Source organism: Phoenix dactylifera, unplaced genomic scaffold (assembly GCF_009389715.1).
Source record: "Phoenix dactylifera cultivar Barhee BC4 unplaced genomic scaffold, palm_55x_up_171113_PBpolish2nd_filt_p 000245F, whole genome shotgun sequence".
In the NCBI taxonomy this organism is placed as follows: domain Eukaryota; kingdom Viridiplantae; phylum Streptophyta; class Magnoliopsida; order Arecales; family Arecaceae; genus Phoenix; species Phoenix dactylifera.
In genome coordinates this window covers 151,344-223,432 of record NW_024067741.1, presented here as the reverse complement: position 1 = coordinate 223,432, position 72,089 = coordinate 151,344, and the positions used below count along the sequence as shown (strand labels likewise).

Here is a 72,089-nt window from a genome sequence, read left to right as displayed (position 1 = left end):
GGATTTCATAACCTATGTATAAGACTGTGTAACTCTCACAGATGGGGAAAATACGATTGATTTGTTTATGATCAGGAATGACATAAATGTTTATTATTCCATCATTGGGAAGCATACTTTGTGAACTGATTGGAAGGATAAAGAAGCACACACTGTGGTTCAGTTTTCATACTTGTTTACTTCTGGATGTGATTATTCCGAGGTCATTCTGTTGAAGGAATCTTATGTCTGCCATACTTAAGAATCTAAGTTAGTATTTATTGGCAAGTTTCAGGGATTTACTTTAACTGTTTGCAGGCTTTGTTGGTGGAAAATAAGGTCAAAAAAAAAAAAACTTGTTCTCTTTGTGAGCTAGTGAAACTTTCCTTTTCAAATTAACTTGGTGCATTGGATTACAATTTGGACATCATGGACTTGGTGTTTATTGGGAACCATATTAAGGAATTTATATGTTGGACCAATAGTTGTGGAAAATCATACAATAATATTCTTAATCTGAAAATGCTATTTTCTGGTGGCATTACTATCTGCAGGTGAATGCTGCCCTTATTGAAACACTGAAGAAAGGCACAAGCTTTGGTGCTCCCTGTGTGTTAGAGAATGAGCTGGCAAAGATGGTGATCTCAGCTGTACCAAGCATTGAGATGGTCCGCTTTGTTAACTCTGGCACTGAAGCTTGCATGGGTGCACTCCGCCTTGCCCGTGCCTTCACCGGCCGGCCAAAAATCATCAAATTTGAAGGCTGCTACCATGGCCATGCTGACTCTTTCCTTGTAAAGTCAGGCAGTGGGGTTGCCACTCTTGGCCTTCCTGACTCCCCCGGTGTCCCGAAAAGTGCCACCTCTGAGACTCTAACCTCCCCATATAATGACACTGAAACCGTAAAGAACCTCTTCAGCACCCACAAAGGTGAGATTGCTGCTGTCATCCTCGAACCAGTTGTTGGAAATGCTGGCTTTATTACACCAAAACCTGAATTCCTAAATGCCCTCCATGAGGTCACAAAACAAGAAGGTGCTCTTCTTATCTTTGATGAGGTGATGACTGGGTTCCGTCTGGCTTATGGTGGGGCTCAGGAGTATTTTGGCATAGCTCCTGATTTGACTACACTGGGGAAAATAATTGGTGGCGGCCTTCCTGTTGGTGCTTATGGTGGGAGGAGGGATATCATGGAGATGGTGGCTCCGGCTGGGCCAATGTACCAGGCAGGGACCCTCAGCGGAAACCCTTTGGCGATGACTGCAGGAATTTACACTCTCAGGCAGTTGATGGAACCTGGATGTTATGAGTACTTGGACAAGATAACCGGTGACCTTGTTCGTGGGATTTTGGATGCTGGCAAGAGGGCTGGACATGAGATGTCAGGTGGATATATCCGTGGAATGTTTGGGTTCTTCTTCACAGCAGGACCAGTCCAAAATTTTGAGGATGCAAAAAAAAGCGACATTGCAAAATTTGCAAGGTTTTATAGGGGAATGTTGGAGGAAGGTGTATATTTTGCACCCTCACAGTTTGAGGCAGGGTTTACAAGTCTAGCACATGGTTCTAAAGACATTGAGCAAACAGTTGAGGCAGCTGAGAAGGTACTCCAATGGATTTAAATAATTGAAACTAGCTGCCAAGTTTTTATTTTTGTTTCCTTGTATTGCTTCTCTTTTCTTTTCATCTTTTTGAATCTGCAGCTGAAATTGTATGTACAAGTGTTCCATTACACAAGGTACTTCTTGTTTGGAGAGAACCATCGTCTGTTAACTTATAGTTTTGAGCACTATCGTACGTGCTGCAAAGCTTGTTTTGTCTTCTCGAAATTTGATGATACGAAATATAAACTCCTAGCTTGGGCTTCACAAATTAAGCAGGAAGTTCTTAAAGAAGCTCAAATTCCGTTACTTCTGCATTCAAAAGGGTTAGAAGATAAACTTTTCAGCTTAAGGCATTAGAAACTTGATTCTATACGCCCAACCGATGCTTCAAAACAAACGTAAATTGCTGCAACACATCCATCCATCTGGCATGGCGCGCATTAAGCTTCTTTTGCGAGTTGATGTACTTCAGCGAATTGTGATCAGTATAAAGAACAAACTCTCGAGGAAGAAGGTAATGCTTTCCATGCTTGAGGGTTTAAACAACAGCATGGAACTTAATGTCATAAGTAAAATACCTCTTCTTTGTATTGTTGAGTTTCTCGCTGAAGAAAGCTACTGGATATCCTTCTTGATGCAGACTTCCCCAATGCCGACATGGGAAGCATCACACGTGACCTCGAAGAGCTGATTAAAGTTGGAAGTCGAAGAATAGGGGCTTGAGTCAATCTCTCCTTGATCTGTTCAAACGCCTTGGTAGTTGCGGGTATCTATTGCAACAATCCGGCCTTCATGTAGTTTGTAATTGGTGCCATGATGGTGCTATAATTTTAGATGAACCTGCGATAGAAGGTAGCTAGGCCATGAAAGCTCCATACTTTATGGATGTTGCTCGGAGTTGGCCAATCCCGCATGGCCCGAATCTTCTCCTGATCTGCTGCAATCCTTTGATCTAAAATTATGAATTCTAGAAAAGAAACTCGAGATTCAGCAAAGGAACATTTTTTCAAATTTACCTAAAGCTTCTCCGATCGTAGAACTCGAAGCATTTGTGGAAGATATTGTTTGCGCTACTCTTAGCTACGACTAAAAATCAGAATATCATTAAAGCAAACAACCACAAATCTTCCAATGAACGGTTTCAGCACTTGGGTCAGAACCCACATGAAACTACTCGGCATATTGGATAGACCGAAGGGCATGACCAACCACTCGTAGAAGCCATCCTTGATCTTGAACATGGTCTTCCATTCATCCTCAAGTCTGATCCGGATTTGATGGTCGCCGGTTCACAAGTCCAACTTGGAGAAGATAATAAAACCATGTAGTAAATCAAGCATATCAACTAATCATGGAATGGGGAAGCGATACTTCACTGTTATTTTGTTGATGGTCCAGCTGTCCATGCACATACGCCATGTACCATCCTTCTTCAGGGTGAATAATGCTAAAACAACGCAAGGGCTGAGGCTCTCTTTGATGAATCCTTTGTCCAAAAGCTCTTGAACTTGTCGACGTAGCTCCTCATGCTCCTTGGGGTTCAGCCAGTATGCAGGAAAGTTCGGTAGACTTGATCTCAGGATGAAATCTATAGCATGCTGAATGTTCTGTATGGGTGGAAGCTCCTTGGGAAAATCCTCATGTGTTACATCAGAAAAATCATCTAAACTAGTCTGAAAATCAGACGGTACCACATCTAAAATTTCAAACCCAACTTCCCTCAAAACCAATGCATACATGACTCCAAACTCATGGCTGATTTTTCGAATCACCTCATAGATAAAACCCCTTGGATTACTAGATTTTCAAGTGTGAAATCAGCAATCCGAAGTGGTTTTAAAACAACTTTCTTATTGACATACATCAAGAAATAACAATTAGAATAACCGTCGTACTTCACTCATCAATCATACAACCAAGGTCTTCCTAGAAGGATGTGCCACGCCTTCATGGGTAGAACGTTGCACAACATATCATCATGGAAGTCCTTGTCTATTGGAAAGCTAGCTAGGAATCTTTGCTTAATGGGAATAGAGGTGTCATCGATCCAACTTACTCGGTAAGGTTTGGGATGCGGTTTCGATTGTAGCTTCATCTATTTCAGTAAATTGTTGGAGACGATGTTCATGCCGCTTCCGTTGTCGATGATGAGATTCATGGCTTTGTTGTTATGCTTGATATGGGTATGGAAGATGTTGGTGTGCCTTCAATCTTCTTCCACATTCTTCTCTTGTTTGCTACCCATAAAAATCCTACGAACAACGCAAATGGGCAGATGTGAGCCTTCTAGCTCCAGGTGCCTCTTCTTCGTTGTCTTTCTCTTTCTCAACCTCAATGGATTTAGGAGGAATTTTAGAGGGCTCTACGATCTCATCCTCTTTACACACCAATGCAAATTACTGGTTCCTAGTAGGGCAAACGACGGCAAAGTGCCTTGTCCACCGCACTTGTAGCACTGGGATTGACTCCCTCTTTGCGCCATAGGTTCTTTTTTTCTTTCATTGGACCTTGTTGCTCCTCGCTCCATATTTGGACCCCTATTTGTTGATCTATCAGATCTAATAAAAGGAGGGTCACCTCGAGGGAAAGGAGTGCCTTTGGTGCTGCGTTTTAGAGGCCATTGCCTAATTGATGGATTGGCAGGGTACCCTATTAGATTCGTCTCCATAACATTACTACGAATCGTCAGTTCATTGAATCAGACGATGTAGTCCTCAACGGATGAACTTTCTTGGCGATGCTTTAGAAGATCTTCAAAGAGGGTCTCTTCATAGTCAAGGGGAAGAAACTTTTCCTTTAATCGAAGTTTCATCTCTTCCCAATTGGTGATCGAAGGTTGATGAAGTCGATGAAGCTTTTTCTCCACGCTGTGCCACCAAACACATGCTTGTCCCTTCAGCTTCATTTTCACGAATCGAACCTTTCGTTCACTAGTCATGTTGTATCACTCGAAGTAATCTTGAGAGACATTGGCCAATCTTGGAAGCTGTTCGGATCCTTGCTTCTGCTTTAATCAAAAACATCGACATGTACCTATTTCGATGCATCGTCGAAGTCATTGTGTTCTTGCTATTGTTGCTGCCCATATAGGTTTCCAAAATTAATTCCCATGCAAAGATTGATTGGAGGTGGTACTCGGGGCCCCCTTGGGTGGCATTGGGGCGGAATACCCCTAGAAGAATGGATCTCGACATCGTGATCTCCTCCTTGTGGCACTTCTAAATTTTCTAGGTGTTCATCGACACCATGGACATCCTCAAAGTTGTTTGGATCGGGGAAGACACCCTCCCAAGCTGCTTCCAACTTTTGATTAATGCCAGCCATCTATTGGAAAAGTTTAGTCATCTCCTCAGCACGTTGGCTCTCGTTGTTGTACGGGTGGCCGCTGCAGGTACTTATGGTGATCAAGGATCATCGCTCTAATACCAATTGATGCAGTCAGGGTGGGAAGGTTGCTGAATCTTAGAATGATGGTGGCTGATCTCTCTCTTTTTTTTCGCTATCAATGGCAGCTAGGGTTCTTGGGGAAGAAAGGAGGAAGAAGATAATGGAAGAAGATGGCTAAATGGTTCACTTAGGTTCAATGGTTGGCGGCTGAAATTTAGGGGCTTGGGCTGATTTGACTAGGGGCGGATGGAGTTAGCTTAGACCCAAAGAGGACGTGGGTCTGGATGTGAGATGCTTAGGGGTGTGAAGGAGGTTTAGGTGTTATAATGAAAGAAGGATTCTAGGTGGGCATGAGCAAAGTATGGCGTGAAGCAAGGGAGGATAAGTATGGAAATAATGAAAGAGTCTCACCCTCTCTCAATCCAATGGTTGGAAGAAGGGAAGATGGTGTCTCACCAAGCTTCCTTCAACCCTCTTGGCATCGCACCAAGTAAGAAAGATTCTCTCCATCACGTGAAAGGGCTCTTACGATTTCAAGAAAAGCAATTAATCAAATTCTGAATTTTATTCTTCAACCTTTTCTTTATATAAAGTAAGAGGTTGGACTAAATTGGACTCTTACAATTTGAAATTTAAAGGACTCCTTCTTAAAGGACTTCTACTTGGACTAGGACTCCTACTTGATATGGACTCTCTTAAATCAAATTTTTGACTAAACCAAATAACATGATTGGACTCCCACTCAAATTTGGACTTCCCATAGTGCATGGAATAGAGTACAAGTCGCCTTGGACTCCCACATGCCACATAAAGCATATGAAATAAACTGCAAACATACAATGATTCTTCCAACACCATGGACTCAATGTGCTGCGTTGGACACTAGATATTAATTTTTATATCTATTTAATATATATATCCATTGAAAAGTATGGATACACCAATATCTAACTCTTTTTCAACTCTAATCTGGGGCCTACCCTAGAACCCGACTCCAAGTCAGCCAGCCAGATGGGCCTTGAGCCAAGCCAGGTCTACTTCAAACCCTTAAATTGTATAAATGTGGAAAGGAGTAAGTATTAGCAATCTATCTACAACTTGGGGAAGAATTATATAACTAATTCTTTCATGTTGCAATTTAAGACCTATTTAAAATTGCAAGGACAACAAGCCCTAGGCTTCAGATGGCATCTTTTAAATTAAATTATTCTATTATATATTTCCAAAGTAAATACTAGAAATATAGATCACAATAAGTTGCTTATCCACCATTTGTATAACTAAAATACTCTAACAGCTAATAAGGCACATCACAAATTACAACTTAGATCTTCTATAAATTGCTTATTACTCTAAAGCTAAGGTCCACATTTACTATGATGTGGCCTAAATTCAATCTGTCCATCATGGTCGACACGAGGCGAGCATTTTGAAGAGATTTAAATTTAAAAAAATGTGAATTCTTAGGGGAGTCCAAACAAGGAAGAAGATTACAACATATTTGAATATAGAAAAGAAAGAAAGTTATGGCAATCCCCTGATTGTCCCCTCTAAATCATAATGGATCCATTCTCCCTCCTCTTTATAAACAAGGCCAAGGGACTCCAAATAGGCGGAGGCGTAGCCAAAGGCTCCTAAGATTTTATGGCGACAAGCTCTAACGGTGAAAGGCTCCCAAGATGCAAGTCCCTAGAGGGCACCCTTTCATGCTAGCCAAGATCCGAGTTACATGCGTATAGGACCTACATCGTTCGAGGTCAGGATGCGAGTCCTAGATGTCACCTTTCTGTGCCAACCGAGATTCGAGCACCAAGTGTATAGGATCCACATCCTTAGAGACCAGGATGCAAGTTTTGGATGGCCACCCTTCTGTGCTAGCTGAAACACAAGCACCATGTGTATAGGACCCGCATCCATGGAGACAAATGCGAGTCCTTGGAGGCCACCATTCTATGCCAGCTGAGATTTGAGTCTGCATCCTAGGAGACCAAGATACGAGTCCATGGAGGCCACCCTTCCATGCCCACTATGATCTGAGCACTATGTGTATACGATCTACATGTTTGGAGACCAGGATGCGAGTTCCTGGAGGCCTCCCTTCCATTCCAGCCGAGACCCGAGCATTTTGCATACAAGACCCGTATCCTTGGAAAGCAAGATGTGAATCCCTGAAGGCAGCCCTTCCGTCCTCGACGAGATATGGGCATCGTGTGTATAGGATCCGCATCCTTGGATACTAGGGTGCGAGTACTTGGAGGCCCTCCGTCTGTGCCAACCGAGGTCCAAGCATCATTCATATAGGATCCACACCCTTGGTGACTAGGATACGAGTCTCTAGAGACCGCCTTTTCATGCTAGTCGAGATCCGAGCTCTATAAATATAGGACCCGCATCCTTGGAGACCAAAATGTGAGTTCTTGGAGGGTGCCCTTCTATATTAAGATCCGAGCATCATGCATACAGGATTCACATCTAGGAGACTAGGATATAAGTCCCTAAAGATCGGAATGCATGACCACCAACCAAAGCCATTTCGTGCTCCCAATCCATGCTCCCAGTTTGTGCATCCTCGGAGACTAGGCTGCAAGTCCCTAGAGACCGGGATGTGTATCTATCGACAGAGCCGTACCGAGATTCCAGTCCGTGCATCCATGACATGAGTCCCTGAAGACCGGATTATGCGACCGCCGACCTAAGCCATATCGAGCTCTAAGTCTGCACTCCCAATCCGCGATTCCAACTTGTACATTCTTGGATACCAAGATGTGAGTTCCTGAAGATCAAGATGCACATCTTTCGACCAGAGCCATGCCAAGTTCCAAGTTTGTGGTTCTAGTCTACACATCCTTGGAAACTAGAACATGAATCCCTAGACACCAGGGCATGCGACCGCCGACTAGAGCCATGTCAAGCTCCTAGTCCATGCATCCTCAAAGACTAGGATGCAAGTCCCTAGAGACTAGGACGCATGACCGCCAAGTAGAGCCATATGGAGCTCCAAGTCCGTGCATCCTCGGAGACCAGGAGCGACTCCCTCGCAATCGGGATGCATGTCTACCGACCGAACCATGTCGAGCTCCCAATTTGCGCTCCAAATATGCGCATCCTTGTAGACTAAGATGCAAGTCCCTAGATACTAGGATGCACGACCTCTAACCATAACCATGCCGAGCTCTTAGGCCGAGCTCCTAATATGTGCATCCTAGGAGACCAAGGCATAAGTCCTTGAAGACCAGGATACATATTTACTGACTAGAGCCATGCAGAGCTCTCAAGCTCCACTCCCATGCCGAGCACTCTAGGCTTGGCTCCTATGCCGGGCACTCCAAGTTGAGTACTTCAGGCCAGGCACATGTGGCCTAACGATCTTGTTGCCCAAACGTGAACCCAAGAGGGGGAGGGGGTGAATTGGGTTTTTCAAATTTTAACTCTTAATGGTGCAGCGGAATGAAATTAATTCTAAATACTTGCAGAAATATAAGACTCAGAAATAAAGATAATAGTCACACACACAAAGACGCAGAGTTTTATAGTAGTTCGGTGCACTCCAAAGCACCTACGTCCACTCCCCAAGACTTTTCCTGGAAATTCACTATAATCTGCCTAATTACAACAGGGTTGTTTTCTTAGGTTCACAATCCAAACCTTACAATTGATTTTACGAGATCACCAATTAAACCTACTGTTGGTTTTGCAGGCTCATCAACAAACCTAATCGTTGGTTTTACGGGCTCACCAAAGAACCTTTCTTCCCAAGTTTCAATCCTTGAAACTTGTTACAACCAAATGTAAAGGAATTGAAAATGTATACAAAATAACTATTGCTCAATTTGAAATAAAAGCAAACTCAGTAGGTTGAGCAATGATTGATGGCGCTTTAGATTTTTGCCGATGAGAGGATGGTGCCTTGTAAAGCTGAAGCTTGATTGTTGATGGATCTCCCTTTCAATGCTTTTCTAATTTGGTTAGCTCCTTGCCCTAGTTCAGTTGCTCACAAAAATAAACTTTCTATTTGACTCAAGCTCTTGATTGTTCTCTTTGATTTCTCTTTTTCTCACTTCTTTTTTTTTTTTCAATACACTAATCCCAGTTGAATCCTTTGTTTTTATAGTCTCGAAGTAGGAGGGAATGCATTACTAGCTGTTAGACACAAAAATATAGCTGTTACTAACATTTTTCCTCCGTATTGTTTTTCTGTAAATATAGCCATTAGAATTGCCAGTCGATTTGGAGTTGACTCATGTAAACTTGGAGTCGGCTCGGCTGGACCTAGAGTCGACTCAAACTTCTGAGGATGTCGACTCGAGTTCGAGTCCTTCAAAATTGATCTTCTGTCATTCATCAGTGGAGTCGGTTTGGGATTTGCTAGAGTCGACTCGGCTAACTGTTCATCTGAGCTTGCTTTTTGCTCTTCCCTTTGAGTGAGTCGGCTCGAAGATTCCTAGAGTTGACTCGGCCACTGTTCATATGAAAAAATAGGTTTTTGTCTTTTACTTAGGGAGTCGACTCGGCCATTGTTCACCCGAGATTCGGGTTTCTATCTTTTTCTCAAGAAGTCGACTTGATATCTCGTAGAGATAACTCAGCCACTGTTTATCCGAAATTCAGATTTCTATCTTTTTCTAAGAGTGTCTTAGAGAGTCGACTCGACCACTGTTTCAGACTTTTGCTCTTTAGCCCATTTTGAAAGGAGTCGTCTCTTGATCCTTTGGAGTTGACTCGCACTTTGATGGAGTCGACTCGAGCTCTACATGAGTCGGCTCCTAAGCATGCCAGAAGTGTGTCACTTGTCCAGTTTGTGCCAAAGTCGACTCAAACCCTACTTGAGTCGACTCAAGGACTGTTCCTTGGCCATTAACTGATCCAAAGTGTTTTCATTTTAATCCTTACTAATTTATCTTGAATTATTTCGATATTTTTCTGAAGCACTAAATATAAAATCATTAGTACAATAATATGTTCTCCATGGCTTTGTAAACATCAAAATCTCACAAGGATCAGCAATCTCTCCTTTTTTGATGATTACAAAACATTGAGTGTAAGCAGAATATTATGCAAGTAAAGTGTTATGTATAAGATGAGTCTAGATAGTCTATAGCAAAATGATATTGAATGCTCCCCCTATCTTGTTCAATAAAATGCCAAAATTATCAGATTTTTGCATCAACATTTACATGCTCCCCCTATTTAAATGCTCCCCCTTACTTTTGTATCAAATCATTTGTGTCAAAGTAAGAGTTTGAATAAAATTTTCTCCCCCTTTTTCTTTCTTTTTATATATCTCCTCTCCTCCATGTTTTCCGTATTTCTTCTCCCCCTTTTTGTTATCATCAAAAGGAGTGATTTATTGCTTGTAGTATAGTTGTTTGAAACTTTTTATTTGAAGTCTTTGATACTTGTTAGGTTAAATACTTATAACCATACAATGAGCATTTCACACAAAAACAATGGCTAAAAGAGAGAATATCGAAAGTGAATCTTGTATTCATTGCAGACATTCAATACATATTACAAAAAGATTTTTCAGTACACTTAGTCTACTCTTTATCAGATGGAATTCTACATGAGTGGAAGAAGATCCTTTTTCAGTAGGTCGAGTAGGCTGAGCAGGCTGAACTGCTTCTCTCGCAATTTGTAGATCTAGTCGTCCTATAATGTTGTTCAAGAAGTATAATATGTTTCTGAATGTGTCTCCTTGTGAAAGTGTGAAATCCCCTATGTCTGTTGCAATTCTTTGTAGGCCTTGTTCAATTTTTTCTCTCAAAACAGCTGCTTCCTTAGCAAAATCAGATATTTCAGTCTGGTCATTAGTTGTTATCTTCTCAGAGATATGTTAAACCTCATCAGAAATACTTTGTATGTTCTGCTCAATCAGGGCTACTCTCTCAGTCAACTGAGCAGTCTCAGCTCGGCTTCTAACAGTTACTTCATCCACAATGAAGCTAGCCAATGCCCGTAGCTGATCTTCATCTAATCTATGAGAGGATGTAGCTTGCTAGTCTGTAGAGGTAGGGGGTGGAATGGGTGCAACTGGAGTGGGTGAGGAGGATCTGCGTGAACTTTCCAGCTGAGCTCCACTGAGTTCTCCTTCAGTCAGTGGGTGCTACCCAAAGTCTCTCTTCTCCCACTTTCCTTCTATTTTTCTAAACCCCATTCTATGTAGTGACTTTGCATTGTAGACATCAGTGTTGTACAAAAGTCTTTCGGGTTCCCCATCAGTGATTTGGACTCCAAACTCCTTAAAAACCAATGTAAGTGCCATACCATAGGGTAAACTAGCCTCAACCTTACTGGCTGCTTCACTCATGTATAGCATCATCATCTTGGGCAAGTTCAAGGGAATACCCTCAATTACACAATGCATCACAATGATATCTCTCTCAGTGATAAAGTCAAATCTACCAGTTTTAGGAAATAGGATCCTACCAATAATGTGATGTAGCAACCTCATTTCCATTGACAGTTGATTTGCAGAGATAACTTTTAATGGACTCACGTCATCTCGCCCTAGGATTACTTTCGGAGTAGATTCGTTCTCTCCATGCACTGTCGGGGCTGGACCATCAGTAGGCATCTTCAAAACTTGGGAGATTAGTTGTTCATCCACCAATATTTCTTTTCCTTTCACTGTACATACAAAACCTCCTGAGCCTCTTCTCAGGGAACTATAGAAGTCTCTGACTAGGTCCGGGTAGGCTGGCAAGTCCAAAGAACAAAGGTATCCCCAACCAAGATCCTTAAGCTTCTGCCCTATTTGGAGTCCCTCTTGCTCTAAAAAATCAAAATCAATCCTTCTACCGGTTGTCACTACCTCTCCTACACAAGATCTTGGTGACGGAGCGGGAGAAGGGACTGGAGATGAAGGTGTAGCGGCGACTTTAGGTTCTTCACGGATTGGAGCATCATTTCTATGTTTTGTTCTTCTTTCCTCAGTCGGTGCCCTAACAGATCTCTTCTTCCTCATGGCGAGTTGTTTTCTTGGACCCATTTCCGTGAAATCTAAGAAAAATCGAGAGGAAAACTAGGATTGATCCTAAGAAATCTTGCAATGGAGGGTTAAGAAGGGTTTTAGGGCTTGAAGGGAAAGAGTTGAAATGAAAAATATTTGAGTCGTTCCACCTTTTTGAATAGGTCATCTCGACCTCGAGTCGACTCATGCATTTACTGCAAGTCGGCTCGACAACGAGTCGACTCGAATAAGTTCTTGAGTCAGCTGGAGCATAGTCTAAACAAGATTTTTTTGAAATAAAACCTTCTCCAAGTTAGATTTGATCTATGGGATCAACAATGCTCATGAGGAAAGTTCAATTTTGATCATTTGAGCATCGTTTTGAATTACATGAAGGACTTTTAGAGATGAGAGGAGTGCTTTATGAAATATTGAACTTATTCTTAAGCAAAGGGGTCACATATTCCTAATTCTCTTCTAAGCATACAAAATCTATCTTCACCTAGAGATTTGTGAATATATCTGCTTGTTGTCTCTCGGTGCTTATAAACTCAAGACTTATATTTTCTTTTTGTACATAGTCTCTAATGAAATAGTGTCTTATTTCGATGTGTTTAGTTCTTGAGTGTTGTACTGAATTTTTAGATAAGTTAGCTGCACTTGTATTATCACATTCTATGAGAATTTTATTAAGTTTGATTCCATAGTCTTTTAATTGCTGCTTGATCCACAGTACTTATGCACAGCAACTTCCAGCATCAATATATTCGGCTTCAGCCGTTAACAATGCCACTGAATTTTGCTTTTTACTGTACCATGAGATTAAGTTAGCCTCTAAATTGGCATGTGCCACTAGTGCTCTTCCTATCTAACTTACATCCCACAAAATCAGCATCTAAGTAAGCAATTAATTCAAGACATGATTCCTTAGAATACCATAGGCCTATTTTGTATGTTCCTTTTAAATATCTTAGAATTCTTTTAACAGCATTAAGATGTGATTCCTTAGGTTCTGTTTGATATCTAGCACACATACACATGCTAAATAGTATATCAGGCCTACTTGCAGTAAGATAGAGCAATGATCCAATTATACTTTTAGTGTCAATGCTCTTACCTTTTTCATCACAATCAAGCTTACTAGAGGTTGCCATTGAAGTCCCCAATGCTTTGCTTTCCTTCATCCCATATTTCTTAAGTATTTTCCTTGCGTACTTAGTGATAAGTGCTGAATAATTTATAATTTAGTTATTTTTTCATAGCACTTATCAAGGTTCTTAAACTGATAAATATATACTTTACCATGAAATTGAATAATCATTGAAATAAATTTAAATTATGATAAGAAGTAAATAATTCTTTTTTCAAAACAGACTCCAAACTTGTTCCTCTTCTGGTTGTAATCTTTCATGAAAACATAAAAGGAGGAGGGTGGCCATCGGTGAAGGGGGCGCGGTTGAGGGAAAAATGGGGGAGCCCTGTTTCGTAGTGAAGAGGAAGGCCACGGTTTGAAGAACAGAGGAGGAGCCCCTGTTCGGAAGAGAAAGAAATAAAAAAAAAAAGGAGGGGGGGGGGGGGAAAGAGAATAGTTTGTGATATTTTTGGAAGAATGGGAGGTGAAGGCTTTCATTTGAAGATGGAAGGACATCCGGCCACCATGCGCGGCTGAACACCTAGTCTAGGGCTGGATGAAGCCCTAGCAATGTATCAGGGCATTGTAGTTCTTACTCTTTTAATTTTTTTGAGCTTGTTTAAATTCTTATTATCAATGAAAAATCCTTTTACTATGTTTAAACTTTGAGCATGCTATTTATTATTCATGTTTGCTAAAGTAGTCTAAGATGATCCATGCCTAGGAAGATGAGGTGTACTGCACCCTAGATTAGCATACTTAGGTAGACACTTCATGCTACACCGAAGATGGATCTTCCTAACACTCTTTATGTTTTTATTTTAAAAGGCTTGTAGCCCAAAATTGCATGCCTCTCCAAAAGACAAAAATTAAGAACACAATCCTTGATGCAATGCTATGTGGTGGATTCCAAACCCTAGATCTATTTACTCTGATAAATTCCAATCCGTACTCATAGTTTAATTTAGTTAAATCGAGTTAGCAAATCCTTCTTCTTGATTTATTTTTAAAAGAAAAATAACTTATTCTTCAATCCCTGTGGACCGACGCCCGTAATCACTATCCTACAGGATACGTACTATTGCGTGGTTTATTTTTGAAATTGAAAAGAACCGATGCCGTTGCCGGAGATTACTAGCATAGTTATTTTTCCTATCATTAAAAAAAAATAATTAATTAAAAAAAAATTCAAAAAAATATATATAAATAAAAAAAATTATTTTCTATTGTTGTTACTTTTCTTATCTTTTTTTTTCTCTTCTACTAATTTTTTTAAAAAAATTTCTTTTGATCTTATTTGATCAGAAATCAAAGGAAAAATTTGGGATGATCAAAAAGAGAACTGCTGGAAAAGGAATGCTGTAGAGGTTTGCCTAAAAAAAAAAAAAAATAAATTGCTGAAAAAATTCTCTTTGGTAACCTCTAAACCTTTCTTATTTAAATTAAGTATTAGCTTGAAATTTTGTGGTGATTGTTTGATTTTAATTTCAGCAAAAGTGTGAATGCATGCCTGATACACATACACCAATTCATTTGCACTTAGTAAGGGCAATCACCCCAACAAGATAAGAGCCGGATTTCATCACCGGACTCTTGCCCAATTTAGGTGAACTCAATCTCATATAGTGTCACTTTAATTAAAATCAATTAGACATTGGCCCCTAGGGACATTCGAGCTCAATAAGACGAAGATCACCGAAAGTTGCACTAATTTCGCTCTGTGGCTTAGTTGATGTCTAGGCAAGCTTTGTCCCTATAAGGAAGACAGTTCATCTGTTTGAGGCAAGTGGGTTTTAAGTGGGACCTTTGCGAACGCATCGTGACCCCTCCACTTACCTGGGAGCTTACCTGGTCAACTCGGTTCATTAGACCGGATTGGAGGCTTAGGTGCCCTCTTCAAACCAGTTAGGAGCTGTCTAGTGATTTTAGGACAAAGACTAGGATTGATATGCTTTTCTCTTTTATTGCATGCTTGATTGATCGAGTACTAGTGTATGCACGGTAGTCGTTCTAGAGTACGAAACCTATTACCTTTTGACCCTGAAATAGAACGAACCCTTAGGAACATTCGAGCTAAGATCAAAACATTAGGATCATCCCCACCTCTTAAGATGGCTGAAGAACAACCCAAACTCCTGAGGGAGTACTTTACTCCCACTATTTACACTTCCCCATCTTGCATTCGATTACCTGAGGTAGCAGCTGTACAATATGAAATAAAGTCTAGTGTGATCCAAATGCTCCCATCTTTTTATGGGCTCACCAACGAAGACCAATACAAACATTTAGATGAATTTCTTGAGATTTGCACCACTGTCAAGATTCAGAACTTCACTGATGATGCCCTGAAACTTAGGTTATTCCCCTTCTCCCTTAAAGATAGAGCCAAACAATGGCTGAATTCTTTAGAAGCTAACTCAATTCGTTCTTGGGATCAAATGCAACAAGAATTCCTTAAAAAATACTTTCCTATAGGAAGAACGAACCAGTTTAGACGTGCCATTACAAGCTTCTCCCAAACCGAGGGAGAAGAATTTCATGAAACTTGGGAGAGATTTCGGGACCTAATCCGTAAATGCCCTCATCATCAAATACCTAAGTGGCAGCTAGTGCAATGTTTTTATGACGGTTTGACTGAACGAAATCGTCAGATGATCGATGCTGCATGCGGGGGGACTTTCATGCTTCGAAATGAGCATGAAGCATGGCAACTATTCGAAAATCTTAATGAAAACTCCCTCCACCATGCTTCATGTTCTCGTCAAGCACCCCCGAATTTTCAAAGAAAAGGGGCCATTTGTGAAATAAGTCATTCTATGGACCTGTCTAGCAAGGTAGATGCATTGTCCCATAAGATTGACCAATTAATGATAGGAGAACATATCGTTAGCTCTTCTCAAGCACAAGTGTGTGCTATCTGTTTTAGCCCATCGCATCCTATTCATGAGTACCCCTCAGCACCCCAATATCTCGAACTCGTGCAAGAACACATCAATGCTGCCCAAACACAGCCCAGACCGGGTAATGATCCATTTTCCAATACATATAATCCGGGATGGCGGAATCATCCAAATTTTTCTTGGAGGCAGCAAGCTTCTAATACCTCCCAACCCTTCTCCCAAAATTTTCAAAACCCTCAGAATTTTCATCTCTACCGTCCCTCAACTCAATTTCAGCATCCTCCTCCTCCAACCTAAAGAAATACAGCCTTTGAGGAGAAGGTGTTGACTGCCCTTCAAGGTTTGGAGGCAAACACACAACTATTGCACTCTCACACGCAATCAATTGCTAAGCTAGAATCCTAAATGGGTCAACTAGCTAATGCATTAAACAAGCGAGAGGAAGGTAAGCTTCCAAGTCAACCAATGAGTAATCCTAGGAGACAATACATGGCTCAAGAAACTCGACTAAATCATGAGCAAGCTAATGCTTTGACTATCCTAAGGAGTGGACGTATAATAGATAATAAGGTTGGGGAGGGTAACAATAAGGAAGGGGAAGAAGAAGAGAAGAATGTGTCACATGAAAACCCAAAACCTTCTTCAGCTAATCCACCATCTGCCACAACCCACATTCCAAAGGCTCCATTTCCTGAAGCACTTAATGCACCCTCTCCCTTTGACAAGAAGGGAACTTCATTAGAAGAGATGATGGAGGTCTTCAAACAAGTTAAAATCAACCTCCCACTCCTTGATGCCATCAAACAAATTCCTCCTATGCCAAATTTCTCAAAGATCTTTGCACCCAAAAGCGGAAATCTAGGACACATGTGCCTAAAAAGGTCCTCCTAACTGAGCAGGTAAGTTCCATTCTCCAACACAACACCCCTCCAAAATTCAAAGACCCTGGTGCTCCCACTATTTCTTGTGTCATAGGAAATAACTCCATCGACCGAGCACTTTTAGATCTAGGGGCAAGTGTGAATCTTCTACCCTATTCAGTCTATGAAAAATTTGGGTTGGGTGAATTAAAACCTACCTCGGTGTCCTTACAATTGGCTGATTGATCTGTGAAGATACCACGGGGGATGATTGAAGATGTTCTTATCAAGATAGACAAATTCTATTTTCCAGTAGATTTTATCGTCCTTGATATGGAACATGTGCCCAACCTAAAAAAACAAATCCCTGTGATCCTTGGTCGTCCCTTTTTAGCAACAGCTAATGCATGTATCAACTGTAGAACTGGGGCCATGGATATATCATTTGGGAACATGAAAATTAAGTTGAATGTGTTTCATGCCGCCGACCAACATGTGAGGAAAGATGAGTGTTGCCTAATTGATGAAATGGATGATCTTGTAGAGGAAGCCCTTCCCTATATCTTAGCAGATGACCCCCTAGAGGCATGCTTGGCCCATTTTGACATTGACAACTTTGACATAGACAAGGCCATAGAAGAAGTCAACATCTTACTCGACAATCAATCTCCCATGAATTCCCTTCCTTGGAAGATCCGACCTGAACCTCTTCCCCCTATTGCTAGCGCACCACTTTGTCCTTCCATTGATTCTCCACCTAAACTTGAGTTAAAGCTACTTCCGACAACTCTTAAGTATGCCTTTCTAGGACCAGAAGATACCCTCTCTGTAATCATCGCGGCCAACTTATCTACTGAACAGGAGGATAAACTTTTAAGGGTGCTAGAAGAGAATAAACATGCCATAGGATGGTCTGTAGCCGATTTGAAAGGGGTTGACCCCTCTGTTTGTATGCATCGAATTCATCTCGAAGATGATGCAAAGCCCACCCGAGAAATGCAAAGAAGACTCAATCCTAACATGAAGGAGGTAGTCAAGAAAGAAGTGGTGAAGTTATTAGATGCCGGAATCATTTATCCAATTTTTGATAGTAAGTGGGTGAGTCCGACACAAGTAGTACCCAAGAAATCAGGTATCACTGTGGTTGAAAATACGGAAGGAAAATTGATACAAACACGCATAACCACGGGTTGGCGCGTATGCATTGACTACAGAAAACTTAATTCAATGACTAGGAAAGACCATTTTTCTCTACCTTTCATAGATCAAATTTTGGAACGGTTAGCTGGTCAAGGTTTCTACTGCTTCTTAGATGGTTATTCTGGATATAATCAAGTACCTGTTTACCCGGACGATCAAGAGAAAACCACCTTTACTTGCCCATTTGGGACATTTGCATATAGGAGGACGCCTTTTGGATTATGCAATGCACCCGCAACTTTCAACGATGCATGATGGCCATTTTTTCAGATATGGTGGAAAACTTTTTAGAAGTGTTCATTGATGATTTCTTAGTTTTTGGCCTATCTTTTGACGATTGTCTGGACAATTTGACCTTAGTTTTGAAAAGATGTACGGAGACCAACCTAGTATTAAGTTGGAAAAAGAGCCATTTCATGGTTCAAGAAGGCATAGTTTTAGGACACGTCGTGTCCAAGAGGGGCATTGAAGTTGATAAAGCCAAAGTCGATCTTATTTCCAATCTCCCTCCACCCAAAACTGTGAAACAAATCCGATCATTCCTTGGCCATGCTGGTTTCTACCGTCGCTTCATTCAGGATTTCAGTAAGATTTCCAAACCCTTATGCAATCTTCTTGCCAAGGACACTCCGTTTGTCTTTGATAAAGCATGCGAGGAGGCATTTGAAAATCTTCGCTCAAAATTGACCACTGCACCTATCATACGACCCCCTAATTGGACCCTTCCATTTGAATTAATGTGCGGGCAGTTCTAGGGCAACGGCTAGATAAGGTACCTCATGTCATCTATTACGCTAGTAAAGCACTCTCAGATGCACAATTGAACTACACCACCACTGAGAAAGAATTGCTAGCTGTAGTATTCGCACTAGACAAGTTTCGATCTTACCTATTAGGATCCAAGGTTACCGTATTCACTGATCATGCTGCCCTTCGACACCTTCTTGCAAAGAAGGACACCAAACCCCGTCTGATTCAATGGATTCTTTTACTACAAGAATTTGATCTAGAAATTCGTGACAAGAAAGGAACTGCAAATGTCGTAGCAGACCACTTATCTAGGATTCTTCTTGAACCCTCTAAGAATACCTCACCCTTACATGATGCTTTCCCGGATGAACAATTATTTGGGGTACAAGGAATGAAAATGCCATGGTTTGCAAACATAGTAAATTACCTTGCCATAGGACGAATTCCTGATGATTGGTCAACTCAAGACAAGAACCGATTCTTTTCACAAGTAAAGTTCTATTATTGGGATGATCCCGATCTATTCAAGTATTGTCCCGATCAAGTAATCCGTCGATGTGTCCTCGAATGCGAATTTCAAAGTATTCTTTCATTCTACCATTCACAAGCTTGTGGAGGACATTTTGGGGGTAGAAAAACTGTAGCAAAAGTTTTACAGAGTGGATTTTATTGGCCCACTCTTTTCAAAGATGCCCATAACTTTTGCCAAACTTGTGAACGGTGCCAACGGATGGGTACCATCTCCCGTAGAGATATGATGCCTCTCAATCCTATTTTAATTGTAGAAATATTTGATGTCTGGGGTATTGACTTTATGGGCCCTTTTCCACCATCCTTTGGTTTCGAATATATTCTTGTAGGGGTTGATTATGTTTCAAAATGGGTAGAAGCTGTCGCCACTAAAACTAATGACCGCAAGGTTGTGATTAAATTTTTACATGAAAACATCTTTTGTCGTTTTGGCACACCCCGAGCCATCGTCAGTGATGGGGGATCTCATTTTTGCAACCGGTCTTTCGAGGCTTTGGCTCGCAAATATAACATCACCCACAAAGTTGCTACCCCATATCATCCCCAAACGAGTGGACAAGTCGAGGTGTCCAATAGGGAGTTAAAACACATCTTAGAGAAAACGGTACGTCCCGATAGGAAAGATCGGTCTCAAAGGATAAATGATGCACTCTGGGCCTATCGTACTGCCTACAAAACTCCTATTGGCATGTCTCCCTACCGATTAGTTTTTGGAAAAGCTTGTCACTTACCGGTAGAACTTGAACATAGAGCTTTCTGGGCTATCAAAAAGTTTAACTTAGACATGGCAGCAGCTGGTCCTAACTGAAAACTCCAACTAAGTGAACTTGAAGAGTTGCGCAATGAGGCCTATGAAAATGCTAAAATTTATAAAGCGAGGACTAAGACTTTTCATGATAAAAACATTAACCGTAAGTCCTTCGAACCTGGTCAAAAAGTTTGGCTATTCAATTCCAAGTTGCGACTCTTTCCGGGTAAACTTCGCTCTAGGTGGGATGGACCATTCATAGTGAAAAAGGTTTTTCCTTATGGTGCAGTAGAGATCCAACACCTCAATGGTGGACATATTTTAAAAGTCAATGGTCAAAGGTTAAAACCTTATGTGGACTGTGTTACCGATGGACAATTGATCGAATCCCTTAATTTGACGAACCCTACTTATCAAAATAATTAAGGATGCACCATGTCTGGCTGAAGACAATAAACTTAGCGCTTGTTGGAAGGCAACCCAATTCTCTTAGATTTCTTTAAACATTGAGGACAATGTTAGATTTAGGTTTGGGGGTATTTTTAAGTATTTTTTTTCTTTTTTTGTTTTGTTTGCATCTCTTGCATTCGTTTTCACTTCATAATGTCAGGTTTATCAAAAGAAATAAAAAAATAAAAAAATAAAAATATCTTTTAAAAAAATGTGTTCATTTTTATTTTTTATAAAATAATAATAAAAAAAAAAATTAAAAAAAAGTTTTTTTTAAAAAAAAAACCTCATTTCTATACACTAATGCGCAAATGCTAAACACACAAGGTATATAAAATCTAAAAAGCCCAATAACTAGTCGGAAGTAATACAAATTTAAGTTCTTTTCATTAAGTCTCTCTTAGGAAGTTGTAAGCTAATTAATACTTCGGAATTTCACTACACACTGGCCGACACTTCTAAGGTCTAGGCTCGACATTATATTGATAGTATAGTAGCAACCTTGGACCCTGATGAATCATACTTATCTAATCCGAAAAAAAAAACAATAAAAAGGATTTAGTCAGGAACATCGAAAAGTGCTACCTATTGTCAAAGGTCAGGTGGGCTTGTGATGAGGACTCTGAGCATAAGTCCGTAGGGGAGTCTTAATGCCCGACACCTTATGCCAACTGGTGTGAGAGTTGTCGACTGATTGCTCGTTACACGGAGAAATCACCACAAGAGTAAAAGTGCACAATATAAAAAGAAAAAAAAAACTCTGTATTGACCTTGAAAAAGACAATAGTGTGAAAGCCGTCGTTGTAAAAATTCGAGTAAACTGGAATATTACAGATAAAGCCCGTGAGGTACTAAAGTAAATATCCACAACTCTCGAAATCCTGCAGATAAAATGATTTTGAATCAGTGAACATGTCTTTTCAACCAATCCTTGGAAACTACTAGTCTTTGCAATATTTTGTTGATCCGAACCCTTAGCTTGTGTACGGTCCAGATTTCACCAAGCACTCCAGTATAAATAAGTCTGACAACTCCCTAACGGAAACTTAATGACTTCAACTTGAATTGCATCTTGACCTAGGATTTGGGCTGACTTAGTAAATAAAACCATGTGTGCTTTGAAATTCTTATCATTTATGTATCTTAAATTTGATTTAAAAAAAAAAGAAGAAGAAGAAGAAGAGAGTTTTCGAAATTCTTAGCTAGTATGCATTAGGAATTTGATTTTTACCTCATAGATCAATTGATTTTAAAAAAAAAGAAATTAATAATAACAATAATGATAAATGATTTATTGAAGTTTGTGGGTATCTTCACTGAAAATCCTCACGAGACTACAACTCGTCCACTAGGGTAACCTAGGGGTTTAAAGCCTTGTTACATATGGTAAATGTAACCGTGATGCCTGCGAAAGTGAGTTAAAATTCTTCTTTTCTAGTTTTATTTTGCTCGAGGACTAGCAAAACATAGATTTGGGGGTGTGATAAGTGCTGAATAATTTATAATTTAGTTATCTTTTCATAGCACTTATCAAGGTTCTTAAACTGATAAATATATACTTTACCATGAAATTGAATAATCATTGAAATAAATTTAAATTATGATAAGAAGTAAATAATTCTTTTCTCAAAATAGACTCTAAACTTGTTCCTCTTCTGGTTGTAATCTTTCATGAAAACATAAAAGGAGGAGGGTGGCCATCGGTGAAGGGGGCGCGGTTGAGGGAAAAACGGGGGAGCCCTGTTTCGTAGTGAAGAGGAAGGCCACGGTTTGAAGAACAGAGGAGGAGCCTCTGTTCGGAAGAGAAAGAAATAAAAAAAGAAAGGAGGGGGGGGGGAAGAGAATAGTTTGTGATATTTTTGGAAGAATGGGAGCTGAAGGCTTTCATTTGAAGATGGAAGGACATCCGGCCACCATGCGCGGCTGAACACCTAGTCTAGGGCTGGATGAAGCCCTAGCAATGTATCAGGGCATTGTAGTTCTTACTCTTTTAATTTTTTTGAGCTTGTTTAAATTCTTATTATTAATGAAAAATCCTTTTACTATGTTTAAACTTTGAGCATGCTATTTATTATTCATGTTTGCTAAAGTAGTCTAAGATGATCCATGCCTAGGAAGATGAGGTGTACTGCACCCTAGATTAGCATACTTAGGTAAACACTTCATGCTACACCGAAGATGGATCTTCCTAACACTCTTTATGTTTTTATTTTAAAAGGCTTGTAGCCCAAAATTGCATGCCTCTCCAAAAGACAAAAATTAAGAACACAATCCTTGATGCAATGCTATGTGGTGGATTCCAAACCCTAGATCTATTTACTCTGATAAATTCTAATCCGTACTCATAATTTAATTTAGTTAAATCAAGTTAGCAAATCCTTCTTCTTGATTTATTTTTAAAAGAAAAATAACTTATTCTTCAATCCCTGTGGACCGACACCCGTAATCACTATCCTACAGGATACGTGCTATTGCGTGGTTTATTTTTGAAATTGAAAAGAACCGATCACTTAGCTTGGTTGATGAAGATCCCCTCCTTGGTTTGCTTAATCTGAAGTCCGAGAAAGAAATTGAGTTCTTCCGTCATGCTCATCTCGAACTCACCCTGCATCAACTTAGCAATTTTTTTGCAAAGCAATTCATCAGTAGCACCGAATATAATATCATCTACGTATATTTGAGCTACTAGAAGATTTTTATCTTTCTTCTTTAAAAACAGTTTTTTATCTATATTTTCTCCACTGAAATCATTATCTGGAAAAAATTTACTTAACTTATCATACCATACCCTAGGTGCTTGCTTTAATCTATATAGTGCCTTATGCAATTTAAACACATCGTCTGGAGATTCATGATTTTCTGTTGTTCTACATATACCTCCTCTGATATGTATCTATTTAAGAATGCACTTTTTACATCCATTTGATAAAGTTTAAAATCCATGTAACATGCAAATGCAAGCAATAGTCTAATTGCTTCTAACCTAGCAATAGAAGCAAAGATTTCATCAAAATCTATTCATTCTTCCTGATTATAACCCTTAGCTACTAATCTGACTTTGTTCCTTATTACTACCCCATTTTCATCTAGTTTGTTTCTAAAGACCCATTTGGTTCCAATGACTGTATTACTTTTAGGTCTTTCTGTTAATGTCCATACATTATTTCTTTCAAATTGGTTTAGTTCTTCTTACATTGCATTAATCCAGGTTTCATTATTTTTTGCTTCTTCAAATGTTTTAGGTTCTATTTGTGATACAAAAGAAAGATAATTATTAATATTTCTTAAAGAGGACATAGTTCTTACCCTATGTGATGGATCACCTATTATTAGATCTTTAGGGTATCCATGCGCATACCTCCATTCTTTAGGTAGGTTCTGAAGCTGTGGTGGACTTTAATCATCTTCCTTTGATGTACCTTCTTGTTCTTGAGTCAGTGTATCATGAATGGTCAACTTCTCAAGCTCGAATATTCTTGTTTAATCATCAAAAATACTTTCTTTTCTGGAGGACTCAATGTCCGATTCATCAAAAATAACATTAATTGATCTTCAACAATCATAGAATTCTTGTTGAAGACTCTATATGCCCTGCTAGAGGTAGAGTATCCTAAGAAGATACCCTCATCTGACTTGGCATCAAATTTGCTTAAATTTTCCTTGCCATTATTTAGAATAAAACATCGACAACCAAAAACTCAAAAGTATTTGACAATTGGTTTCTTGTTTTTCTAAAGTTCGTAAGAAGTTTTCTTTGTAATTGGTCGGATTAAAACACGGTTCAAAATATGTCAAGCAATGTTTATAGCTTCAGCCCAAAAGTACTTTGCAAGATTTGACTCACATAGCATAGTGCGAGCTATTTCTACCAAGGTTCTATTCTTTTTTTCAACAACCCTATTTTGTTGAGGCGTTCTAGGAGCTGAGAATTGGTGAGAAATACCATTTTTATCGTAAAATTCTTTAAAGTGCTGATTTTCAAATTCAGTTCCATGATCACTACGAATAGCAACTAAAGTAATATTCTTTTTAGTTAAAATATTTTTTAAAAACTTCAAAAAGGCTGAAAAGGCTTCATTTTTATGTGCAAGGAATGAAACTCATGTATATCCTAAAAAAACATCTACTATTACTAGTCCATACTTATTGCCTCCTAGACTAGTAGTTCTAGTAGGTCCAAATAAATCCATGTGGATGAGTTATAAAGGCCTAGTAGTTGAAACTATATTCTTTGATTTAAAAGATGACCTTGTTTGTTTACTCAATTGACATGCACCACAGATTTTATTCTTTTTATAAGTTAATTTAACCTTTCACTAACTCCTTTTTGACTAGTTTTGAAATTAATTTCATACTTGTATGACTTAGTCTTTGGTGCCATAGCCAACTTGTTTCATTTATCTTACCCTCACTGGCAATTAGGCATAATTCATTATTCTTGGTTAGATTATCAATGTCTACAATGTAAACGTTTCCATGTCTGTGGAGTGATTGATTAAAACCCTATTTGATTTTGATGAGCTCAAAGCATTTGAGTATATCTTTTGTTTACTAATGAATTCAATTGAGTGTTTCAGTGAAAATCTTGTCTAAGTGTTTCTAGACTTGGTTCAAGATATTTTGGATAAGTTAAAAAGTCAGTTTGAACCAAAGTCTGAGACTCGAGTCGACTTCGGGATATTACGAGTCGACTCCAAGCGTATCAGAATCACTGGCACGGGCTCGAGTCGACTCCGGATCATTACGAGTCGACTCCGACTGAGAACTGACAGACGAACAGAAAGACTCAACTCAAAACCTGTCAGCGAGTCGACTCCTGAAGTGCGCGAGTCGACTCCGATGATTACCGAGTCGACTCCGGAGTAGTATGAGTCGACTCCAAGGAGTTACAGACAGAAAAGTCAGAGAGCGATTTTCGACCCTGAGATTCGAGTCGACTCCTGTGGAACGCGAGTCGACTCCGATGGTTGGCAGGTCGACTCCAAAGAAAGCGAGAGTCGACTCTCAGTGGTACACAAGGCAAAAGTCAGAGAGCAGTTTTCAGACTCTGAGATCCGAGTCGACTCCCGCACTGCGCGAGTCGACTCCGAGATAGCGCGACCCCAAAAAGACAGAAGACCGAATTATTGTCTCTGAGAGCCGAGTCGACTCCCAGACAGCTCGAGTCGACTCCAAGGCAGCGCTACATCAAAAAGGCAGAAGGCTGTGTTTCGGAAACTGAGAGCCGAGTCGACTCCGGAACAGTTCGAGTCGACTCCAAGACTGGACGAGCCAAAAGACAGAAGATCGGGAGTTCGGGCTCTGAGCGCCGAGTCGACTCCCAGGATTGTCGAGTCGACTCGAGTGGGCCAAGTTGAAAAATTAGCTCCATGGACTTCATGGGATGAGCCGACTCCGAAAATGGCAAGTCAGCTCCAGAAGTTGGCGAGTCGACTCCGGTTTAAGTCGAGTCGACTCCCAGTCGCGGAGGTCACTTTAATTCAAATCCGGAACAGTTGCCGAGCCGACTCCAGAAAAGCATGAGTCGACTCCCGCTACAGCCAAGTCGACTCCAGATCGCGCGAGTCGACTCCGACCCCAACGGACATATTGTCAGGATGTGCAGAGTGTGCAGAACGGACAGAAAAAAGTGTCTAACGGCTAGTTTCCGTGGGGGATGGCTTAAATAGCCACAGAGGACTGTAGCAAGGTAGAGAAGCACCATTCCGCTCAAAGAAATCAAGCATCCTATCTCTGCCAACTGGTTTTCAACAGAAAAGAAGGAAGAGCGCCATTAACTCCATCCAGCTACCTCTTCCCAGCATTTAAAGAAGTCTCCTCCTACCTTCAAGTCGACCAGACATTCAAGAGGAGACTCACAGTTCAAGAAGCCCTTCTCTACTCCAACTCAAAAGTGTTTGAGGGCTCTTAACTTCTCTCTAGTTTATATTGCTGTATATCTGCTTTTTAGAAGCTCTGTTTTTCTGTTTGTCCTTGTTCTTTCCATCTTGTCTTTGCTTGATTCAATCAGGGGATTGAATCAAGAGTGTAGAGGTTGGTTGGTGAGCCGAGGGTAAAACTAACGTGTAAGGGTTCGATTGTGATCCCGGAAAAACAATCGGGGTGGTTCTAGTCGGTGAGCCTGGGAAAACCGACCGAGTTCGTTGTGAGCTCGTAAAACAACAAGTTGGGTTGTGAGCTTGTAAAACAACCGGCTGTAATCCAAGGGGTTATAGTGAATTCCCAAGTGAGACTTGGAGAGTGGACGTAGGAGCAAGGGTTAGCTCCGAACCACTATAAACATTGTGTTTGTGATTGCTTGTGTCTCTCTCTCTCACTCTCATTTCACTCACAGCACATAGCAACTAATTAATCATCTTGCAAAAGTATTAATTAGTCATCCTCAAACGTTTTAATTGCAAAATTATTTTAAAACCCAATTCACCCCCCCTCTTGGGTTGTCTATCTGGGCAACAAGTGGTATCAGAGCCTAAACTCTTCTACCCTAAGAGTAAAAGATCAAAATGACAACCCCATTTGGATCTTCCCACATTGAGGGTCAGTCCACCCAAAGACCCCCATTCTTTAATGGATCCGACTACTCATATTGGAAGGCTAGGATGAGAATATTTATCCAAGCCCAAGACTATGAGATGTGGACCATTGTAGTAAATGGACCATACATCCCATCCATCTATGTAGAGGGTGTCACTGTACCCAAACTCGAAAAGGATTGGGATGACCATGACATAAGAAAGGCACAACTCAATTCCAAAGCAATGAATGTGCTTTACTGTGCATTAGATAGGAATGAATTCAATAGAGTCTCTACTTGCAATTCTGCAAAAGAGATTTGGGATAGACTTGAAGTGACCCATGAGGGCACGAATCAAGTCAAAGAATCCAAAATAAACATATTGGTTCATAAGTATGAACTATTTAAGATGGATTCTAATGAAACAATCACTTGCATGTTCACTAGATTTACTGACATTGTCAATGGCCTAAAAAGCCTTGGCAAAAACTATACTAACAGTGATCTTGTCAGGAAGATTCTTCGCTGTCTACCAAGGTCATGGAAAGCCAAGGTGACGGCAATCCAAGAAGCCAAGGACTTGAACAAGCTACCACTTGAGGAGCTTCTTGGATCCCTAATGACGCACGAGCTAACAATGAAGCAACACAGCGAAGAAGAGTCCTCCCATAAGAAAAAGGTAATAGCTCTCAAATCTACATCATCTAACAAAGACTTGTCTTACAGTAGCAGCAGTGAAGAAGAAGATCACGAGGGAGAGGATGATGAGGCTCTTCTCGTACGTAAGTTCAGAAGATTCATCAACCAAAAGAAGTCCTTTCATCAAAGGAGAGGCCCCTCAAATTTCTATTGAAAGGATAAAGGTAAGAAAAGGGAAAATGAGGGGATTGGATGTTATGAGTGCAAGAAGCCGGGACACATCAGAGCTGAGTGTCCTTTACTGAAGAAGGGGAGCAAGTACAAGAAGAAGAAAGCCCTTGTCACCACCCTATCGGACTCCGACACATCATCATCATCATCGGATGAGGAACAAGGAGAAAAGGCCAATTTTTGCTTCATGGCCAATGAAAATGAGGTAACATCCGCATCACATTTAGATTTTGCTTTCGATGAATTATATGATGCTTTCAATGAATTAATGGATGAATACAAAACAATAAACGTTAAAAACAAAGAACTAAAAGTAACTAACCAAACTCATCTCCGTAAGTATGATTCATTAGTTAAGGATAAAGATGTTCTTATCAAGAAAATGCAGAACTTAAAACAAGTAACCAAATCTTGATACAAAAGAATAATACCTTAACTAAAGAAAATGAAAGGCTGAACAAAGAAACATTAGAACCCAAAAACAATAAACATATAAATGAGAGTCTCACAAAAGAACTAAATGATCTAAAAGCAGAAAAACAAACACTAACTAAAGAACTTGAAAAATACAAATCCTTGGTTGAAAAATTTACATATAGTTCTGAAAAATTGAATATGATACTTAATAGTCAACGAGCGGTATTCAATAGAGCGGGTTTAGGGTATAAACCTAAACATAAGCAAAAACTTCTTAGTAACTTCTTTGTTAAAGCAGGAAAAAGTAAAACTAAGAAAATAACCTGCTTTTGTTGTGGAACTTTAGGACATAAAGCAAATGTGTGTAATTATAGGAAAGGAAAAACTAAAAGAAAAATTAAGAGGGTTTGGGTTCCAAAAGGAACCAACATTACTAACCATGAAGGACCCAAGAAAACTTGGGTACCTAAGATTATATGATTTGCTTGTGTAGGAGTGTCTTGCAGCCAAGGTCGACAAAAATTGTTGGTACTTGGATAGTGGCTGCTCAAGACACATGACGGGTGACAAGGATCAATTCTTCACCCTTGAAGCTAAGAAGGGAGGTGTTGTGACTTTTGGAGACAATAACCAAGGTCACATCATTGGTATAGGTAAAGTACAAATTATCCCTTCAACTTTTATTGATAATGTTCGATATGTTGATGGTCTTAAGCATAATTTATTAAGCATTAGTCAATTATGTGATAGAGGTTATAATGTTATGTTTAAACCATCACTATGCATCATAACAAACCCAAATGACAATAGTTTAGTTTTTAAAGGAATAAGACGTGGAAATGTGTATGTTGTAGACCTTGAGGATCTTGCCAAACACAACCCATATTTAGTTGTTAATGAAACTAAGGATAATGATGCTAGTTGGTTATGGCACCGTAAGTTAGGTCATGCAAGCATGGACACCATATCTAAACTAGTTAAAAGAGATTCTGTGATAGGTTTGCCAAAATTAAAGTTTGAAAAGAATAAAATATGTGAAGCATGTCAATTTGGCAAACAATCAAGGAACTCCTTTAAATCTATAAATTGTGTCTCTACCTCTAGACCTCTAGAACTACTACACATGGACCTATTCGGACCAACTAGAACCACAAGTCTAGGTGGAAATAAATATGGTCTAGTTATCGTAGATGATTATTCTAGATATACTTGGGTCATGTTCTTAGGCCATAAGGATCAAGCATTTTCAATTTTCAAGAAATTTCATAAAGAAGTAACAAATGCTAGAAATACTTCAGTAATAGCTATTAGAAGTGACCATGGTACCGAATTTGAAAATCATTTATTTGATGAGTTTTGTAGTAAAAAGGGAATAACATACAATTTTTCTGCACCTAGGACACCACAACAAAATAGAGTTGTGGAGAGGAAAAATAGAACTCTAGAGGAAATGGCTAGAACTATGTTGTGTGAAAGTAACCTCCCTAAGTACTTTTGGGGAGAAGCCGTCAATACTTCTTGTCATATATTAAATAGAGTTTTATTAAGACCCATCATAAAGAAAACACCTTATGAACTTTGGAAAAACAGAAAACCAAAAGTGAACTATTTTCATATTTTTGGATGTAGGTGTTTTGTTCATAATAATGGGAAAGATAATCTAGGAAAATTTGACTCTAAATCTGATGAGGATATATTCTTGGGGTACTCCACAACTAGTAAAGCCTATAGAATCTTTAATAAAAGAACCCTAGTTATAGAAGAATCCATACATGTTGTTTTTGATGATTTTAGTGATATCTCTTCTAGCAAGAGAGTTAATTTTGATGATGATGGTGAAATTCTTGAAGAGAAGATAGATGAGATGACATTACAAGATGATAATCAAAAATTAATTGGAAATGCATCATCAAGCCAAGAGGCTATTATGGATCATGGGCTGACTAAGGCTTGGAGGTTTGCTCACGGGCATCCTAAGGAATTAATTATAGATGATCCATCTCAACCTGTTAGAACTAGAGCATCTCTTAGGAACTTAAACAATCATCTAGCTTTCGTTTCACATTTTGAGCCCAAACACATAGAAGAAGCTGAAAAAGATGTAAATTGGATAAATGCAATGCAAGAAGAATTAAACCAATTTACTAGAAACAAAGTATGGAATCCAGTTGAAAGACCTACTGAATATTCAATTATAGGTACCAAATGGATTTATAAAAATAAACTTGATGAAAATGAAATTGTAATAAGGAATAAGGCTAGACTAGTAGCAAAGGGTTATAATCAAGAAGAAGATATAGATTTTGATGAAACCTTTGCTCCTGTAGCTAGACTTGAGGCAATTAGACTTTTACTAGCATTTGCATGCTCTAAGGACTTCAAATTATTTCAAATGGATGTAAAAAGTGCATTCTTAAATGGGTATATTAATGAGGAGGTATATGTAGAACAACCTCCTGGTTTTGAAAATCATCAATACCCTAATCATGTATATAAATTGAACAAGGCACTTTATGGTTTGAAACAAGCACCTAGAGCATGGTATGAGAGGCTTAGTAAATTTCTATTAGAACATGAGTTTTCTAGGGGTAATGTAGATACAACATTGTTTCTAAAGAGGAAAAACAAAGATATATTGTTAGTGCAGATTTATGTTGATGATATTGTTTTCGGTGCTACTAACAATCGCCTCTGCGAAGAATTTGCTGACTTGATGCAGAGTGAATTTGAAATGAGCATGATGGGAGAGCTGAATTATTTCCTCGGGCTTCAAATCAAACAATCTGAAGAAGGCATCTTCATCAATCAAGCTAAATACATCAAGGAGATGCTTAAGAAGTTTGATATGGAGGGGAACAAGTCAATCAGCACCCCCATGAGCTCATCATGCAGATTAGACCAAGATGAATCAGGTAAATCTATAGATCAGAAACTATATAGAGGTATGATAGGATCTTTATTGTATCTTACTGCAAGTAGACCTGATATCATGTTTAGTGTTTGCATGTGTGCTAGATATCAGTCTAATCCTAAGGAATCTCATCTAATTGCAGTCAAGAGAATCTTTAAATACCTAATAGGAACAAAGAATATAGGGTTATGGTATTCTAAAGAATCTAGCCTAAACTTAATAGGATACACAGATTCAGACTTTACTGGATGTAAACTTGATAGAAAAAGCACCAGCGGGTCATGTCAATTCCTAGGAGAAAACTTAATCTCATGGTTTAGCAAGAAACAAAACTCGGTTGCATTATCTACTGCTGAAGCTGAATATGTTGCAGCCGGGAGTTGTTGTGCTCAAATCTTATGGATCAAACAACAATTGGAAGATTATGGCATTAAACAAGATAAAATTTCCATTAATTGTGATAATACAAGTGCCATTAATCTAACTAAAAATCCAATTCAGCATTCAAGAACTAAACATATTGAGATAAGACATCACTTCATAAGAGATCATGTACTGAATGGTGATGTGACACTTTAATTTGTTTGCACTGATGATCAATTAGCTAACATTTTTACAAAACCCTTAAGTGAAGAGAGATTTAGTGTGCTTAGGAGGGGATTGGGAGTGATTGATCCATGCTAGTGGTATTTTCCACTAGTTCATTGATTTTGATGATTAGATTGTGGCTAATTTAGAGTTTCTTTACAATGATCATCAAATCAGATCATAACTTAGTGATTTTTCCTCATTCGGCACGAACATAGCATGATTTTTAGGTGCGTGCCAGAGTTCGAGACGACTCGAGCAAGTTTCAGAGTCGGCTCGTAATGGGGAGTCGACTCGCACATTTACGGGAGTCGACTCAAGATCGATGGCAGCAGAGGGGAAGTCGACTCGCATTCAGTCGGGAGTCGACTCGAGGTCAATAGGCGCATAAGGAGAGTCGACTCGCGCATACTTTGGAGTCGACTCGAGGTCGAGTCGACTCGCGACTCAGAGGAGTCGACTCACAGTCGGGATCCGATTTTTTAACCCTAACTTCATCGTTTACTCAACACTTCTATTCACCGCCGCCACTGTTCACAAGCCCTAGAGCCGACTCCTAGAGCGTCTCCGGCCGACCTTAAGGTTTTTCCCGTCCATCTTCCTCGCTTCTTTAGGTTCCTTTCTCTTCTCTAGATCAAAATGCCTCGTAAAGCCGTTGTCCGGAAGAGACCCCAACCCGCAACCGGTGCCGAGCGGCGTTCCAAGGGTCGGAACGATCCCGCGAGGCCACAACCTCCGGCTCGTTCCCCGCCGAGGGAGGTTCCCTCGAGGCCGTGCGCCGGGAAGGCGGTCTCCACCGGGAGATACGTCGATTTCGACTATCTCTCCCGGGAGGGCTTTACTATAGGAGAGAGACTGCGGGCCTAGGGCTTAGAGTATTTTTGTTCCCTAGATCTCCCCACATACCCTGGCCTAGTTAGGGAGTTCTACGGTACTGTACATAGGGGCGATGGGGGTATCGAGGGCACGGTAGCCGGTGTCCCATTGTTCATTTCGGAGGATATCATTGCTCAGGTCCTCCATCTTCCACAAGTAGGGGTGGCTCCCACACACCCCGAGGATAGGACTGAGGCCCTTACGGCCATTCTAGGTCATCCACCTCAGTCTCCCTTAGATGAGGTGTCCGCTAGCTCACTTTCAGTTGAAATGCGGCTCCTCTTGAGTATCATCTCTAGGTCCCTCTTTCCGAAGACTGGCCGCTTCGATTTTGTATCTGAGAGAGACCTAGCTCTTATGTTCTACATCCTCCAGGACACCCCAATCAACTTTCCCAAGATGATGTATAGATACCTATGTGAGCCACTAGATAGACCTAGGCTCACCCTCCCCTATGGCATGATGTTCACTCTTCTATTTAGGGAGGCCGAGATTCCCATTCCTGAGGGGGAACCCTCTCGCGCATTGCGATGGACAGATCGCATGCGTCCGGAAACCCTACACAGGATGGGGTTTCGGAAGGTCGAGGAAACCTGGGTTAGGAAATCATCCACCTCCACACATACCACCAGACCTTTCCCCAGTCCTGACCCAGACTCAGACTATCCTACCTTTCCCTCCACTTCTGCTCCCACCACCTCAGCCGGACCCTCCTCCTCAGCTCCACCTACTCAGCCCATGGAGGTCCGGATCGCTCCTGAGCAGCTCCGGGAGTTGCGGCAGGAGATAGTTAGAGATCTCCGGGACGACCTACTTAGGGAGCTCCGGGGTTCAGTGCCTGCTCCTTCTCCTGCACCTTCTTCCGCGTTGGTCCCTTCCCTGTCAGCCGTGGCTGAGATGACGGCCCATGTGCGGGAAGAGATCTACAATGTAAGGTTCCTGATCCAAGCCCAGTTCCACAGCATGAGCGAAGTCACGAGCACCACTCGGAAGATGCGCGATGACATGCGACACGACATGGGCACCACTACCCAGGGGGCCGAGCGCTTGGCGAATGTGCTCATCGCCAAGCTTGACACACTTCAGCAGTTGGTGACCGAGCTCGATACGACACATAGCAGGGCCACCTCGGCCATTATCCGACAGCTCGAGCACGTCACCAATGCTGTCACACTACTTGCAGAGCGCGTGCCCCGGGGAGCCGCATCCTCCTCGAGGAAGCCTTAGATATCGTTTTGTATTTTGACATGTATTCTTTTTGCTTTACTTATTGTATTCACAAATGTATTTACATACACATCAATACAATGAGTAGACATATTCTCTTTAATTTTGTGCAATTTGCTCTCTAATTGATTGCGTGTTATACTCGCTTCCTTTTTGATACGATGACAAAAAGGGGGAGAAATATTTAATAGATATGTAAATGGAATCAACATAAAAGAAATCAAAAATTAAAACATAATTTGTTCTTAGTGAATTTGGTACCTCGAGGCTCATTATCTCTCTGTTGGAGCTCCTAATGGAGTAATCTCCAGAATCTATTCAAGGGATATTCGGAGATTAGTTGAATCCTACTCAAGAACAAATTGACAGATTTTTCCTCTAAAAACCAAAAATTTCAGTTCAAAAACTTCAATGCATTAAAAGAAAATTCAGAGAATCAAAACAAAGTAGAATGCATATGTTGAGGGGGAGAATCTGAATTTTTAAGAAAGTCAAATCATTAAATATATATAAGCCAAACAATTGAGTGCATGACATGAAGGCTTATATAATTCCAAATGAAAGGGGGAGCTTTAACTCCAAAATTTATTGTTTCACACCTTTCAAGTTTGGATAAATTAAAAAACCAGACACTTGAATTCATTTATAGATTTCATTTTCTTGTTTATTGAGTAATTCACTTTACATATACTCAATGTTTTTGTCATCATCAAAAAGGGGGAGATTGTGGAGTGATTGATTAAAACCCTATTTGATTTTGATGAGCTCAAAGCATTTGAGTATATCTTTTGTTTACTAATGAATTCAATTGAGTGTTTCAGTGAAAATCTTGTCTAAGTGTTTCTAGACTTGGTTCAAGATATTTTGGATAAGTTAAGAAGTCAGTTTGAACCAAAGTCTGAGACTCGAGTCGACTTCGGGATATTACGAGTCGACTCCAAGCGTATCAGAATCACTGGCACGGGCTCGAGTCGACTCCGGATCATTACGAGTCGACTCCGACTGAGAACTGACAGACGAACAGAAAGACTCAACTCAAAATCTGTCAGCGAGTCGACTCCTGAAGTGCGCGAGTCGACTCCGATGATTACCGAGTCGACTCCGGAGTAGTATGAGTCGACTCCAAGGAGTTACAGACAGAAAAGTCAGAGAGCGATTTTCGACCCTGAGATTCGAGTCGACTCCTGTGGAACGCGAGTCGACTCCGATGGTTGGCAGGTCGACTCCAAAGAAAGCGAGAGTCGACTCTCAGTGGTACACAAGGCAAAAGTCAGAGAGCAGTTTTCGGACTCTGAGATCCGAGTCGACTCCCGCACTGCGCGAGTCGACTCCGAGACAGCGCGACCCCAAAAAGACAGAAGACCGAATTATTGTCTCTGAGAGCCGAGTCGACTCCCAGACAGCTCGAGTCGACTCCAAGGTAGCGCTACATCAAAAAGGCAGAAGGCTGTGTTTCAGAAACTGAGAGCCGAGTCGACTCCGGAACAGTTCGAGTCGACTCCAAGACTGAACGAGCCAAAAGATAGAAGATCGGGAGTTCGGGCTCTGAGCGCCGAGTCGACTCCCAGGATTGTCGAGTCGACTCGAGTGGGCCAAGTTGAAAAATTAGCTCGATGGACTTCATGGGATGAGCCGACTCCGAAAATGGCAAGTCAGCTCCAGAAGTTGGCGAGTCGACTCCGGGTTAAGTCGAGTCGACTCCCAGTCGCGGAGGTCACTTTAATTCAAATCCGGAACAGTTGCCGAGCCGACTCCAGAAAAGCATGAGTCGACTCCCGCTACAGCCGAGTCGACTCCAGATCGCGCGAGTCAACTCCGACCCCAACGGACATATTGTCAGGATGTGCAGAGTGTGCAGAACGGACAGAAAAAGGTGTCTAACGGCTAGTTTCCGTGGGGGATGGCTTAAATAGCCACAGAGGACTGTAGCAAGGTAGAGAAGCACCATTCCACTCAAAGAAATCAAGCATCCTATCTCTGCCAACTGGTTTTCAACAGAAAAGAAGGAAGAGCGCCATTAACTCCATCCAGCTACCTCTTCCCAGCATTTAAAGAAGTCTCCTCCTGCCTTCAAGTCGACCAGACATTCAAGAGGAGACTCATAGTTCAAGAAGCACTTCTCTACTCCAACTCAAAAGTGTTTGAGGGCTCTTAACTTCTCTCTAGTTTATATTGCTGTATATCTGCTTTTTAGAAGCTCTGTTTTTCTGTTTGTCCTTGTTCTTTCCATCTTGTCTTTGCTTGATTCAATCAGGGGATTGAATCAAGAGTGTAGAGGTTGGTTGGTGAGCCGAGGGTAAAACCAACGTGTAAGGGTTCGATTGTGATCCCGGAAAAACAATCGGGGTGGTTCTAGTCGGTGAGCCTGGAAAAACCGACCGAGTTCGTTGTGAGCTCGTAAAACAACAAGTTGGGTTGTGAGCTTGTAAAACAACCGGCTGTAATCCAAGAGGTTATAGTGAATTCCCAAGTGAGACTTGGGGAGTAGATGTAGGAGCAAGGGTTAGCTCCGAACCACTATAAACATTGTATTTGTGATTGCTTGTGTCTCTCTCTCTCACTCTCATTTCACTCACAGCACATAGCAACTAATTAATCATCTTGCAAAAGTATTAATTAGTCATCCTCAAACGTTTTAATTGCAAAATTATTTTAAAACCCAATTCACCCCCCCTCTTGGGTTGTCTATCTGGGCAACAATGTCTTTGTCCTATGAGTACAATACTATTGTCTTTGGAACTAGTAATTACGCATGCTGAAGACTTGAAAGAAACTTCAAAACCTTTATCACAAAATTAACTAATACTAAACAAATTATATTTTAGACCATCAACCAAAAAAAATTATCTATAAATGTAGATGGAGTGATACGAATTTTACTCTTTCCAATAATATGACCTTTGCCGTTGTCACCAAAAGTTACCACTCCCCCATCTTTAGATTCCATGGTGATGAATTGATCCTTGTCACCTATCATATGTCTTGAACAACCACTATCTAGATACCATAGTCGATTCTTCTCATTGGTTGTAAGACATACCTGCAAGCAAGATCAAGGATTCATTTTAGGTACCCAAACTATGTTGGGTATTTTAGGGTTAGTACTTATGGTTCCTTTTGGAACCCAATTTTTTTTTAAATTTTTGTTTGCCTTTTTCATTTAATTTGTTGTTATAGTTAAGTTTTCTAAAATCACACTCATAAGCTTTATGTCCTACTTTGTCACAACAATAACACGTTATGGTTTCATTTTTAGATTTTACAAATAAGTTCTTAAGATATTTTTGTTTTCTATTTGTTCTATACCCTAATCCGGCTTTATCATATACAGCTCTTTGACTATCTAAAATCATATTTAACTTAGTTGAGCTAAGTGTGAATCTATCTACTAAAGATTTATATTTTTCAACATTGCTTTTTAGTTCTATGTTTTCTTAATTAAGTTTTCAATTTCATAGGTCATCTTCTTACTTAGTGTTTTATAATCATTAGATAGTTTTAAATTTTCTTCTATAAGGATCTGATTTTCATCCTTTTAAATTTTACTCTTATGAATAAGCTTTTTGTATTCTTCCATAAGGTCTATAAAAGCATCGTGCAATTCATCTACAGTAAAATCACAATCAAGTTCAGTATCTACCTGATCATCATTTGCCATGAAGCACATTTGAGCTGTATATTGCTGATCTTCCTCTTCTGAGCTTGATCCCTCACTTTCGCTCCTATCAGCCATGAGAGCTTTCTTCTTCACTTTCTTTGGCACCCATTTTGATTGTGGACAGTCTATTTTGAAGTGCTCGGGCTTATTGCATTCGTAACAGATGGGCATATCCCTTTCATTTTTTTTGTCCTTACCTTTTTTTTTGCCAGAGCTGTCTTTGACGAAGGACTTCCTTTTGTGAAATCCTTTCTTACTAGTAACCTCATGAACTTTCTAAATTTCTTAGCAAGCATTGCCATCCCTTCTTCATCGTATCCCTCCTCCTCATCGGAATCATCTGACTCACTGTCTTCTCTAGGGATTGTAGGCTTCAATGCAATAGTTTTCCTTTTCTTAATCTCTTCTTCAGTGTTCTCCTTCATAGTCAACTCATGAGTCATGAGTGACCCTAAAAGCTCTTCTAGTTGCAGCGTGTTGAGATCCTTTGCCTCCTGAATTGTTGTTACCTTGGCCTTCCATATTTTTGGTAGAGACTTGAGAATTTTTCGCACCAATTCAGAGTCAATATATGATTTACCTAAGCTTTTAAGTTCATTTATAATGTCTGTGAATCTAGTGAACATCTCAATTATAGACTCAGTAGATTCTATTTTAAACAATTCATACTTATGAACTAACATATTTATTTTTGACTCCTTTACTTGATTTGTACCCTCGTGTATGACTTCTAACCTATCCCAAATCTCTTTGGTTGAGGCACACGTTGAGATCCTATAGAGCTCATTTACATCTAAAGAACAGTAAAGAACATTTATGGCTTTAGCATTTAGCTGAGCCAATCTCTTATCACTATCATCCCAATCCTTTTTAGGTTTAGGAACAATTGTGTCATCTACGCTAATGGTGGGTGTGTGTGGTCCTCTAGTTATGATACTCCACAAATCATAATCTAGAACTTGGATGAATATCCTCATCCGAGCTTTCCAGTATGTGTAATTTGTGCCATTAAACAAAGAAGGTCTATTTATTGATTGTCCCTCACTCATAGAACTTTCTACTTGGGTTGCCATGACCTTTTTCTCTTTGATCGTTAGATCAACAACTAATACTAGAGAACTAGGCTCTGATACCACTTGTCGCCCAAACGTGACAACCCAAGAGGGGGGTAAATTGGGTTTTTCACATTTTAACTCTTAATAGTGCAACGAAATGAAATTAATTCTAAGTACTTGCAGAAATATAAGACTCAGAAATAAAGATAATAGTCACACACACAAAGATGCAGAGTTTTATAGTGGTTCAGTGCACTCCAAAATACCTACATCCACTCCCTAAGACTTCTCTTGGGAATTCACTATAATATGCCTGATTATAGCCGGATTTTTTCCCAAGCTCACAATCCAAACCTTACAATTGGTTTTATGGGATCACTAATTAAACCTACCCGTTGGTTCTGCAGGCTCACCAACAAACCTAATCGTTGGTTTTACGGGCTCACCAACAAACCTTTTCCCCTAAGTTTCAATCCTTGAAACTTGTTACAACCAAATGTAAAGGAATTGAAAATGTATACAAAATAACTATTGCTCAATTTGAAAGAAAAGCAAACTTAGTAAGTTGAGCAATGGTTGATGGTGCTTTAGATTTTTGCCAATGAGAGGATGGCGCCTTGTAGAGTTGAAGCTTGACTATTGATGGATCTCCCTCTAAATGCTTTTCTAATTTGTTTAGCTCCTTGCTCTAGTTCAGTTGCTCACAGAAAAATAAACTTTCTATTTAACTCAAGCTCTTGATTGTTCTCTTTGATTTCTCTTTTTCTCACTTCTTTTTTTTTTCAATACACTAATCCCAATTGAATCCTTTGTTTTTATAGTCTCTAAGTAGGAGGGAATGCATTACTAGCCGTTAGACACAAAAATATAGCTATTACTAACATTTTTCCTCTATACTGTTCTTCTGAAAATATAGCCGTTAGAGCTGCCAATCGATTTGGAGTTGACTCGTGTAAACTTGGAGTCGGCTCGGCTAGACCTAGAGACGACTCAAACTTCTGAGGTGTCAACTCGAGTTCGGGTCCTTAAAAATTGATCTTCTGTCGTTCATCAGTGGAGTCGGTTCGGGATTTGCTAGAGTCAACTTGGCTAACAGTTCATCTGAGCTTGCTTTTTGCTTTTCCCTTTGAGTGAGTCGGCTCGAAGATTTCTAGAGTCGACTCGGCCACTATTCATCTGAAAAACGGGTTTTTTGTCTTTTTCTCAAGGAGTTGAATCAATGTCTCATGGAGGCAACTCAGCCATTGTTCATCCGAAATTCGGGTTTCTGTCTTTTTCTCAAAGAGTCGACTCGGTGTCTCGTGGAGTCGACTCGGCCATTGTTCATCCGAAATTTGGGTTTTTGTCTTTTTCTGATAGTGTCTCAGAGAGTCGACTCGAGCTTCCTATGAGTCAACTCGTTCACTGTTTCTGACTTTTGTTCTTTATCTCATTTTGAAAGAAGTCGTCTCTTGATCCTTTGGAGTCGACTCGTACTTTGATGGAGTCGACTCAAGCTCTACATGAGTTGGCTCCTAAGCATGCCAGAAGTGTGCCACTTGTCTTGTTTATGCCAGAGTCGACTCGATCCCTACTTGAGTCGACTCAAGATTGTTCCTTGGCCATTAACTGATCCAAAGTGTTTTCATTTTAATCCTTACTAATTTATCTTGAATTATTTCGACATTTTTCTGAAACACTAAACATAAAATCATTAGTACAATAATATGTTTTCAATGGCTTTGTAAACATCAAAATCTCACAAGGATCAACAGGTCTGGGGAGATCATTTTACTTTGATGCTTTTTATTCTCTTTCATGTTGTTATTCCAAAGCACTACCTGACTTAATCATCGTTGGAGGCCCGACCAGAGACACTCCGACGACCTTTCTCTTCTCTTTGTATGTAGATCTGCAACTCTCCACAACAGCTAGCCTTTCGTTTTCCACCACCTTAGACCGAGCGGGTTGATATTGCTGAGTTACGCTCCGTTCGATACGATGTTCACAGCGGAATTCAAACGAGACGTTGTTCATCGTATGAACGTGCCTCGGATCGTAGAATTCAAAAAATTTTCTGGATCCAAATCCAGAAGATCTTTGAACTCATTAGGAAGGGAAGATTTGGATCTGAGGAGGGTTGATTAAGATTTATAAAACTGAAACAAAAATCAGAAGTTATAAATTTGAAGATCTCATCTTCAAAAATTTTGCAGGTGTAGAACACCGCAGCCTGTTGATCTATTCTAGGTTCCTGTTTGAGCCGCACAATTGTCCGGCCTCTATAGATATCCACACGAGGATTTAATCATCTAAGAATAGGTCTTACCGGAGTGCTAGCTCCTTGCAAAGATCTCTCATGACTATCATAATATTGGAAGATAAAAATCTGCAGCATATCTCTTTGAAGAAGAACGCTTTCTTTTTCAACCTTGCTCGCAATGGAGGAAGATGAGGGATGAAGCTTTAAGCGTGGATCTTCCTTGCCTTGCTCCCGTGGATGAAGAGGAAGACGAGGTCCCCTTGCTGCCGTGGAGAAGGAAGGAAGAAGAGAGGGAGAGAGGAGACGTGGGGAGGAAGAGGAGAGAATTCATTCATAATGTCTCCCTTGCTACCCTTTTATAGATTGGGTTTAGGGTCTCTTCTAATCTTATTAGGAGTATGGGACTATAACCTACCCTTGGATTAATGCCAAGTGTCCAATCCTTGTGCTCATAGATGCATGACATGTGTCCACTTAATCAATTGATTAATTTTCTAATCACATTAGGATTCCTAATCTCATTAGGAGAATTAATTGATTTGGGAGCATGCATCCTACGACGCCATGTGGACTTTAAAGTCCGCATAGTGTGAACATGACCTAAGTCATATTCATCCTATGACGACATGTGGTCTTTAAAATCCGCACAAACCTTGGTTTAATCAAATTGACCCAATCATGAACCCAAATGAATTTGGGTCGAACCCAATTTGATTTGGTTCATTAAATCAGCCCAATTGCAATCTAATTGCAATCAATTCCACTTAATTCTTCTTCTATTAACTCACTAACACTTAGTGGGTTAATTCAATCACTAATCATATTGATGATTGATTTCTATTGTGATTCACAATCACAATTATTATAGTCTGACTAATTAAATTCTTTATGTGTGTAACCCCGTAGGTTCTATTCTGACTGGTAGTGAGACATATTGAGATCTCCATCTCAATATCACTGAAACTCCTTTCAGTGGACTGAAACGATTTCAGTTCTACTCTCAGGGTTCACTGATCACCAAGTGAATGCCTTCGAGTCTCACAATCCACTAGTGACACCTAGCAGTATATGGTGGCAACCTAGTAGAATGGAATGTCTGAACCTCTAGGTGCAGTTAGTGTATGATACAGTCCCTCTATCATGGATCCCAACATGACGGAGGTTATGGATATCTCGTCAAACCCCATCGTCCGTCATATGTCAAATTTATACGACTTCCAGTTCGAGATATGGAAAACTCTTTTTCCAAAATACCTGGCCAGAAATTTATCGAACTCAGTCTCATAAATCACATAGTCACTCCTAATCTATCGATAGATCTCATCTAAATGCAACTCTATTCCAAAATGAACCTACTGTAGCCAATCCGCACTACAAGGATCCGAATGGCTAAGGCCCAAGTTCACATGCTCCTCAAACTACAGCAATCTCATAGTGAATAGCTGAGGCATCGTAGGTCAAAGGACCAGTCATACAACTGCAGCATAAGTAGTCACTGACGAGTGGATAGACATCCATGTGACTACTATCTTTGGTCACGCTCAGTGCTTTGTTCTTTAACAAGTACTTGCATAATCACTCCAGTATCTCTACACTGTGGACTCGAGACTCGTCCATCTGACTAAGTGATCTATGCACTAATCTCAGCGGATCGATCACCGTCCCTCATGATGGATCCATCGATCAGGAGCATTTAGAAATTAATCCCTAATGACATATGCCTCAAATTCTCAACTCCTTGAGAATATGTGTCATCATATATTAATCTCTTGGACGATTCGTGGACACATACAAACATGAATGAAAAACAAATTGCCCAAGCTTATTTATTAATAAGAGTAAAATTACAAATTTGTACCCCAGATTACAAATATGCGTCAGCCACGTTGGCTTATAGGGCATACTTCTAACAAATATGCGCTCTACACACCTCCAAATCATCAGAATGTGCTTAGGTATGATTTAGGCATCAATAGATTAGGGCTAGAGGAAGGTCCCTAAATATTCAAAATTGTGGGAAATATTGACACATCCGACTTTCGTGAACACCGTGCTTCCATGCTTGTCGAGATTTGAATACCGTGTGTATAAGATTTGTATCCTTAGAGACTAGGATGCAAGTCTATGGAGACCGGAACACGCAACCACCGACCAAAAATATGCCAAACGCCAAGTCTACACATACATAGAGATCAATATGCGAGTCTTTGGAAACTGAGATGCGCGTTTCTCGACTAAAGCTATGCCAAGCTCCTAGTCTACACATCCTTGACACAAGTTCCTAGAGACTGGGATGCGCGACCGCCAACCAGAGCCTTGCCATGCTCCAAGTCCGCGCTCCCAGTCCACGAATCCTCGAAGACTAGGACTCGAGTCCCCGGAGATCGAGACGTGCGTCTGCCGACCAGAGGCATGCCATGGTCCAAGTCTGCACTCCTAGTCTACAGATCCTTGGAGATAGGATGCGAGTCCCGAGAGGCCGAGACGCACGACCACCTACCAAAGCCATGCCAGGCTCCTAGTATGCGCATTCCCAAAGATCAAGATACGAGTCCCTAGAAACCGGAACACACGACCGTCGACTAGAGCCATGCCAAGCTCTCAGTCCGCGCATCTTTAGAGAACAAGATGTGAGTCCCTAGAGATTGAGATGCGCGTCTTCCGACCAAAACCGTACCGAGCTTTCAGTTTGTATATCCTCAAAGACCAGGTTGCAAGTTCCTAGAGACCGTGACACATAATCTCCGACCGAGCTCCCAGTTCGCGCATCCTTAGCGACCAAGGTGTGAATTCTCGAAGACCGAGATGCATATTCGTTGACTAGAGTTATACCGAGCACTCCAGCTCGAGTACTTCAAGCTAGGCACACAAGGCCTTACGGTCCTGAGACATCACTTTATTCTGATGGTTTTTATTCTCTTTTACGTTGTTATTCAAAAGAATTGTCTAACTTAAGCATCGAAGGAGGTCTGGCCGGAGCCATCCTAGCAGGCCTTTCTCTTCTCTATGTGCATATCCGCAACTCTCCATGGTAGCTGATTTTATATCTCCCACCACCGTTGATCTACACCCTCTATACCTCCGGATTATCAGAACATGATCTGATAGAATTTGGACATCAATACAGTGTTATTAAGATTTATCTCATCCTATGTGTAGTTTATCTAAAGATTATCTCAAACCATAATTTCAAGAATATTTTTCTTGATATGCAATACAAATCCAAACAGTTCTTAACGAAACACACAGACAGAGAGGAGGGACGTCACGGAACTCTTCCATGCACAGCTCATGCAGACACTATACACAATATGATCAAAATAAAGAAAAATAAAATGTCTGAACACAAATACACTGAGACGAACTATTTCATATATAGAACCTGTGATCATCTCTTCCTCTGTCATCAACCTGGTTCACAACAATACCACAAAACATACACCAATACCAATTGGCACAACAGCATTCGGGCAACAATACAGGGAGGATTGGGTTCCTCGAGGACAATACCAGAACTACCAAAAGTGATCATGATGTTCTCCTATTCTCCATTAACCCAATGGCACATAACGGTACTCTTGATGCCAAACACAAGCAAGATAGGCAGCTCCTGACTCTACAATATGGTGCAGGAACAGGTGGTCTTCTTTGGCAAGTCATCAACCTTCTTTTCTGTTCAGAAGAAAGCAGCAACAAGTAGTTTAGGCCATTACAAACTCCAAGTATGTTAAAATATCCAATCTTTGGTTAATTCCAAATTGTTGCACACCCTAGGTAATACCAAGAAATAGATGAGCTTTGGGCTAATACTCATGCCTAGAGAGAAATCTATAGTTAATCATTTTGAAATTAATTAGAAATTTATCCGAGAAGGAAATAGCTAGGAGACTACGAGAAAATGTAAACTAACAAGGAAACTATAATGCGAACAGTTATATCACAGTATAGGCAAGAGCATATTATTCGCCAAACATCCTCTCCAACAGACTTTCAAACTGCTCCATGTTAAGAATTCTAAGGTTTATTCCACCTTAACACCTTTAATAAGGTACACATTTTTAATGTTAAATGCCAACCTTATAACACAATGCTAATGCATACTGGCCTAGATGAAAAAAGTGTAATATACAAGTTCAGTTTGGCAAGAATCAACAAGCAAACAGGCAACAAAATTAATTCACACCAAACTTAACTTGCTCAATCCCACAATATTTCACAAGGTTCGCATACTCCAACCAGGGCTTGGTTATATCATGTTAAAAGTCAATTATATACCAGAATGCAGATGCATTCTTGTCCTGTTGAAGGAAGTATTATATATGAATAAAATCACTCATGAAGCTCATGCAATGAGACAATGACGTCAAGTCACACTCACATCACCCAGCCCTAAAATTTCTATTAAGCTAATAAATTTGTACCAACCAAGGCTCAGTCCAACTGTTCAGTATCCTCGTCCTCATCCTCATGGCTGAGGTCTAAGGTTTGAATCATCATGATGTTATCCGGGAGTTCTAATTTCTCTCTCTGCAGGAATACCATGCAAGATCAATCTTCTTGATCTACACAAGTTCTTCATCAACTAAGATTTGCTCCATCACTTGCATGACTGTCTAGCTCTATGTACAAAGTTAAAAGAGTATCTGAAGGAGCTCCATGCCACAATTAAAGTGTATTTAGAACTTTTTCGCGGGGTTTTGGTAGGTCAATGAGCCAACCTGTGTGATCAACACATGTCAAACCTCTATGGTATGCAAGGTTTCACCAAGCATGTAAGGCCTGGCATGGTTAACAGGTCAGCACAGCCCAAGTTAAATCTACAGCAAAGTAGCTTCCTCTAGACATGCGCACAGGCTAGGCAGCCCAACCAAGTGGTCACACAGGCAGGTATATGCATTTGCCCAATCAAGACACGTTGAGGTAAAACTTATGGCAAGACAAATTTTGAGCCATGCTCAGGTAAAGCAAACAAACTTGCTCCCCCAACAATTTAATATAAAAATGATAAGTTTATGAATGTGTAATAGTGTTGTTATATATTACATATGTTACAATCCAACTTTAGTGTTTTGTGCCCTTACTCCAGTGTTTCTACTCTTCTCACCTACCTTAATCATTTTTGAAAGTGAGGGGCAATAGACATGTCATGTGGAGGACCACTGGAAGAATACGAGGTCGCCTTGAAGTAACAGTGGTAAGACTGCTTGTGAAGATCTGCAAGATGTGGTGGGAGGAGAGACTCTAAAAGAAGCAGCAAGCGTTCCCCCCCACACTTCTCAATCCATGCCTCCATCTCCGAGAAGGTTGCTCCCCTCTAATTGATAGCTTTAATTTCTAATCTATGGATTTACCTGATAGACAGGTTTCCCAAGGCTCTCTCTCTCTCTCTCTCTCTCTCTCTCTCTCTCTCTCTCTCCCTCTCTCCCCACTATATCCCTCAATTAGGTAGTGATTGACGTGACTTGGACATTGATCATATCACGCCAGTCCATTTGCAGACCCAGAATGTAGATATCATGCTAGGCCCGAGCTAGAATGTTATATTTGATACTCGAAATGCGACCCAGCTTTAACTCAACTTTGTCTCAACCAGTGTACCTGCCACAAGTTTAATGCATGATTGGTTGGAAGATCATGTTACCTTTTTGTGCATGCACTAATGAGTATCTTACAACGTGTAAGACACAAACAGATCTTGCAACATATGGAAGGCTTAAACCAATCATTCAAGCCCATTTTCTGTTGTGTGCAAGAAAGCAAGCTCACTTATACATTCAACATGCCAATCTTTCTCTAGGTTGACACAAGTTTCATATATGTCATGCAAAGAGACAATTTGAAAGGACCATTTGGCTTGGCATGTACGGTCGATTCTTGCTCTTCATAAATGAACTTGGCTTGAGTTTGTCTTAATGGCATCCAGCAAGGATCTGATAGCTTAAATTTGTTTACATATGCTATGCTACTTATATTGTAGTATATATAGAGATACTTGAATAAATAAATTTCACGGTTATCATACCAAGAACCCCTATACATGAAGCATATGGCAATTTGTCACGTATTCCCTCTTTATGCTTCACACCAAGCAAACAATGCTCACAAACACAAAAGTTTGTTGGATACTCAAATCCACTAGAGCTACCAATTTAATGAATAAAATTCTTAGAAGCACTTTTAAATCTAGATCCCCAACTAAAATTTACCGGTGCAACATGTGTCGAACATGGCTCGATAAACTCTAGAATTTCAATAACTAATTTTAAATGCAAAATTCCGACTGGCGTTCATTGAGAATCATTCTTTATGCTGTGCTAAAGCTATCTCTCAAATATCAGTCAACTTGTCATTTCACAAGGGAAAAAAAAACAACTTGGAATTGGACAACACTTCTCCACGCATCAAAATTGAGAAAAAGTAACTCAAAAAAATTTAGAGATCATCGCCTATGGCATCAAACAAGAAGGACCAACTGACCTGTTTTTGTCTTAGTAGATGATGGTTGTACAACAACATGCATGGTGATAGCCCCCCCAGGAAGCTCACCGAAAGGTGGTTTACACTGGGCAATTGTTTTGTTGTTTTCTAAAATTTTCCCCGCACTTATCAGCTTCACATCATTAGCCACCTTTGGTATAATCTTCTTATCTACATAAAAATATTTTTTTAATCAAATGCCAACAGAAGTCAACAACAAACAGTAAGATAAAAATAACAAAAAATGGGTTTTGAATAAACAGTATCACTACATAAATCATAAGTACCAAAAATTTACAATAAGAAAAGGTTTTAGAAGTCAGATATTACTAAAAAGGATATTAAAATAACTCTGAGCCTATTCTTGACTATTTGTGGACATAGAACACCCATATATCTCTTAAAGTATACCATATAAAGATTAATGAAGATGCATTCTTCAGTACATTATACAGCCTGCTAATATAAATGAACCGTATATAAACTAACAATGTAATTGAAAGTTTAAGTCCATTCTAGGAGCAAGAATTGTTATATTTATTCCCATCAGAAGGCTCGTCGTGTGACGACAGTACAGAGACAAAAACAGTACATGACATATCTACTTTTCCAGATAGAAAATATTCCTTATGTTGATAAAGAATACAGCATCTTTCTTCCTCAAATGCGCTGTTTATAACAGTAATATTGCCACTAAATGTTTAAATCTTACCTCAAATATAGAATTATTATTTTGTTTTGAAAAGAAACCTTCTATAACAATATTTAAAACTAAACAGCACATAAAACATTATTTTCCATACACAGGACCCCAATATCAACAAAAAATACAGAGTCCTTTATACCTCCAACGTCTAAGTCTGAACAAGATACCTCTTTACCATCATCATATACTTTTTAGTGTCCACCTCCTAACTTCTCACATACTCACTTCTAATTCTCACTCCCCATGCCTTTCAATCTTCCAAACATTATGATTGAACTCAACTATGCTTATCATGTCTCCAGGTTCACTTTTGTTGCTCAGAATTTAAGCCATATATGTTTATTGGAGTCTTACATATGCAAGCAAGTGTTTTCTTTTTTTTTTTTTTTTTTTGCATGATCAAATGTGTCATTCAGTCCATCTAACAGAAGAGATAGATGATTTTATAGCATATACACTTAGGGATATCCTAGAAATTAACTAGGAAAAATTTTGTTAGATTCAGATAATAAGGTGAATTCTGGGCATATGAGATGCACATCATCTAAGACATAAAACTTTATATCGAACGATCACAAAAAATGCCAATAAGAAACTAAGATAACAAAAGCATGAGAATGTCATGGGCATTGGAGTGCCACAAGTCAGTTTTCTACTGAGAGTTTTTTAGGTTGGAAAGCAAACCAGCATTTTGACTCAAAATTACAAAACATGTGCAAAGACAGACAATAACAACACAATGAGTAAGATATGCAAGACATGTCTATATGGACAATATAAGCAAAGGATGCCAGTATTGTCTTGATTGGCATCAAATATGATATAATATTAATGGAGATGGCAACTTGTTCAGTACCAGAACATGTGTGTGAAACCAAATTAATTGCTATAAATGAGGTGGCAGAAGATTTCAAGAGGAAAACTACCAAGACTAGTGAGCTCAATGTGTATAGAAGTCAGCAATCAGTGACTTGCAACCTATAGAGTATAGACTATGACACCAAACTGCAAATAGCCATCAAAAAAAATTCAGAAATGCGTATTCAAGAAAACTGTCTCAGCTCTGACATTTAGCTACCAAGGACCCAAATAGGCACAATAAATAGAAGTAAAGATATAAGGAACCAAAACAAGCAAGAAATAGTTTAGTTAGTGAAAGGCTACTACATTACCCCACCACCAGCAACACCAAACAAACAAATAAAAAGATGCTGAATTTAAAAATCAGCTCTTTCTAAAGAAACTGAAGTACTTAGCATAAATTACTGTGGAGTATTAATGAAAAAAAGTTATAAAAGAAGAAAATAGAGTGGGCATGATTACAAATGCTCTAAGTTCTAAATGAACCCAACAATTTCATCACAGCACAAAAACTCATGAAAATAATTGAACAAAAAAGTTCCATTCTAATAACACTGCCAGATTTCGCATGTAATATCAAAAACAAGATCTTTAAGCTGACTTGAAATCTGAAACAACCACAATTAAAAAAAACAGATTGAGAATTCAAATATTCTTTTTCTTTTATTTCCCTGGAATTGATCAGCATAGCAGGTAAAGAACCGAAAATAGAACTAATTACAGAAATAAATTTCACGATAAAAGATCCAAGAGCCCAGGTTAGGGAACAGAAACTCCTACCTCGCGGCCACTCAGAGATTATTCTTTCTTTGAGCATGGCAATCGTAGAGGAGGACGAATACCGGATCGGACCGATGTCGGATCCATCGTAGAGCCGAAATTTAAGCTCGACCAGATCCTCTTCCGGCATTTGATCCCTTCAAACCCTTCCAAACTCCGATCTACCTCCGATCACCGAGAAAACCAGCCAAAGATCACGAAATAAAAGCACCCAATTCCTCTGCTCCGCCGAATTAGGAATCCACCCACTTAAGAAAACTCTGTCAATTGAAGAGTGACCAAACAGATCAGTTTAACACAAAAAGAAACGAAAAAACGAAGAAAAATCGCACCTTTGGTAATGAAATCCAGCTGCGAAGAAGGTCAGATCGGCGAGATGCGAGCGGCTCTTCGAATGGATCGCAGTGGATCGCGGGGATTTCGAGGGAAATCACCGACAACCGGGAAAGAGGGCAACCCGCGAAACCCTAGAACGGTAAATAATTGTTAGCTTAGCTAGGCCTAGGGTTACAGTTAGGGCTTGGTCCAAGAAAGAGCGGGGCCGTGGGAATAAGAAAAAGAAGAAAGAAGCGAGAGGAGGTGCGAATAAAAGAGAGAGAAAGCAGCAAGAAAGTGGCGTGATATATATACGGCTGGGGAAGGGAAGTGCCTCCAGAGTTTCCGTGCCCGCTCCGCTTGACCAAATTGATTCCATGCACGAGATCACGCGTCGGTCGGCCCAAAATATTGAGCACACCTATTTTATTTTATTTTATTTTATTTTATTATTTAAAAAAATGAATTATATTAATTATAAATTATTAGATAAATTATTTTTTAGTTCACTAGGTTTATGTTGTGTTGCTAAGTAGTCCTTAAACTTCAAAAACCTCAAATTAGGTTCTTACCATTTTACTTCTATTTTAATGCCATTCTTTCGCCCGACCCTAATCACTTTCTTACCGAAGATTCTTCTTGGCACCATTGTCATCTTACCGATGATGATGAGTTTTATCTAGCTGATTATGTGGCCTATGGGCCGTAATATGGCAACCAACACTTAAAACATCTAATAATCTATCGGAATTTCTCTACCCTAAATTTCTTACATTAAGTTCCTCTTTTTTTCCGTTCAAAAATTGTATTCCTTCTCCATTCAAACCAGACAATCGATTTTCACAATCACTCTTCAATATCATTCTTTGGCACCGTTCTTCACCATCCTTCTTCCCCATCGAAGTTAGGTATGCACCTACTGATATTTACATTGTTGTTTTGAGAATTGGCATATATGCCTTATTGGTTTGAGATTTGGTATATATCTCTTGTTATTTTGAGATAAACAAAATAAAAGGATTTGGGACATCCTTGAAGGGGACTTGGCGGAGGGCTATGCATCACCACCAACCACTTCTATGAATTTTTACAGGCCTAGAATGTGTAACTCCAATTACATGCTTGCCTTTGTTTGTCACTGCCTAGTCCCTAATATAATTGTTAAGATGGGTTTGGAAGGTGCTCGCAAAGAACTATGCATCACCACCAACCACTTGCATGCTTGCCTTTGTTTGTTATGATCATGAAATGTTAGCAGATTGCGGGAAGACAACTTGACTTTAACTCTTAAGAGAAGATGTTAATTCTTGAAATTAAATTTGCACTCTATTTTACAGAATGATAGATATTATAATTTTTCTTATACATTGAATTTACTTCACTCATATTTTTGAAGCAGAAATTATCTATGCTCAATTTTTATGATAGATATACATTTACCTATTAATATTTCCTCACTCCAAATTATAAATATTTTGTAAACCATTTACAATCACCTAGTGGAATGAATATGTAGTCTATTGCATTCGGCTTTTCAAAATTTTAAACTACAAATGCAGTGGAATAATATCTTACTAATGTGTATGTGATGTGCAATAGGAAATATGAGCACCTAAGTAAGGTAACAAGCAAAATAAACAAGGCACATAATCCAAGCACCACAAATGCAAAAAATCTAAGACTTTTCTGAAAAATAACTTAAGTTGCTCCAAAATGTATGATCATTAGTAACTTACTCAAGTATTTTGTAATCATTAAAATGTATCTTTGGGTCAACAATCTCTTCCTTGTTGATGATGACGAAATATTTAAGTATAAGCAAAATAAACCATTCTATGTACTAAAGCAAAATAATATCTTTGTAATATGTTATCTTGAGCATTCCAAATTATAGCATATATGATATTAGAGCAAGTATATCAAGCATCCAATATTCATTTTATATAGATTATAGATTGGATTACTAATATATCAGAGCATATCCTCACATCATAGTACTAGAGCATAAATATGGAATGTTGAGGAACTGTAGATGATCAAGGCAATTAGAGCAAGCTTCTAACTATTCTTCATTTATGTCAAGACAGTGGTACAATAAATAGCCATAGTATAGCCAATAATATCAGAGCACGTAGATTTAGGAATGTACTTAAGTATCAAAGCATTATTGTTCCCATATAGTGGTGCCAAAGTAATAGAGCAGAGGTGTGCGAATCAAATTTTCAAGATGACAAACATATGCACACCAATAATATGCATCTATTAGAGCATAGATCAGTAGTGTCAAGACCTCGATCAAAGCAACAAAGAGTGTCAAAGTGTATCAAAGCAACAAATTTCAAAACAACAAAGAGACATCAAAGCGAATACTTCTACTTTTGCTACTACTATTTCTATTTATACTTCATATATATTTATACTTCATGTATCTTCTACATGTACTTTATATATTTACTCTTCCTTTTTGGCATCATCAAGCAAAATACATAGCATAAGGAGGTGCATAAGAGAGAGATACCATAAAGCTGAACATAGCATAAGAATGAAGGTATCATAACATAGCACAAGAACTTAGGAGGTGTAACACTAGTGGTAGTCTTAGGAGCTATTGAAGTCTTGGCTAAAGTGGTAGGAGTCTCAAGCTATCCAATCAACCTCTCCATGGACTGAAGAAGAGAAGCCATACTAGAAGTAATTGAGGTACTCATGTTGTGCATCTCCTCTCACACCTTTTATATACCAGACTTAATCATGCCTCTAAATCTTCCAGCCTCTATGGTTAGCTCAGATAACTATATACCCTCATCCAGATCAAATTGAGCTGGCCAACTCTATCCTCTCACCTCTCTCTCCAAGTCTGCCACTCTCTCATAAAGCCGGATGATCGACCTTCGAAGATATGCTAGCTCGGTACTCTACTCGGTCAACATCTGAGTGATAGACGAAATGCGAAGCACTAGTATCATGTTTAACGAAGGAGCCATATGTGGAGCCATTGAACTCTCCACCTATGTTGGAACCTTGGCTGCTAGAAGAATAGTAGCCATCTTCTCTAAGATGGTCTTAGGCTAATCATTATTCAGCCGACAAGATGTGGGTTGAGAACTGCTCTTAGGCTGGTGAGTCTGTGACTCAAACTGGAACACCCTCCACAAAATCTCTTCCAAAAGAGTCAAAAGTATATTGCTCAGTTGCCATCTGCTGCTCTACCTCACCTCTTACAGTAGAAGGTCCAGCCTCTTTAGGAATGATTGTGGTGCCTATCCTCCTCCTCCTCATCTCTCACTACTCCTCTGGTCTTCTTCACCCAACGACCGTTTATCTTATTATATCCCATGTGATGTAGAGAATGGTCATTGCAAGTGTTAGAATATGTTATCTCATGAGTGGTCTCCCCCTCAAGATTAACCTTATATTGCCTGAAGACCTCTTTGAGGACCATACCATAAGCCAATGAGGCTTTTGACAAGTCACAGCCTCATGCATCTGCTGAAGCATTAGAGTAGATAGATTTAGAGGAATCTCTCTCATGATATGGAACATAACACAAATGTCCTGCTCTTAAACATAATCATTTTTTTCTAACTTGGAAAGAAAATCATGCTAACTTTATGATGGAGCAATTGCATCTCTACACTCAACTGATTTGACTCCACCTTCTCATGCTTCTCACATCCTCCTTGTCTAGAATGCAACAAAGACCCACAAGTCTATCCTCCAGTCTATCCATAAGAGCATCTTGATCATGTATATGGAGAATGTGCCCAACACATAATTGTCTAACTCAATCTCCACATCCTTGACCACAAAAATCATACCTACCTCGAACTTCAACTTATGGTGAAACTGCATACAAGAAAGGATAAGTAGGAACTCTGAGCCTACATAAATACTCTCATCCCTGCCTCTCGATCCTCTCTCCTATAGAGAATCCCTCACTCTCTAAAAAATTAAAATCTATATTTTTTCCTATAGAGATATTGCGAGAGGCAATGGGTACCTTGTTGGGGGTCCTTTATGAGAGAGAAGGCTCTAAACGGTGGGAAGATCGAAGATCAGCTCGTGGATGAGATGAAATCTCTACTCTATCCTTCTTTATTCTCTCTTCTTCTTCAACAACTCGAGTCGATTTTCTCCTTCGAGAAAGCTTCTTCTTTGGCGCCATGGACAGGAATAAAGGCATGAAACTTAAGAAAATAGAGGTAGGTGTTAGATGTATGCCTTAGAAGCCAATTTTGGCTGACACATTATTAATTCTAGAATATAATTTGTACTTGACTTTATTATTATTGAATAAATGAAAGGCATCTTTTTCATTCATATTATTATTGTGTCTATGAATCGTCCAAGGAATTAATAAGATGATGATTCACATGATAACTGCACCCAGAGGTTCATCATTCTATTCTACTGGATAGCCACTACATGCTGCTAGGTGTCACTGGTGGATGGTGGGACTCACAGGGATTATCTCGATGATCGATAAACTCTAATGAGTAGAGTTGGAATCGTTCCAATCCATTGAAAGGAGTTTTCAATGATATTATGATAGAGATCATAATATATCTCACTACCAGTCAGAGTAGAACCTATGGGGTCACACACACTAGAAGTATTGACCGATCCGATGGTTGAAATCGTGATTAGGAATCACAAGTAATCAATTCGATTGATATTCAGTTGAAGAAGGAACAAAGGAAATTAATTAATTGGACTTGAAACAAGACTCCTACTTCGAGTAGGATTCCTAGAGTCCTAATTGGATTAGGACTGGGAATCCTAGTTGGAGTAGGACTGGAATTCCTACTTGGAATAGGATTCCTACAATCCTAATGAGATTAGGAAGTTTTGAATTAAAATCGGATTCCTACTTAGAGTAGGATTCCTAGAGTCCTAATCAGATTAGGACTTCGGATTCAAATAGAGACCTAATTGAATTAGGACTAAAATTAAATATGTCCTAATTTGGATTAGGATTTCTTAAGTCACAATTAATTATTAATCTAATAAATCAATAAGACTCCTAATTGGATTAGAATTGAAGAGTTCAATTGAGTCAAAATTGATTTAAGTTCTAATTGGATTAGGACTTACCTAGATTGGATCCAAATTGGTTCATCCTTGGGCTAAGCCTAATTGGATTAGGGCTAAACCACATTAGGGCCTCCCAATCCTCATTAGATGAGGATTAGGGCAACATGAGAGGGAGGGGCTCACGCCCCTCCTCCTTTGATCCCTTGGTGCGGCAACAAGAGGGGCCGGCGCCCCTCTTGGTAATACATCAAGGGCTCCTAACTTGTAGGAGCCCTAGATGTTATAAAAAGAGGAGGCTTTGGGGCTGACCTAATAGATGAGAAGCTCCTCCTCTTGCTGCCGTACGCCCTCCCCTCCTCCTCTCCTTGTTTCAGCCGAAAGGAAGAAGAAGCCTCGGCGGCCTCCTCCCCTTCCCTTCCTTCATCCAACGCAAGGAAAAGAAAGGCTGCAGTGAAGGCTTTGGTTCCTCTTCAAGATCCCTTCTTCTTCTTCTTCCTCCTCTCAAGCACAATCAAGGGTTGATTGATAGAGAGGAAATCAGCCATCCAAAGTTGTCTCTGCAAGGGAGCTAGCACCCCGGGGAGACAAGGAAGCTTTGATCGGTCCTCTACTTCATGTGGATACCCGTAGAGGCCAGGCACTTGAACGGCTTCAAGCGAACCTTCATCCTAAACCACGAACTTCAGTTTGCGGTGATCATCTACCTGCACAAGGTGAAGATCTGATCTTCTTAAAGTTATTAAAAGTTTTTAATCCTTACCTAACTACGAACGGTTATCAAACGATGTTCATGCGATGAACGTCGATCCCGCACATGCCCCTTCCACTGCCATCTGATTTTGTTTTGAAATATCAGCAGCATGGGCGGGTTCTAACAGTGGTATTAGAGCTTAGGCTTCGTAGATTAAGATAAGAATTAATTATCTAATGGCTTATTAGATCTGAAAATTGAATGATCATGCATGCTGAAAATTTCTGCATGCAGATTTTTCAGGGTTGCTGAATTTTTGCATGCTGATTTTTATGTGATAAGATGATGATTCTAATTGCATTGTTAATGAGATTACAAAGTTTAGAATTATGATTAGCATGATCAGCAACCTATGTCATAACATAATCAATTAATTCTCAGATCTGAAAATTATAATTGTTGCATATGGTGATGATCATAGGATTCAAAACCCTTTTGGTATCGAATGTAATGACCTGCGATGTGATCTGTAATGTCATGTAATTTTTCAGATGCTTGCATACATCTTATTTAATGTTTTGAGAGGCCTGCGTGTCTCCTAAAAGGGAGATGTAATTTATTTTTATTTTTATTTATATCTGGTTGTATTTTTGTGATGTGATGTACGTCAACGATCAAGTCGAAGATGATGCATGAGATGAGTAGGGGTCTAAGCGGTTGATGGTGATTGGATCAAGAGTTGGTCATGGATCGAATCAAGGAGGCTTGGAACCAATTCAAGAGTTGAAGACCAGTTAATCGATTGACGTGCATGTGCTTGTAATACGACCTAACTAGAATCCATGATCATCACCTATTTAAAGTTTAGCTTTAATTATTGCTGCGATTATAACTGCCTGCAATGTGCCGTTTGCATGTGATGTGAATGAGAGTCGGGTAGATAGGTTTACATGTGATGTAGCAAATCCAATTGAGACCTAAATTAAAACCTCCTCAATCAAGTCGAGAGTGAACCGACATGAGCAAGTCATATTAGATTAATTGATCTAATTGGTGTCTAGAAAGCATGAAAGGTGGTTACTTAATTAGGACCTTACTCTCTGAGTAAGGGGAGCCTCCCACCTGCTTACCTGGCCAATTGTTCGATTACCTCTTATGAAGAGCTCAAGTTGCAAACACTAAGACCTGATTAACCAATATTAAGTCAATAGGTCTTCCACTGTAATAGAGCTGCTAAGGTCTTTCTGATGTTGATTTGTCTCGGCTGGACACAGTGGGCAAGTTGCATCGGGGGGCTGGACCTCTCTATAGACATGAGATGTTGTAGGGTAAAGGTGGGGTTGGGCACCAATAACTGTTAGGTGAGGACCCAATGACGACTTTATTCCTACGGTTATATGGTGGGTCTAACTTAACTAAGAAATGGGATCAATAACTGTTAGGTGAGGTTTTCATGGCTTAGAGACCAAGTTACACTGCAACATGCTTCAGAAGCATTGTACAAGAGTTGTACATTCATCAATCTATGTGTCACCAATAACTGTTAGGTGAGGTGGCATGTAAATTGGTGGGACCGCAATACCCACTAGAAACCCTAGTCGTGTGGGATTTCTGTTTTCCTACCAGGGGAGTGTGAGGGATTCGAGAAAATAGTGGGAGTTACATTTATTCTAAAAGACCTTAGAACAGATTAGGATCAAGTACAAAAGTCTAACTAGAATCTTTACTCTCTGCAGATCATAATGTCAGCCTCAAACCCTTTGACCCGTATTCTTGAGACCAACCGATTGACCGGTACCAATTATAGAGACTGGCTTAGGAATCTCAAAATTGTTCTGAGTTGCGAGAAAATAGGCTATGTGCTCGACAATGACATCTCTGCATTACCAGCACGTCCAACCGCTGATCAGCATACGGCGCATGAGAAGTGGACAGACGATGACACTAGGGTCAAGTGCTATATCATGGCATCCATGTCCAATGAACTACAATGCCAGCATGAAAATATGAAGACTGCTAGGGATATATTGGCACACCTGCAAGAGTTGTATGGTGAGCAGAGTCGCACAGCTCGTTTTGAAGTGTCCAAGAGGCTCTTCAAAGCAAAGATGCGCGAGGGGCAGTCCGTCCATGATCACGGTCTGACTATGATCAAGGACCTAGAGGAGCTTGAGAAGCTCGGTATGAACATGCACAAGGAATTGCAAGTTGATCTGATCCTTCAATCCCTTTCTAATTCATTTGGTCAGTTTATAGTAAACTACCATATGAATAAGATTAAATGCACTAAGACTGAACTAATAAATATGTTGGTAACTGCTGAGGGAGCCTTGAAAGGTTCAAGGGGCAATGTCCTTGCTGCTGAGTTGATTTCTGGTTCCAAGAGAAAGTCTACTTGGAAGAAAAAGAAAGCCTGCTAAGAAGCAGAACAAAGACAAGAAGCCAAAGAAGGAAGTTCAAAAGAAAAGGGCGAATGACAAAGAAAAATGTTTCTACTGCAATGTCGACGGCCACTGGAAGAGGAATTGTCCTTCATACCTCGAGAGCCTAAGAACAAGAAAGGTGACACACCTTCAGAAGGTATAGACTTGCTCATAATTGAAACTAATCTAACGGTTTCTTCTACTTCTAGTTGGGTTATAGATTCTGATTCTAGTGCTCATCTATGCACTACCATGCAGGGTCTAAAGGAAAGTAGAAGGCTAGCGGAAGGTGTAGTAACCCTTCGGGTTGGCAACGGGGCAAAAGATTGCTGCTGTGGCTGTGGGCACCTACCATCTGCGACTACCGTCTGGTTTTAGTTTATTACTTAGAGACTGCTATTATGTACCTGTTGCTAGCAGAAATTTGATTTCTGTTTCATGTCTAGCACAGGAAGGTCATGTTTTTACATTTGACAAAGACTGCTGTTCTATTTATTTAAGAAATAAAATAGTCGCACGTAGTTTTATGATTGACAGTCTCTATCATTTGCATATGGATGTATCTATAAATGTGTCTGAGCAAGAAGTGAGTGCCAAAGGATCCAAAAGATCCAGAGATGAGATAAACCAAAAATAGTTGTGGCACCTCAGGCTTGGCCATATTGGAGAGGACAGAATGAACAAAATGGATAAAGATGGGCTTCTCGGCTCATTGACTTTCGAGTCATATCCAGTTTGCGAATCTTGTTTTCAAGAAAAAATGGCTAGATTGCCCTTTGTAGGACATGGGGAGAGGACCACTGAAATACTTACCCTAGTACATACAGATGTATGTGGCCCATTCGATGTGCTAGCTAGGGGACGTTATTCGTACTTCATTACCTTTACCGATGATTATTCACGGTATGGGTATGTGTATCTTATGAGACACAAATCTGAATCTTTTGAAAAGTTCAAAGAGTTCAGAAATGAAGTAGAAAAAACAAACTGGAAAACCCCTTAAGGCTCTTCGATCAGATCGAGGAGGAGAATACCTTAGTGGAGAATTTCGAAACTATCTCAAGGACAATGGTATAGTCCTCACAATGGACACCTCCTGGTACACCTCAACTCAACGGGGTGTCAGAGAGGAGGAATCGGACCCTATTGGATATGGTCAGGTCCATGATGAGCTTCACTGATCTACCGATGTTTCTTTGGGGAGATGCCTTACTTACCGCAGTATATCTACTTAATAGAGTTCCCTCTAAATCCGTTCCTATCACACCGTATGAGATATGGCATGGTAAGAAACCAAGTCTTGGTCATCTCAAGATTTGGGGATGTCCAGCCCACGTCAAGAGACTACAGGCGGACAAACTAGAGGCTAGAACCATAAGTGCTCATTTTATAGGATATCCTAAAGAGTCATTAGGATACAATTTTTACATCTCAGAAGATCACAATGTGTTTGTGAGCCATCATGCCATCTTCTTGGAAAACCAGTTTATCCTTGATAGAGGCAGTGGGAGCAAAATTGAGCTTGAAGAGAAAATCTCTGAAAAACAACGAGTCATGGATCCTATCGAACCCATGAATACAGAGCCAGTACACGATGTCCCTAAACTACCTCGCAGATCAAGTAGGGTCTCCCATCCTCCCGATAGATACTTAGGTATACTAGAAGAGGATACCAAGAAATGTTCCTAGTGGGAGATAGGGATCACATACAGGATCCCAAAACCTACAACGAGGCGATATCTGATGTCGATTCTGAGAAATGGTTGGAAGCTATGAAGTCAGAATTAGACTCCATGCATTCCAACCAAGTCTGGACCTTAGTAGATCCACAAGAAGGTATTGTACCTATTGGATGCAAATGGATCTACAAAAGGAAGATAGGTTCGGATGGAGAGGTAGAGACCTATAAGGCAAGGCTTGTGGCGAAAGGGTATAGTCAACGCGAAAGCATTGACTATCAGGAGACCTTTTCACCTGTAGCCATGCTGAAATCCATCCGAACATTGCTTGCCATTGCAGCATTTCATGATTATGAAATCTGGTAGATGGATGTGAAAACTGCTTTCCTAAATGGATATCTTGAAGAAGATATCTATATGGAACAGCCTTTGGGTTTCACTTCCAGTGATAGAGATCACAAGGTCTGCAAGCTGCAAAGGTCCATTTATGGACTAAAGCAAGCATCTCGGAGTTGGAATGCTCGTTTCGATGACGCAATCAAAACGTTTGATTTCATCAAAAACGAGGAGGAACCGTGTGTTTACAAAAAGGTTAATGGGAGCGCTGTCGTATTTCTCGTACTGTACGTGGACGACATCCTCCTGATAGAGAATGATATTTCCATGCTAACCTCGGTCAAGGTCTGGTTGTCAAAAGAGTTCTCCATGAAAGATCTTGGGAAAGCATCCTATATTTTGGAAATAAAGGTCTATAGAGATAGATCTAAAAGGATGCTTGGCCTATCACAGAAAATGTATATAGAGGAAGTGCTGAAAAGGTTCAGCATGGAAAACTCCAAAAGGGGTCTTTTACCCCTTAGGCATGGAATTCATCTCTCCAAGAAGATGTGCCCCAACACATCTGAAGAGATTCAACGCATTAGCAAGATTCCCTATGCATCAGCAATAGGGAGCCTCATGTATGCCATGCTATGTACACGACCTGATATAGCTCTTGCTGTGAGTGTCACAAGCAGATATCAGTCAAATCCAGGTGAAGAACACTGACAGCTGTGAAGAATATTCTTAAGTACTTGAGAAGAACTAAAGATTTATTCTTGGTTTTTGGAGGATCATCAGAGTTGAAGGTAGAAGGATACACAGATTCAGACTTCATGACTGATGTCGATGATAGAAAGTCAACATCTGGATATGTGTTCTTGTGCAATGGTGGTACGGTAAATTGGAAGAGTTCCAAACAACCGATCATTGCTGATTCTACTATGGAAGCTGAATACATCGCCGCCTCCGAAGCTGCTAAGGAAGGCTTCTGGTTCAAGAAATTTATTGCGGAATTGGATGTAATGTCATCAGATGCCATAACACTCTACTGCGATAATAATGGCGCCATAGCCCTTGCTAAGGAGCCAAGGTCTCATCAGAAGTCCAAGCATATAGAGCGGCGCTTCAATCTCATATGCGACTATGTTGAGAAGAAGTATGTCGAAGTGCAGAGAGTAGACTCCGCGGACAACGTGGCAGACCCGTTCACTAAACAGCTAAGTCAGCAAAAGACTGAAGTCCACCTTGAGAAGATGGGACTAAGATATATGACTGATTGGCTTTAGTGCAAGTGGGAGATTATAAGATGTATGCCCTAGAAGCCAATTTTGGCTGACACATTATTAATTCTAGGACATAATTTGTACTTGACTTTATTATTATTGAATAAATGAAAGGCATCTTTTTCATTCATATTATTATTGTGTCTATGAATCGTCCAAGGAATTAATAAGATGATAATGCATATTCTCAAGAGTTGAGAACTTGAGCCATGTATCATTAGTGATTAATTTCTAAACGCTCCTGATCGATGGATCATTACGAGGACGGTGATTGATCCGATGAGATCAGTGCACAGATTACTTTCCTTATGGATGGACGAGACTCGAGTCCACAGTGTAGCGATACTGAAGTAATAGTGCAGGTGCTTGTTAAGAACAAGGGTACTGAGCGTGACCAATACAAGAAGTCACTTGGATGTCTATCCACTCGTCAGTGACTTACTTGATGTTGCAGTAGTGTAACTGGTCCTTTGACCTGCGGTGCTTCGGCTACTCACAGTGAGGTTATTGTAGTTTGACTGCACATATACATGGTCTCTAGCCATATGGGTCCATGCAGTATAGATTGGCTGCAGTAAGTTCACTGTAGGAGTAGGGTATGCACCTATAAGGAATCTATCGACCTTGATAGATAAGGAGAGATCCTTTGTGATTTATAAGACTGAGTTCGTAAGACCTCGGCCGGGGCAGTATGCACAGTGGAGAAAGAGTGTTCCACTCTCGAACTTAAGTCGAATAAATCTTCACATATGACAGACGATGGGGTTTGACGAGTTGTCCATGACCTCCGTCCTGTAGGGATCCACGATAGTAGGACTGTATCACATGATAACTGCACCTAGAGGTTCATCATTCTATTCTACTGGGTAGCCACTACATGCTGCTAGGTGTCACTGGTGGATGGTGGGACTCACAGGGATTATCTCGATGATCGATAAACCCTAATGAGTAGAGTTGGAATCGTTCCAATCCATTGAAAGGAGTTTTCAATGATATTATGATAGAGATCATAATATATCTCACTACCAGTCAGAGTAGAACCTATGGGGTCACACACACTAGAAGTATTGACCGATCCGATAGTTGAATCATGATTAGGAATCACAAGTAATCAATTTGATTGATATTCAGTTGAAGAAGGAACAAAGGGAATTAATTAATTGGACTTGAAACAAGAGTCCTACTTCGAGTAGGATTCCTAGAGTCCTAATTGGATTAGGACTGGGAATCCTAGTTGGAGTAGGACTAGGATTCCTACTTCGAATAGGATTCCTACAATCCTAATGAGATTAGGAGTTTTGAATTAAAATCGGATTCCTACTTGGAGTAGGATTCCTAGAGTCCTAATCAGATTAGGACTTCGGATTCAAATAGAGACCTAATTGGATTAGGACTAAAATTAAATATGTCCTAATTTGGATTAGGGTTTCTTAAGTCACAATTAATTATTAATCTAATAAATCAATAAGACTCCTAATTGGATTAGGGTTGAAGAGTTCAATTGAGTCAAAATTGATCTAAGTTCTAATTGGATTAGGACTTACCTAGATTGGATCCAAATTGGTTCACCCTTGGGCTAAGCCTAATTGGATTAGGGCTAAACCACATTAGGGCCTCCCAATCCTCATTAGATGAGGATTAGGGCAACATGAGAGGGAGGCGCTCACGCCCCTCCTCCTTTGATCCCTTGGTGCGGCAACAAGAGGGGCCGGCGCCCCTCTTGGTAATACATCAAGGGCTCCTAACTTGTAGGAGCCCTAGATGTTATAAAAAGAGGAGGCTTTGGGGCTGACCTAATAGATGAGAAGCTCCTCCTCTTGCTGCCGTACGCCCTCCCCTCCTCCTCTCCTTGTTTCAGCCGAAAGCAAGAAGAAAGGAAGAAGAAGCCTTGGCGGCCTCCTCCCCTTCCCTTCCTTCATCCAACGCAAGGAAAAGAAAGGCTGCAGTGAAGGCTTTGGTTCTTCTTCAAGATCCCTTCTTCTTCTTCCTCCTCTCAAGCACAATCAAGGGTTGATTGATAGAGAGAAAATCAGCCATCCAAAGTTGTCTCTGCAAGGGAGCTAGCACCCCGGGGAGACAAGGAAGCTTTGATTGGTCCTCTACTTCGTGTGGATACCCGTAGAGGCCAGGCACTTGAACGGCTTCAAGCGAACCTTCATCCTAAACCACGAACTTCAGTTTGCGGTGATCATCTACCCGTACAAGGTGAAGATCTGATCTTCCTAAAGTTATTAAAAGTTTTTAATCCTTACCTAACTACGAACGGTTATCAAACGATGTTCATGCGATGAACGTCGATCCCGCACATGCCCCTTCCGCTGCCATCTGATTTTGTTTGGAAATTTCAGCGGCATGGGCGGGTTCTAACAGTAGGAACTATAGATCTAAGAAATGGAGGAAAGAAGAGGAAAAATTTTAACGTTTGGAAAGAAGAAATGGCAGTTTGGAAGAGGATGATTTGGAAAAGTGAAAAGTTGGCTCCCATTAATAGGGATGTTGCCCACTAGGGGTCGACCTAGATCCCTTGGGTCAACCTCTGGGTCGACCCTTCGCTGCCTGTGTTGAGATACACCCCGTTTGTTGTGACATTCGCAGCGGAATTCGAACGGAATGTCGTTCATCGCATGAACGCACCTCGGATCGTAGAATTCAAAAAATTTTCTGGATCCAAATCCAGAAGATCTTTGAACTCATTAGAAAGGGAAGAATAGGATCTGAGGAAGGTTGATTAAGATTCATAAAACTAAAATAAAATTAGAAATTATAAATTTGAAGATCTCATTTTTAAAAATTCTGCAAGTGTAAAATACCACAGCCTGATGATCTTTCTAGGTTCCTGGTTAAGCCGCACACTTGTCCAGCCTCTACAGGTATCCACACGAGGATCTAATCATCTGAGATAAGATCTTACCGGAGTGCTAGCTCCTTGCAAAGACCTTTCATGACTATCATAAAAATTAAAAGATAAAAATCTGCAGCATACCTCTTTGAAGAACACTTTCTTCTTCAACCTTGCTCGCAATTAAGGGAGAGATGGAGGTAGCTTTAATCGTGGATCTTCCTTGCCTTGATGCCATGGAAGAAGAAGATGTAGAGGACCCTCTTGCTGCCATGGAGAAGAAGGAAGAACTCCTTCTTCCTTGCTGCCGTGTGGAGTGCTCTTCCTTTAAATAGATGGGTCTAGGGTTTTCAAAAGAGTTTATCTAGACTAAGAGATAAACTCTACATAACCATGCATTCTTTAAATGAATGCCAAGTGTCCAATTCATGCGCCCATGGTACCATCAAATCAATACATGACAAGTATCCATGGATCTAGGTTAAGCCTAGTCTGATTAGGCTTGAACCCTATGACGCCACGTGGACTTTAAAGTCTGCATAGTATGAACATGATTTAAGTCATATTCATCATACAATGACATGTGGACTTTAAAGTCCGCATATGACTTATGACATTTATATCCTACGATACCATCTGGTCTTTAAAGTCCGCATAGTGTGAACACGACTTAAGTTATATTCATCCTACGATGATATGTGGATTTTAAAATCCACACAAATCCTGGTTTAATCAAATTGACCCAATCATAAACCCAAATTAATTTGGGTCGAACCCAATTTGATTTGGCTCATTAAATCAGCCCAGTTGCAATCCAATTGCAATCAATTCTACTTAATTCTTCTTTCATTAACTCACTAATACTTAGTGGGTTAATTCAATCACCAATATATTGATAATTGACATGAATTATAATTCCAAATCATAATTATGATAGTCTAACTAATTAAATTCTCCATGTGTGTGACCCCGTAGGTTCTATTCTGACTGGTAGTCAGACATATTAAGATCTCTATCTCAATATCATTGAAACTCTTTTTAGTGAACTGAAACAATTTCAGCTCTACTCTCAGGGTTTACTGATTACCAAGTGAATGCCTTCGAGTCTCACAATCCACTAGTGACACCAAGCAGTATAGGATGGCAATCCAGCAGAATGGAATATCTAAATCTCTAGGTGCAGTTAGCGTATGATACAGTCCCTCTATCATGGATCCCAACGTGACGGAGGTTATGGATAACTCGTCAAACCCCATCGTCTGTCATATGTTAGATTTACTCGACTTCCAGTTCGAAATATGAAAAACTCTGTTTTCCAAAATACCTAGCCAGAAAATTATCGAACTTAGTCTCATAAATCACATAGGATCACTCCTAATCTATCAAAATCGATAGATCCCATCTAGATGCGACCCTATTTCAAAATGAATAACTACAGCCAATCCACACTATAAGGATCCGAATGGCTAGGGCGCAAGTTCACATGCTCGTCAAACTACAGCAACCTCGTAGTGAATAGCTGAGGCATCGCAGGTCAAAGGACCAGTCATACAACTGCAGCATAAATAGTCACTGACGAGTGGATAGACATCCATATGACTACTTTCTTTGGTCACGCTCAGTACCTTATTCTCTAACAAGTACTCGCATAATCACTCTAGTGTCTCTACACCGTGGACTTAAGACTCGTCCATCTGACTAAGTGATCTGTGCACTAATCTCAGCGAATCGATCACCATCCCTCGTGATGGATCCATCGATTAGGAGCGTTTAGAAATTAATACCTAATGACACATGCCTCAAATTCTCAACTTCTTGAGAATATGTATCATCATCTATTAATTTTTTGGACGATTCATGGACACATACAAACATGAATGAAAAATAAATTGCCCAATCTTATTTATTAATAAGTATCAAATTACAAATTTATACCCCAGATTACAAATATGCATCAACCACATTGGCTTCTAGGGCATACTTCTAACAATCTCTCACTTGTACTAAAGCCAATCAGACATGTATCTAAGTCCCATCTTCTCAAGATGAACTTCTAATTTCTTCTGGCTCAGCTACTTAGTGAATGGGTCCGCCACGTTATCAGTGGAGTCCACTCTCTATACCTCTACATACTTCTTTTCAAGGTAGTCACGAATTCAATAAAATTGCCGCTCTATGTGCTTGGACTTCTGGTGAGACCTTGGCTCCTTAGCCAGTGCTATGACACCGTTGTTGTCGCAGAAAAGGGTTGTGGCATCTGATGACATGAAACCTAATTCTTCGACAAACTTCTTGTACCAGAACGCTTCCTTCGCAGCATCCGATGCAGCAATGTACTCTGCTTCCATGGTTGAATCTGCAATAATCGGTTGTTTGGAACTCTTCAAATTTGCTGATCCTCCATTGCATAAGAATACATATCCTGATATAGACTTTCTATCATCAATGTTGCCCAAGGTGACAACCCAAGAGGGGGGGTGAATTGGGTTTTTCTAAATTTTTAGTACTTTAAAAACATCCTTAGTTGAGTGCGATGAATGCTTTCTTAAATTACTTCAATGAATTAAACTGTAGCAAAGATGAAAGATAATACAAGAATAATCACAAGTGAATCCACAATACAAACACCACGATGTATAGTGGTTCGGTGCACCCCAAGGCACCTACGTCCACTCCCCAAGCGTCCCCTTGGAAATTTTACTATAATCCCTCAGATTACAGTAGGATTGTTTTTCGGGCTCACAATCCAAAATCTTTACAATTTGATTTTCCGGGATCACCAATAACCTACGTTGGTTTTGCGGGCTCACCAACAACCTACATTAGTTTTGCGGGCTCACCAACAACCTACACCGTTGGTTTTACGGGCGCACCAACAAACCTATACCGTTGGTTTTACGGGCTCACCAACAAACCTATAATGTTGGTTTTACGGGCTTACCAACAAACCTTACAACAAGAATAAAGAACAAGAAACTAAAGCTCCTAAATGAGCAAATAAAACAATTATGAGCTACAAAGAAGAGTTTAGAATATAGTTATTCCTTTAATAAGGCTCTTCTCTTTTTTGTTAAGATTGCTTCACTCTTCAAGGGTTGGTGGAGCTCTTAATATCTCTTGGAATCTGCTCAACCACTTCCTTTTGGCTCTTTGAATGAAGCAATTAAATGAAGCTTGCCTTGCTAGAGTTTTCTCTTGAATGGACTTGATGTATTTTTCAAAAGCTTCCTTCCTCTGATGAATACTCCCTCTTAAATACTTCTCCAACCTCCAAATAGTCCTTTCTGACCGTTGGATTGAAGAAACTAGCCGTTTATAGCCGTTGGAAGTCCAAAAAGCACTTCTGCACAACTAGCCGTTGGAAGTCCAAAAAGCACTTCTGCACAACTAGCCGTTATGCTTCTGCCCGTGCTTGGGTCTACCCAAACTTTTTCTGGGGTCGACTCAAACCACTGTTCATCAGACTTGGGTCAGCTCAAGCTTTTCTTGGGTCAGCCCTCTCAGAAAATCCAGAGACTTGCTTTCTTGACATTTCAATCTGGGGTCGACTTAACTTTTACTGGGGTCGGCTCAACTTGGGGTCGGCTCCACCTGGGGTCGGCTCAAGAAAACTTGGGGTCGGCCCTCTCAGTAAATTCCAAAAGGCTGTATTTTCAGATGGCTGAAGCTTGGGTCGGCCCGAGCTTTTCTTGGGTCGACCCAAGCTGGGGTCGGCCCGAGCTTTTCTTGGGTCGACCCAAGATTTGTGTCATTTGTGCCATTTGTGCCAGAATGTGCCAAAGTGTGCCAAATTGTGCCAGGGTTGACTCCATCTCTTATGGGGTCGACTCTAATCCTGTTTTTCTGCATCTTTAGGTTAGATTTGCACATTAAACATATAAAAGAAGTAACAACATTGCAAATCATTTCTTTCTCCTTAGGATGCTTGGCATATTAAAGTTTAAGCTCATTAAGCATGTAAATGACAGAGTTAAGCTTCAATTAAAAGAACTTGACTCTAAGGTATATTAAACTCTAAATTAGTTCTTTCCTCAAGTTCTTCCAATATAATTTGTTTTAGATGTGCTCTTGAAGGTTCTTTTAAATGTATCAAGCAAAGCGTATCAAGGATGTATCAAATCTTTCTTCCTTACTCACTTATGTATTAGATCAATTGAATTGAAAGCATTAGTACTTCCATTTGACCTCAATGGCTTTGTAAACATCAAAATCACACTAGGATCCTCAATCTCCCCCTTTTTGATGATTACAAAACGTTGAGTATAAGCAAATTGATATTCATGTGAGAAGTAAGGTTTAATGTATAGAAAATGCTTTTGGTATAAAAGTTTCAAATAGTCCAATTTAGAGAATGTATCAATGAACCAAAAGCTCCCCCTATCTTATCCAAGTAGAATGCCTAATGAATTTTAGCTTTGCTCCCCCTTAAAGCAAGAGTTTCAAGCTATGTATTGAGGCAAAAAAAATCTCTATGATTATGTGCCAGATTCAGATTTTCTCTTTGTCAAATGTCTCCCCCTTAAGTGTATAATACATATCTCCCCCATAAGTATGCAATATATACCTTTTATATTTTCTCCCCTATTATATTTTCTCCCCTATACTGTTTTTCTTATAGAATTTGCTTCTAGTTTCTCTCTTATATTTTCTTCCCCTTTTTGTTATCATCAAAAAAAATGAATAATAAAGAAATGGATAGCATTGCAATGACAATCACAAAGATCATAGCTCAAGAGAAGCATTGTATTTCATCTATGCCAAAAGCACAAACTACCACAAAGAGCAAATACATGTCAAAACAAATACATAATTTAGGAGACACTTTAAGAACACACTTTATGATAATGCTTTAGAGTTAATCAGCTTTAACATAATCAACATATTTCAATCTAAGCTGATTTTTATATTCAATTCAAGGCATAAAGCATTATGAGCATGTACTCAGATATTTCTCTTCCTTTTTGACAACATCAAAAATGTTGCAAAATAATGAAACATTAAGTACAAGACAATATTTTATTCAATGCATGTCAGATTATTGCAAGAATATGAATCATGTGACTCAAGGCAATAATATCAGAGCAAGATAATGAGTATAGAACGGAGCCAATTAAAATAGTTTCAAAATTATGATAAAATCACATCAAATATGATACCATTCTTTTAAAGTTCTTTTACTTCACATCAATATCATTAAAATCAAACATGAAACATTTGGCTTAAAAAATGAGACATACGAGCCAGAAGAGATATCTAAATATAGATTCCAAAGATAGTTTTCAAATCAAGTGTAGATGAAATCTATAAGATAAAGATCGAAACTTATATACTCGAAAAACATAAGATCATGTTAAATCATTAATTCTTAATGACTTCAAAGTTCTTTTATGATATAAAAATATTTGGGCACAAATACCAAAACATAAATTTATGCAATATATGATACATAAAATTCAAAGCTTTGAGAGTTCTTTTAGAGCTCTTTTTAAAGACTTTCTTTTACTCCTTTAAGATCATAGCATCAAAATCAATTAGAATGAATTGGCTTAGGGTTGAAATACTAAGGTGCATGCCAATAAGACTCATTAGTAGATTTCAAAATAAATTTCCGATAATAAGACAAATGGAATCTTTTTTTTTAATTAGTTTTCAAAATAAATGATTTACCAATTAAGTGCAAATAAAAATCCAACTTCCAAAAGATATTCAATAAAGCACAAAGTCTAATACCAAAATATGCTTAAATTGATATCAGTTTGAAACCAATTAGACATTAAAAGCATGCTAAAAGTCCTTTGCCAAATTTACATAGAGTAATCTTTAATGATTTAGCTTTAAGAAATTCATGTCTCTTTCTTGTATGTAAGGCTCTTGATATCAATTCATGCTTTGTAAGTAAAATAGTTAAATTTAGAAATTAACAAGAATGATCATGAATCAAATATAAAACATTCAAGGTATGCATCAAATGTAAGTGACTTTTGAATAAGATACAGCATGCAAAGATGTTGAATATCTAAAGCTCCCCCTCAAAAGATGCATTCTTCTTTAAACATTCTTTTCGTTTATTGAATTTCAGATTTTAATGATAAGCATGAATAAAACTGAAATTTTGTGATATCAAGAATGTAGAGTTTTTCAAAATATATAGCAATTACTCTATTTAAACTTTCAAGAACAAATTATGCTTCCTCTTAATTTTTGAGAATACGCACTGAAGTATTAATCAAAAAATAATTCTTTTGAAACACAAATTTCTTTCAAAAGTAATTATATTTTCTTTCCTTTAAAAATTATTTGAGTAAGATGAAATATTTCAAGCTTTAGGATCATTCACTCTCTTCTTAAAAATAGCTTTTTCTTTTAATGATAGAAGCAATTAACTATGCAAGAAAAATATATAGAAGATCATTCAAGTGTATATTTATAAATTTCAATTTCTTAGTCATAGTTTCTTAGCAATGTATACATGAAGCACAATAAATCCTTTTTAATATCAAAATAAAATCATATATTTAGAAATATTTGTTTGCAATCAAGATTATTGAAAAATACATCATTTAGACCAATTTTAATAAACTTATAAGATAGAAAATGATATGTTTCAAATGCGTATCGGAGCAAACAATCAAGGCATCAAAATTAATTCTATTTTTCTTAGACCGTAGTTTTTATCTAGGAATTAGACTGCCTTTTACCCTTTTGACTCCAAAAAATGGATTCACCCTGTGTTTGGAGAACACCACAATGCAGCAGCTGAATATTCTTGGAAAAGATCTTTCCAGTATAACATAGCAGCATACTCAACTGACTGTAAATGAAAACTAAAGGGCGGCTGGTCAATAGGGCACATCGCTTTCGCTTCTGTAATAGAGGCGCTGTAATAGGCGCGCTTGGCTAACGAATAAAAACCTTGGTCCGCTTTCGTTCTTTCCATTCAATATCCCACTCCTGTCGCATCTGTTATTCAGCCAATAATGGAATATCCTTAACAATTTTACAAAAAATGGAACGAAATGAGATTTGATTGTTCCTCGGTTGAAAAGAGATGTCTTGAGCAATCAGAGAAGCACTTTGATAAACAGATTTTATCTTTATTGTGAGTTACTCCCCAAAATGATGCAATCATTGAAGCATATAATGAAAGTTACAAAAATGCAACGATAGAAGCATTTTTAAAATTAAGTTTAAGCTTTTATATAAAATCAGATTCTGAATTTCATAAAAATTTTCAAGAAAGCTTTCAGGATTATAATTTGAGATATGCATCTTCTACATTGTAGCTCATCTTAAATTATTAAGATTGAAAATACATATTTCAAGAACATTAGAGCACATCCAGAATCTTTGTAATTCATATTGAATTTTGGTACACATTGGAGGACATTATGTACTAATGTTAGGTAAGTTGAAAGATAAATTATAATCAATTCATTCTGCCTAATTTGCAAATTCAGATTATCCTTTTCTTTTATTTTTCAGAAGATATTCATTAAAATAGAAGTATCCTTTTCTTCTCCTTTTTGTAAATATATTCAACTTTCAGATTTCAAAGGTGATCATGAACGACAAATCTAAAATTTCTTTCAAAAATATTTTTTAGAAAAATTCTTATGTAATTTTTCAAATATTCAAGCATTGGAACCGATTTAATAAGAAATTTTATTTTTGATCAAAAGAGTACAAGAGAAATCCAAAATATTATTGATGAGTATAGAATGCAAATAAAAACAATTTTCATTAGGCTTTGGAACACAAGTTATTTCGAAGTCAAAGGTGAAGCAAAAACTTGTGTAAAAAGTTAAAGTCTATTCCAAATTATGAGTGTCATA

The 72,089-nt window shown here is 39.4% G+C and overlaps 2 protein-coding genes and 1 non-coding gene across 3 annotated transcripts in view; 1 reads left to right on the top strand and 2 right to left on the bottom strand.

Annotated features, from left to right (window-relative positions):
• LOC103697073 (glutamate-1-semialdehyde 2,1-aminomutase, chloroplastic) overlaps nucleotides 1-1,855 on the top strand; it is a 13,917-nt gene extending 12,062 nt beyond the window's left edge. The window contains exon 3 of the mRNA XM_008778848.3: nucleotides 534-1,855. Coding sequence (XP_008777070.1) covers nucleotides 534-1,601 — 1,068 coding nt within the window. The 3' untranslated portion in view covers nucleotides 1,602-1,855. The remainder of the gene's footprint in view (nucleotides 1-533) is intronic.
• A 13,683-nt stretch (nucleotides 1,856-15,538) lies between these two features.
• Nucleotides 15,539-15,644, bottom strand: LOC120105272. Its single transcript, XR_005507670.1, has one exon. It is a non-coding gene; the product is annotated as a small nucleolar RNA R71 (small nucleolar RNA).
• Nucleotides 15,645-44,039: 28,395 nt separating this feature from the next.
• Nucleotides 44,040-50,280, bottom strand: LOC103700890 (membrane-anchored ubiquitin-fold protein 4-like). Its single transcript, XM_008782791.4, has 4 exons — nucleotides 50,005-50,280; nucleotides 49,673-49,932; nucleotides 47,326-47,496; nucleotides 44,040-44,520 (listed from the first exon to the last, which is right to left on the bottom strand). Exons 2-4 carry the CDS (start codon nucleotides 49,800-49,802, stop codon nucleotides 44,465-44,467), a joined length of 357 nt encoding a protein of 118 aa, XP_008781013.1. The 5' UTR covers nucleotides 49,803-49,932; nucleotides 50,005-50,280; the 3' UTR covers nucleotides 44,040-44,464.
• Between the last annotated feature and the right edge of the window lie 21,809 nt (nucleotides 50,281-72,089).

What these genes read in the sequence shown, in the direction of transcription:
- LOC103700890 (XM_008782791.4), bottom strand. Translation starts at nt 49,802, where the DNA reads ATGCCGGAAGAGGATCTGGTCGAGCTTAAATTTCGGCTCTACGATGGA. An exon ending in AATCTCTGAGTGGCCGCGAG is followed by an intron (nt 47,497 to 49,672) that starts GTAGGAGTTTCT and finishes ATTTTTATGTAG; the next exon opens with ATAAGAAGATTATACCAAAG. An exon ending in ATCTACTAAGACAAAAACAG is followed by an intron (nt 44,521 to 47,325) that starts GTCAGTTGGTCC and finishes TCTTCTGAACAG; the next exon opens with AAAAGAAGGTTGATGACTTG.